This window comes from Spermophilus citellus (genome assembly GCF_964194105.1).
Source record: "Spermophilus citellus genome assembly, chromosome: 4".
NCBI lineage: Eukaryota > Metazoa > Chordata > Mammalia > Rodentia > Sciuridae > Spermophilus > Spermophilus citellus.
In genome coordinates, this window is record NC_138185.1 from 230953231 (window position 1) to 231025319 (window position 72089).

Consider the following 72089-nt stretch of genomic DNA (forward strand, 5'->3'; position numbering starts at 1 on the left):
GCCTAGATTGAACATCAAGGTTGGAGCACCCTGGATTCAATCCCCAATGAGGAAAATAAAAATCTGAAAACTTCACTTTAAAGGCGCAGTTCAGGAAACGTCCCTGAAAAGTAACCTCCGTCTTCAAAATTGCCTGGTCTGTGCTGAGAGAATTCCAGACAAGCAAGACCTAGAGAAGAATCACCTCACAGAGGGTCTGGCAGAGGAGGGACCTCGAGAATCTGCAGGCAAGGTGGAGTCAGGAGGTATTGGCTGGGCAGGGACCTCAGGGCCTGAGCTGAGTTGCTCTCTCCTCCCTCTGTGCCTGCCCCTGGGTGACGCTGAGCACTTGTGTGCTGGGAGCCCCCTGCTGGCCCTGGGCACCCTGCAGGAGGTTTGTGTCTGGGCTCACACTGAGGTCCCCTCACTGTGTCTCTAGCACAGTAATAGGTGGCCGTGTCCTCGGCTCTCAGATTGCTCATTTGTAGGTACAGGGTGTTCTTGGAGTTGTCTCTGGAGATGGTGAAGCGGCCCTTCAGGGCATCTGGGTAGTAGATGCTACCACCACTTGGGTTAATTTGGCCAACCCACTCCAGCCCCTTCCTGGAGCCTGGGGACCCAGTTCATCCAGTTGTCACTGAAGGTGAATCCAGAGGCTGCACAGGAGAGTCGCAGAGAACCCCCAGGCTGCACCAGGCCTCCCCCAGACTCCACCAGCTGCACCTCACACTGGACACCTGCAAACACAGAGGCAGCCTGGTCAGGACACTGTCACTCATCCACTCTCCCTCTCACTCCTGTCCACTCACACACTCAGGATCTCTGGTTCTCTATTCATTACCTTTGAAAACAGCCACCAGGAAAACCCAGCTGAGCACAGTCTCCATGGTGAGCAGCTGTGTTCAGTCCTGATCACTGAGTGGGCTGAGCTGGGAGTCCAGGGCTGGGCTCCTGTGCAGAGCTGCAGGGTTAGGTGGGCTGGTTTTCATGAGCAGAGGGAGGCCCTATCTGCATGTCCTCCTGCTATATAGCAGATCTGGGTGGAGGGCCAGGGAGGGCAGGTCTAAGAGCAGATGGGTTTGTCACGGGCAGTGTGGTACAGAGGAGCATTTAGGAAGGTACTATTTCTTCAATTTGTTCTTGTTTTTCATTATCTTAATTTATTTACTAAATACAAAAAAAAATCATATAATGGAAGTTTCACTGTTAATTCAATGGTATGAATGTAAAATTACACACAGAAGAAGGTGTGTTTGTTCAATGTGTCCAGCAGATCATATCTGGCAAGAGCAAGTTGAATATTTGGGCTTTGCTCTCACCATGAACATGACTGCCCCATGGTGGATAAACGTAGTGAGGTCCTCTGATTTCCATTTCATGGATGATTCCAAACATGGTGGGAGCTGGGCTCACTCAGGGTGGAACAGATTGTGGGCTGGATAATGTCAAGGGAACAGGTGAGGCCTGGTGTGTGACCCCCTGACTGATGTCAGGCCATGTGCAGGACAGGGAGGGGCAGAGAGGGTCAGTGCAGGCAGAGCTGGGGCTTTGCAATTGGCCAGGAGAGCAGCACACTTGTGGTGCTGCCCAGGAGCTGTGGCCAGGAGGGGGAGGCCAGCAGCTCCACTGGGAGCCGCCCAGGGCTTGGCACCCAGAGGATGGAGGGTGGTTTCAGGAACCCAGGGATCAACAAGGCCCAGCTTCCCCAGCTCAGAGGCAGAGATGAAGATCTGAAAGACCCTCCAGGGCAGGTCCTGTGGGTGAGAGCTCTGGGCTCCTGACCCAGTACTGCCCAGGGCATGGTTTCTCCTGGTCAGCCAGCAAGGGGCTCAGAGGTTCCCAGCCCTGGTTCAAGGGAGGCCAGGACCTGCTCCCTGCTGAGGGTGACCTTGTCCTCAGCCACACCATGCTGGCTTTGCAAGTGGCAGACTGTGAGAGCTACAGGAGCTGCTGTGTCCTCTCGGGCACTGTCCCCCAGCATGTGCAGGAGTGAACCTCTTCTGCTGCTCAGTGGTGAGGCCCTACCCCTGCCCTGCACGGGGGCTGTTGGTGTGTGATGCAGATGTTTCCAGAGTCTGACTTCTTCACAGCCACGTGGGGTGAGGTGGTTTTCAACTTGGTGGACCACAGGGATCCTCTCTCCTCCTGACCAGAAGGTTCCTTAGGATGACCTCTGGCTCCTGGTAATAATTTCCTGGTGCTGCAATCCACATATACTCCTTGATTTACCTGGTCCCTCTTCATGCTGACCTGGTCACTCTCTGAATCCAGCCCACTGTGGAATGACAGAAAGGTTCTCCTAAAGTGGTGGGCAATTGTGTTTTCATGTTTAAATTTCAACCTAGAGATTCTCATAAATGTGTTTCCTTATTCCTGCTTCATTAATTTTTAATGTAAATATAATTTTTTAGTTGTAGTTGGACACAACATCTTTATTTTATTCATTTATTTTCATAGGGTGCTGAATGATCAATGGGTTACAGAAGACATAATGGAGGAGAGACAAATGACAATACAGACACAACATACTGGAATCTATGGGACACAATGAAAGCAGTTTTAAGAGGGAAACTCATTTCTTGGAGTTCTTTCCTCAAAAAAAGAAAAAACAAATAAATGAACTCACAATACACCTCAAAAACCTAGAAAAGGAAGAGCGAAACAAGAGCAAATGTAGTAGAAGACAAGAAATAATTAAAATTAGAGCAGAAATCAACGAAACTGAAACAAAAAAAATTGAAAAAATTGAAAAAACTAAAAGTTGGTTCTTTGTAAAAATGAATAAGATCGACAGGCCCTTAGCCATGCTAACGAAGAGAAGAGAGAGAACTCAAATTACTAACATACGGGATGAAAAAGGCAATATCAAAACAGACATTACAGAAATACAGAAGATAATTAGAAAGTATTTTGAAACCCTATATTCCAATAAAATAGAAGATAGTGAAGATATCGATAAATTTCTTAAGTCATACGATCTGCCCAGATTGAGTCAGGAAGACCCACACAATTTAAACAGACCAATAACAAAGGAAGAAATTGAAGAAGCCATCAAAAGACTAGCAACCACAAAAGCCCTGGACCGGATGGGTTTACAGCAGAGTTTTACAAAACCTTCAAAGAAGAATTAATACCAATACTTTTCAAGCTATTTCAAGAAATAGAAAAAGAAGGAGCTCTTCCAAATTCATTCTATGAGGCCAACATCACCCTGATCCTGAAACCAGACAAAGACACTTCAAAGAAAGAAAACTACAGACCAATATCTCTAATGAACTTGGATGGAAAAATTCTCAATAAAATCCTGGTGAATCAAATACAAAAGCATATCAAAAAAATTGTGCACCGTGATCAAGTAGGATTTATCCCTGGGATGCAAGGCTGGTTCAATATACGGAAATCAATAAATACTATTCACCACATAAATAGACTTAAAGACAAGAAACATATGATCATCTCGATAGATGCAGAAAAAGCATTTCACAAAGTACAGCATCCCTTTATGTTCAAAACACTAGAAAAACTAGGGATAACAGGAATTTACCTCAACATTGTAAAAGCTGTATATGCTAAACCTCAGGCTAGCATCATCCTAAATGGAGAAAAACTGAAGGCATTCCCTCTAAAATCTGGAACAAGACAGGGATGCCCTCTATCACCACTTCTATTCAATTTAGTTCTTGAAATACTAGCCAGAGCAATTAGACTTACAAAATAAATTAAAGGCATAAAAATAGGAAAAGAAGGGCAATAGCTGGGTCAAATCCCTGAAGACTTTAAAAGAGCGCAATACAGGGATACTGCCACATCGATGCAGCACAATTCACAATAGCTAGACTGTGGAACCAACCCAGATGCCCTTCAATAGATGAATGGATAAAAAAATGTGGCATTTATACACCATGGAGTATTATGCAGCACTAAAAAATGATAAAATCATGGAATTTGCAGGGAAATGGATGGCACTAGAGCAGATTATGCTAAGTGAAGCTAGCCAATCCCTAAAAAACAAATGCCAAATGTCTTCTTTGATATAATGAGAGCAACTAAGAATAGAGAAGGGAGGAAGAGCAGGAGAAAAAGATTAACATTAAACAGAGACATGAGGTGGGAGGGAAAGGGAGACAAAGGGGAAATTGCATGGAAATGGAGGGAGACCCTCATTGTTATACAAAATTACATATAAGAGGTTGTGAGGGGAATGGGAAAATAAACAAGGAGAGAAATGAATTACAGTAGATGGGGTAGAGAGAGAAGATGGGAGGGGAGGGGAGGGGGGATAATAGAGGATAGGAAAGGTAGCAGAATACAACAGTTACTAATATGGCAGTATGTAAAAATGTGGATGTGTAACTGATGTGATTCTGCAATCTGTATTTGGGGTAAAAATGGGAGTTCATAACCCACTTGAATCTAATGTATGAAATATGATATGTCAAGAGCTTTGTAATGTTTTGAACAAACAATAAAAAAATAGGAAAAGAAGAACTTAAATTATTGATATTTGTGGATGACATGATAATATATTTAACATACCCAAAAGGGTCTACAAAGAAACTGCTAGAGTTAATAAATTAATTCAGCAAAGTGGCAGGATATAAAATCAACACGCGTAAATCAAAGGCATTCCTGTATATCACCAACAAAACTTCTGAAATGGAAATGAGGAAAACCACTCCATTCACAATATCCTCAAAGAAAATAAAATACTTGGGGATCAACCTAACAAAAGAGGTGAAAGATTTATACAATGAAAACTACAGAACCCTAAAGAGAGAGATAGAAGAAGATCTTAGAAGATGGAAAAATGTACCCTGTTCATGGATAGGCAGAACTAACATCATCAAAATGGCGATATTACGCAAAGTTCTCTACAGGTATAATGCGATGCCAATTAAAATCCCAACGGCATTTCTTGTAGAAATAGAGAAAGCAATCATGAAATTCATATGGAAAAATAAAATAGCCAGAATAGCAAAAGCAATTCTAAGCAGGAAGTGTGAATCAGGCGGTATAGCGATACCAGGTTTCAAACTGTATTACAGAGCAATAGTAACAAAACCAGCATGGTACTGGTACCAAAACAGGCGGGTGGACCAATGGTACAGAATAGAGGACACAGAGACTAATCCACAAAGTTACAACTATCTTATATTTGATAAAGGGGCTAAAAGCATGCAATGGAGGAAGGATAGCATCTTCAACAAATGGTGCTGGGAAAACTGGAAATCCATATGCAACAAAATGAAACTGAATCCCTTTCTCTCGCCATGCACAAAAGTTAACTCAAAATGGATCAAGGATCTAGATATCAAATCAGAGACACTGCGTCTGATAGAAGAAAATGTTGGCTACGATCTACATACTGTGGGGTCGAGCTCCAAATTCCTTAATAGGACACCCATAGCCCAAGAGTTAATAACAAGAATAATTAAATGAGAATTACTTAAACTAAAAAGTTTTTTCTCAGCAAGAGAAACAATAAGAGAGGTAAATAGAGAGCCTACATCCTGGGAACAAATTTTTACCCCTCACACTTCAGATTGAGCCGTAATATCCAGAATATACAAAGAACTCAAAAAATTAGACAATAAGATAACAAATAACCCAATCAACAAATGGGCCAAGGACCTGAACAGACACTTCTCAGAGGAGGATATACAATCAATCAACAAGTACATGAAAAAATGCTCAACATCGCAAGCAGTCAGAGAAATGCAAATCAAAACCACCCTAAGATACCATCTCACTCCAGTAAGATTGGCAGCCATTATGAAGTCCAACAACAACAAGTGCTGGAGAGGATGTGGGGAAAAGGGTACACTTGTTCATTGTTGGTGGGACTGCAAATTGGTGCAGCCAATTTGGAAAGCAGTATGGAGATACCTGGGAAAGCAGGGAATGGATCCACCATTTTACCCAGGTATCGCCCTCCTCAGACTATTCCCTGAGGATCTTAAAAGAGCATACTATGGGGATACTGCCACATCAATGATCATAGCAGCACAATTCACAATAGCTAGACTGTGGAACCAACCTAGATACCCTTCAATAGATGAATGGATAAAAAAAAATGTGGCATCTATACACAATGGAGTACTACGCAGCAATAAAAAATGACAAAATCATAGAATTTGAAGGGAAATGGATGGCATTAGAGCAGATTATGCTAAGTGAAGCTAGTCAATCCTTAAAAAACAAATGCCAAATGTCTTCTTTGATATAAAGAGAGCAACTAAGAACTGAACAGGGAGGAAGAGCATGAGGAGAAGATTAACATTAAACAAAGACGAGTGGGGGGAGAGAAAGGGAGAGAGAAGGGAAAGCATATGGAAATGGTAGGAGACCCTCAATGTTACACAAAATTACATAGAAGTGAATGTGAGGGGAACGGGGGGAGGGGAAATAAGGGAGAGAATTGAACAACAGCAGATGAGGTAGAGCGGGATGATGGAAGGGGAGGGGAGGGGGGATAGTAGGGATAGGAAAGGTAGCAGAATACAACAGTCACTAATATGCCATTATGTAAAAATGTGAGTGTGTAACCGATGTGATTCTGCAATTTGTATTTGGGGTAAAACAGGGAGTTCATTACCCAATTGAGTCAAATGTATGAAAGATGATATATCATGAGCTTTGTAATGCTTTGAACAACCAAGAAAAAATTAAAAAAAAAAAGATTTTTGGGGTGTAGCTATCAACGTGGAACAGCAACTGTACTGGCAACTTGTTTCCATCTCAGAGGCTAAGAGTAAGGAGGCTCCAGGTGGAAGCTCAAGTCCTCTCACACTGGCTACCTCCACTACCCTGAGCACAGAGACTCAAGCCAGGAATAGACAGCGCCACCTACTGCAAGAAAAGAAAACAGAGTTCAGATTTTTTTTTTTTTTTGCTTTGTTTTCTTCTCTCTCTCTTCTTATCCATTCTCCTCTATCTTTCCCCCGCTGGTCCTCACAACCTCAACATATGTGAAACCAAGAACTTTGCATGAAATAGGACTTTAACAACTGAATGATCAGAATAGTATGATATACAGGAATTGCAAATGCCCCACCTCCCCTCCTTTTTTTCTTCATATTTTTTATACATCTCTCTTTTTTTCTTTCTTTACTTGTTTTTTCCCTCTTTTCCTTCTTTCTTTTTTCTATCCCATTTTCAACCCCCTAACTTTATTATTTATACATAGGGTAATTTTCTAAATACAGATAGGAGTTTGAATTTTTACATTCTTCCATAAATTACTCCTGACTGTTCGTTAGAGTTCTCCTCCAAAGTTTCTAGGTTAGATTAACCCCATACCATCACTTCTTTCCCCCTTTAACATAATGTCCTATGCCTGACCTTCAGTTCTATGTATGCCACCAGAAATGGTATGCCTTTTATGAAACTAATGACTATAATTTAAATAATAATTGAAGCCAACCTCTGTAGACAAATTGTCTAACTATAAATTTATTAATAATAAAAACTTGCTCATAGATGATTTATTATTGATATTGAGAACTGTTAACATTGTCTTTCTCCACAAAAGAGAGATTTTGGTACTATACACGAGCAATATAAATATATAGGGGAAAAGCATTAACACAACAGTTACACATAGCTAAAAAGAAACGTGATCAGTATCAAAAGACAAGGAAAGGAAGGACCACAAACAATGCAGGTCAGTTCAACATTAGAAGAGGTAACATCTGCAGCAGATGGAATGTCAGATAAAGATTTCAGGATATACATGCTTCAGATGATCTGGAGTCTCAAGGCAGATATTAGACAGCAAATTCAGACAATAAAAGGTCACTTCGACAATGAATTACATAAACAAATCCAAGATGCAAAAATCAACTCTACGAGGATATAGACATTATAAAAAATAAAACAGAAAACCTAAAAATGAATGAAATAATTGACCAAATTAAAAACTCAAATGAGAGTATTACCAGCAGAGTAGAACACTTAGAATATAGAACATTAGACAATGAAGATAAAGTATATCATATCAAAAAGAACGTAGACCGCTCAGCAAAACTGATAAGAACCCATGAGCAGAACATCCTAGAAATATTGGATAGCATAAAGAGACCAAATTTAAGAGTTACTGGGATATAGAGATCAAAACCAAAGGAATGAGCAATCTGTTCAATAAAATAATATTAGAAAACTCCCCAGACTTAAAGAATGAAACAGAAATCCAAATCCTAGAAGCCTACAGGATGTTGAATGTGCAAAATCACAAGAGATGTACACCGAGACATATTATAATGAAGATGTCTAACATAAAGAACAAGGAGAGAATTTGAAAAGCCACAAGAGAAAGGAAGTAAATTACATTTAGGGTTAAACCAATCAGGTTAATGGCTGATTTTTCAACACAGACTCTGAAAGCTAGAAGGTCCTGGAACAACGTATTTCAAATGCTGAAAAGTAATGGGTTCAAACCAAGAATCTTGTATCCAGCAAAATTAAGCCTTAGGATTGAAGATGAAATTAAAACCTTCCACAATAAAGAAAAGTTAATAGAACTAGAAGCTAGAAAAAAAGCGCTTCAAAACATCCTTGGCAAAACATTACATGAAGAGGAAATGAAAAATAACAATGAAAACCAACAGTGGGAGGTAGTACGGTAAAGGAAAACTAATCAAAGAGGGAAAATAAATTATGTTAAATAACAAAAATAAATAAATATGCTGGAAGTACAAACCATATCTCAATAGTAACCTTAAATGTTAATGGCTTAAACTTACCAATCAAAAGGCATAGGCTAGTGGACTGGATTTAAAAAAAAGATCCAACAATATGCTGCCTACAGGAGACTCATCTGATAGAAAAAAGACACACACAGACTGAAGGTGAAAGGTTGGGAAAAAATCATACCACTCACATGGACCTCGGAAGCATGTGCGGGTGTGCTTGAAGTAGACTTCAAGCCAAAGTTAATCAAAAGGGATAAAGAAGGACACTACATACTGCTCAAGGGAACCATACACCAACAAGATATAACAATCATTAATATATATGCCCCAAACAATGGTGCAGCTATGTTCATCAAATAAACTCTTCTCAAGTTCAAGAGTCAAATAGACCACTACACAATAAACCATGGGTGATTTTAACACACCTCTCTCACCACTGGACAGATCTTCCAAACAAAAGTTGAAAAAAGAAACTATAGAACTCAATAACACAATTAATAACTTAGACTTAATTGACATATATAGAATGTACCAACCAACATCAATCGGATACACTTTTTTTCTCAGAAGCACATGGATTCTTCTCAAAAATAGACCATAGATTATGTCACAGGGCAACTCTTAGCAAATACAAAGGAGTAGAGATAGTACCATGAATTTTTTTTTAAATAGAGAGAGACAAAGTGAGAGAGAGAGAGAGAGAGAGAGAGAGAGAGAGAGAGAGAGAGAGAATTTTTAAATATTTATTATTTTTTTAAGTTATTGGCGGACACAACATCTTTGTTTGTATGTGGTGCTGAGGATCGAACCCGGGCCACATGCATGCCAGGCGAGCACACTAATGCTTGAGCCACATCCGCAGCCCAGGAGTAGAGATACTACCATGTATTTTATCTGATCATAATGGAGTGAAATTGGTAATCAATGATAAAATAAGAAATTAAAAATCCTACATCACATGGAGAATGAACAATATGCTACTGAATGAACAATGACCAGAAGACATCCAAGAGGAAATTAAGAAATTCTTAGAGGTAAATGAAAACTCAGACATAACATATCGAAATCTCTGGAACACTCTGAAAGCAGTACTAAGAGGAAAATTCATTTCATGGAGTTCATTCCTTAAAAGAAGCAAAGGCCAACAAATTAGTCATCTCACACTACATCTCAAAGCCCTAGAAAAAGAAGGACAAATCAGCAGCAAAAGCAGTAGAAGTCAAGAAATAATTAAAATCAGAGTTGAAATAAAAGAAATCAAAACAAAAGAAATACTTGAAAAAAAATGACAAAACTAAAAGTTGCTTTCTTGAAAAAATACATAAGATTGACAGATTCTTAGCCAGGCTAATGAATAGAAGGAGAGAGAGAACCCAAATTAATAGCATATGAGATGAAAAAGGCAACTTCACAACAGACACTACAGAAATACAGAAGATAATTAGAAATTATTTTGAAACCTTATATTCTAATATAATAGAAGATAGTGAAGGCATCAATAAATTCCTTAAGTCATATGATCTTCCCAGGTTGAGTCAGGAGGATATACACAAGTTAAACAGACCAATATCAAGTGAGGAAATGGAAGAAGCCATCAAGAGTCTACCAACCAAAAAAAGCCCAGGACTAGACACATATACAGCAGAGTTTCACAATACCTTTAAAGAAGAAATACTACCAATACTCTTCAATCTATTTCAGGAAATAAAAAGAGAGGGAGTACTTCCAAATTCATTCTATGAGGCCAACATCACCCTGATTCCAAAACCAGACAAAGACACTTCAAAGAAAGAAAACTTCAGACCAATCTCCCTAATGAATATAGATGCAAAAATCCTCAATAAAATTCTGGCAAATCAGATACAAAAACATATCAAGAAGTTCTTGCACCATGATCAAGTGGGATTCATCCCTGGGATGCAAGGCTGGATCAATATACGGAAATCAATAAATGTTATTCACCACATCAATAGACTTAAAGATAAGAACCATATGATCATCTCAATAGATGCTGAAAAAGCATTCGAAAAACTACATCATCCCTTTATGTTCAAAACACTAGAAAAACTTGGGATAACAGGAACTTACCTCAACATTGTAAAAGCTATCTATGCTAAGCCTCAGGCCAGCATCATTCTAAATGGAGAAAAATCAAAGGAATTTCCTCTAAAATATGGATCAAGACAGCGATGCCCTCTCTCACCACTTCTATTCTACATTGTTCTGGAAGCACTAGACAGGGCAATTAGACAGATGAAAGAAATTTAAGGTATAAATATAGGAAAAGAAGAACTTAAACTAGCACTATTTGCTGATGATATGATCCTATACCTAGCAGACCCAAAAGATTCGACCAAGAAACTTCTAGAACTAGGAAATGAATTCAGCAAAGTGGCAGAATATAAAATTAACACCCATAAATCAAAGGCATTCCTGTATATCAGCAACAAATCCTCTGAAATGGAAATGAGGAAAACTACCCCATTCACAATATTCTCAAAAAAAAAATACTTGGGAATCAACTTAACAAAAGAGGTGAAAGATCTATACAATTAAAACCACAGAACCCTAAAGAGAGATGTAGAAGAAGACCTTAGAAAATGGAAAGATACACCTTGCTCATGGATTGGCAGAATTAATATTATTAAAATGGCCATTTTACTAAAAGCACTTTACAGATTCAATGGATTTCAATCAAAATCCCAGTGGAATTCCTTGGAAAAATAGAAAGAGCAACTATGAAATTTATCTGGAAAAATAAGAGACCCGGAACAGCTAAACCAATTCTAAGCAGGAAGAGTGAAACAGGTGATATAGGGATACCAGGTCTTAAACTATACTACAGAGCAATAGTAACAAAAACAGCATGGTACTGGCACCAAAACATAGTGGTAGACCAATGGTATAGAATAGAGGACACAGAGACCAATCCACAAAATTACAACTACCGTATATTAGACAAAGGTGCTAAAAGCATGCAATGGAGGAAGGATAGCATCTTCAACAAATGGTGCTGGGAGAACTGGAAATCCATATGCAACAAAATGAAATTGAATCCCTTTCTCTCACCATGCACAAAAGTCAACTCCAAATGGATCAAGGATCTAGGAATCAAACCAGAGACTCTGCATCTAATAGAAGTAAAGTTTGCCCTAATCTCCATCACGTGGGGTCAGGCCCCAAATTCCTTAATAAGGCACCTATAGCACAAGAGTTAAAACCAAGAATCAACAAATGGAACAAATTCAAACTAAAAAGTTTTTTTCTCAGCAAGTGAAATAACATATGAGGTGAATAGGGAGCCGGCATTCTGGGAAAAAAATTTTACCCCTCCCACTTCAGATAGAGCCCTAATCTCTAGGGTATACAAAGAACTCAAAAAGTTAAACAACAACAAAAATAAATAAACAACCCAATTATCAAATGGGCCAAGGACCTGAACAGACACTTCTCAGAAGAGGATATACAATTAATCAGCAAATACACGAAAAGATGCTCACCATCTCTAGCAGTCAGAGAAAATGCAAATTAAAGCTACTCTAAGATATCATCTCATTCCAGAAAGAATCTCAGCCATTATGAAGTCAAACAACACAAGTGCTGGTGAGGATGCGGGAAAAAAGATACAGACATACATTGCTGGTGGGAGTGCAAATTGGTGCAGCCAATTTGGAAAGCAGTATGGAGATTCCTTGGAAAGCTGGGAATACAACCACCATTTGACCCAGTTATTTCTCTTCTTGGACTATACCCAAAGACCTAAAAACAGCATACTACAGGGACACAGTCACATCAATGTTTATAGCAGCACAATTCACAATAGCTAAACTGTGGAGCCAACCTACATGCCCTTCAATGGATGAATGGATTAAAAAATGTGGCATGTATACATGATGGAATATTACTCAGCACTAAAAAATAAAAAGATCCTGGCATTTCAGGGAAATGGATGGCATTAGAGCAGATTATGCTAAGTGAAGTTAGCCAATCCCTAAAAAACAAATGCCAAAGGTCTTCTCTAATATAAGAGGGGTGACTCAAAAATGGGGTAGGGAGGAAGAGCATGAGAAGAAGATTATCACTAAATAGGGAAGAGAGCTGGGACTGAAAAGGAGGGAGAAGGGGAATTGCATGGAAGATGGAAGGAGACCCTCATTGTTATACAGAATACATGTATAATGATGTGAGGAGAAAAAAAAGAATTGCGGCACCTTAGATTAGGTAGACAGAAGTGATGGGGAGGAACAGGAGAGAAAGGAAGGACAACGGAATGAAATAGACATTATTACTGCTGTGTGTATACGTGACTGCATGACCAAGGTGATTCTGCAACCTGTAAACTGAGAAAAATGAGAAATTATACCTCATCTGATTCAAATGTATGATATGTCAAGATCATTGTACTGTCATGTGTTACTAATTAAAACAAATTTCAATAAAAGAAAATATCTGAGCTGAAATGATTTGACAGAGGTGCAGTAACAAAACCAGCAGGCACTGACCCCAAAGCAGACGTGAAGACCAACGGAATAGAAGGTACAGAGACAAGCCAACATAAATGCAATTATTTGGCACTTGACAGAGTTTCCAAAATCCTGTTGGAGACATGACAGTGTTTTCAACCAACAGAGCTGAGAAAATTGAATAACCCAATATGAAAAAAGATTCAATAGATCACTATCTTTCACCCTACAAAAGTCAACTCAAAGTTGATCAGAAATTGAAGAATTAGAGTAGACACTCTGCAAGGGCTAGAATCAAATATTGCACCAACCCTCCTCTGTACTGACACAGACACTGACTTCCTCAACCAGGTCACCAAAGTGCAAGGGTCAATATCAGGAATCAGTAAGTGGGACAGTATCAAATTAAAACCTTCAGCACAGCAATGGGATCAAGCAAGAGTGTGGGAGAGAGGCTTGGGACATGATTGTCACCTGCCCCCCAGATAGGGCACTAATACCCAGAATATATAGAGAACCCCAAACACTTAATGACCAGACCAAACTACCCAATAAATACATGGGAAAGAGCTAAAGGGACATTCATCAAGAGCGGAAATCTAAGTGGCCAACAAATATAGGAAAACATCCTCAATAGTCCTAGAAATCAGGAAATGCAAATTGAAACTGCATTGAGAATTCATCTCAGTCCAATCAGAAGGCGACCATCAAGAACACAAATAATAAAAATTGTCAGCAAAAATGTGGGAAAGAGATGTACGGATGTGTTATTGCTGAGACTGAAAATTAGTGCTGCCATTCTAGAAAGCAGAATGGACATTTCATGAAGACCAGGAATGGAGCCACCATGTGACCCAGCTACCACTCCTCGGTATTTATCCAAAAGACCCCAAATCAGCACAGCACAGCTATCCAGCCACATCAGTGTTTACACCAGTGGGCCTGAAAACAGCCATATTACATAACTTTCCCAGGTGTCCATCAACAGATGAGTGGATAAAGGGAAGGTGGTGTATACACAGGACAGTGTTTCACTCAGCCACAGGGAAGAGGGAAAATATGGCATTTCCTGGTCAATGGATGGAACTGGAGAATATCAAGTTTATTCAGCCAGAATCAGAGGGAGAAATGTCAAGTGTTTAATCTCAAATGCGAATTTCAGATCACAAAAGGGGAAAAGTCCTGGGAGGAGTGCCCTGGAAACAGAAGAGGGAGCAGGAGGAGAGGAAGGGGATCAAGGGCGAGGTAGGGGACAGAAATGGGACAAGCAGTGGAATGACACTGACGAAGCATTCCTGTGTCCTGTGTGAGGATGGCACAGTGGATGTCCCCTTTATGTGCTCTAAGAGGCACTAATGAAACCAAATTATAGAAAAGACCTGTCGAGAAAAGAAAGGGAAAAGGATCAGGAGGAGGGGTAGAGAGGAGGGAGGGCAAGCGAGATGGCAGGGGACAGAAGTGAAGAAATTATATCCCATGATTGTGTAGCTGTGTCCAATTGAAATGCAGTATTATTTATAAATATGGTGCAACAATGAAAAAAGAAAGTGTAAATTAAAAACCCAAATTGTTCTTTTCAGAGATATAAGAGATTAGTAGGAAAAATATGTCCAGAGAGTTCTCCTAGAAAGCAGGTACATACAGAGGAGAGGCCCCCAGATGGAGGAAGTCAGCCCCACCCCTCTGCACCTGCTCCTGGCTGACCCTGAGCTCCCTGTGTGCTGAGCGCCCCCTGCTGGACCTGGGCACCCTGCAGGAGGTTTGTGTCTAGGCTCACACTGAGGTCCCCTCACTGTGTCTCTGGTACAGTAATAGGTGCGTGTGTCCTCGGTTCTCAGACTGCTCATTTGCAGGTACAGGGTGTTCTTGGCATCCTCTCTGGAGATGGTGAAACGGTCTTTTACAGATGCAGTGTATGCTGTGCTGTAACTATTAGCTTTGTTTCTTATATGACCAACCCACTCCAGGCCCTTCCCTGGAGCCTGGCGGACCCAGTCCATGTAGTAATCACTGAAGGTGAATCCAGAGGCTGCACAGGAGAGTCGCAGGGAACCCCCAGGCTGCACCAGGCCTCCCCCAGACTCCACCAGCTGCACCTCACACTGGACACCTGCAAACACAGAGGAAGCCTGGTCAGGACACTGGCACTCATCCACTCTTCCTCTCACTCCTGTCCACTCACACACTCAGGATCTCTGGTTCTCCATTCATTACCTTTGAAAACAGCCACCAGGAAAACCCAGCTGAGCACACTCTCCATGGTGAGCAGCTGTGTCCAGTCCTGATCACTGAGTGGGCTGAGCTGGGAGTCCAGGGCTGGGCTCCTGTGCAGAGCTGCAGGGTCAGGTGGGCTGGTTTTCATGAGCAGAGGGAGGCCCTATTTGCATGTCCTCCTGCTATATAGCAGCTCTGAGTGGAGGCCCAGGTAGAGCAGCTCTGAGGGCAGACGGGAGTGTCATGGGCACCATGGTGGACAGAGGAGCATTCAGGAGGGGAGAATTTCTTTTATTTTGATTTTATTGTCTGTTATTTTAATTTGTTTAATAATAATAAATAGATCACATGGTGGAGGTGTCTGTGCTAACTCCCTGCTGTAGACATAAAATCACACAGAAGCATGAGCGCTGGTTCACTGTGTCCAACTGCTCATGTGTAGCAAGAGTGACTGGTTACCTGGTCTTTTGCTCTCACCCTGGACATGACTGCTGCCCTGACCCTCCTCCAGCTCCCAGGTGCACACACTGGTGAGGTCCTCAGAACCATCCTGCATTGGAAATGTGCTGTGTGTCTTCTCCCCTCTGCTGCCACCTGGTCTCCAGGGAGGCATCCAGCTGAGGGCCTCAGAGGCTCCCTGCAGGGGGAAGGCTGTGCCTCCCTGTGAGGGCCTCCTTCAGCTCAGGAGCATCCAGTTGGCACAGAGCCCTCAGGTGCACATGCTGCTGCCATCTGTGGTGGGCACAGGGTACAAGTGGGGGCAGGGAGATACCCAGGCTCTGTCCTCACTTTCAGTTGTCATGGGCTGAGCCCACAGGGCCAGGTGTAGCCCCAACTTGTGAGGCGCCTGGGAGAAGGAGCAGCCAATGTCTCCATGGATTTGTTGTGTTCAAGGTCAGGATTAGTTTATTCTATTTCAGAGTTTATGAGTGTTTCTATCTATCTATCTATCTATCTATCTATCTATCTATCTATCTATCTATCTATCTATCTATCATCTATCTATCTATCTATCATCTATCTATCTATTATCTATCTATTATATATCTATTTATCTATCTACTATCTATCTATCTATCATCTATCTACCTATCTCTCTATTATCTATCTATCTATCTATCTATCTATCTATCTCTATCTATTATCTATCTATCTATTATCTATCTATCTATCTATTATCTCTCTATTATCTATCTATTATCTATCTATCTACTATCTATCTATTATCTATCTACCTATCTCTATCTATCTATTATCTATCTATCTATCTATCTATCTCTATCTATTATCTATCTATTATCTATCTATCTATCTATTATCTATCTATTTATCTATCTATCTATCTACTATCTATCTATCTATTATCTATCTATCTATCTATCTATCTATCTATCTATCTATCTATCTAATCTCTCGTCTGTGATGTAGGCCTCCTGTCCTCCTTGTGTGCAGTCTGACCTGGGGGCAGAAGGGCCACTGTCTGGAACTGTGTCTGGGGTCCTCCTTACACACAGCCATATGCCCTGAATGCTGCTGTCCTGTCGCTCTTTCCATGCCCACATGACCCCAGAAATGACAGAAAAACTGACACTCTGGGCCTGTCCACCTGGATTCTCCAAGGGCTGGTAGAGGCCATTCATGGAAGGCTGAGCCCTCAGGATGACCCAGCACCACTCAGGGGTCAAGCCCTGTCTGCCGCTCTTGGCCTCCTGCCTCCTGCCATGTGGTGCTGCAGCCTCAGGGCCCTGGTCAGGAGCAGCACCTGGGTGTTTGCACCCTGGTCTCCAGAACCTGCTGCAGCACAGCTCTCTCCTTGTGCACCCTCAGCCTCAGGAGCTGCTCAGAGCAGCACAGACTGGACTCAGCCACACTGGTGCTGGGGCCTGAGGTGGTCATAGTGAGCATCTAAAGAGGTGGACACAGCCCTGGGACTGGGTAAAGGGTGTTTCTGTGCCAGCTCTGATTCAGGAGCTGGAAGAGTCACCCAAGAGCTGAACTGGCAGCACCCATGGTGTTGACTCTGCAGGCACACAGGGTGCCAGAGTGTGGGGGTGGCTCTTCCTCTAGAGGATGCATTACAGAGGATTCTCTGGGTAGGCCTCAACTCAGGCAGCACATGGTCAGAATGTGGCCCCTACAGAGTGTCCTTATGCCATGGGTAGTGGACTCTGGGAGCATGACCACGAAGGCCTCAGCACCTGACAGGAGACCCCACCTAAGGTCAGCAGAGACATTGGGTGGGACAGTCTATGGCTTAAGGAGAGGACCTCTGTCCAGTGTGCACATCAGGTGGGACATGTGTCCAAGAGGCCTGTCCATAACTCCAGTCCCATGAGTGTTGAAGCACTTTTCATGATCACCGTGTGTCCCCTAATGGAGATGTAGATAATATGCTGTCCACAGAGGAAGAATGTGATTTGCCAACAAGAATGGCATCCTGCCCTGCTGGCCCTGGGCATGGACTTAGGTGAAATGGGTCAGGCAGAGGGAGACCATCACCACACCATCACTCAGGTGGGGAGGCTACTGCATCAGGTCCTGGAAAGAGAGAGGACAGTGGCCCTGGAGATGGGAAGGTGCAGGGAGGGTGAGGGTGAGGGTGGGTGGTGAGGGCCACGTGCGCAGAGGGCCTTGTCCTGGGGCTCTGCAGCTCACAGGACACCTGTGGCCCACAGCCAGGCTGTGCTTCACAGTGACTGGGGCAGAGCAGCTGGTGGGCTCCCCACACCCAGGAGGGACAGGTGATGGACAGCTGGGTGTGCACAGCCTGGGACCCATCATGGAGCCTGGCACCCCTGTGTCAGGGTGCTGTCCTCTGCCTCACTAGGGCTAGGTTTCAGTGTAAGTGTGAAAATACAGCTGGAATGGCCAGGTGTGTGTCTGATGGAGAGAGATGCTGATGCTCTTAGTTGATCATCAAACACCATCAGGTGTGAAAGACAAGAACACAGAACACATCACTGCATATTCATGTCCTTCAAAACATATTCATACGTGGATACCCCAAATCTAACTCACATAACTAAGTGTAAATTTAATAACCACAAAGCATGCTTAAGCAGTAAAATACAGAGTCTGTGCAAATGGCAGGTGTCCTGATTATGCAAAGTGATGCCAGCATCCAGTAAGGCAGAGGCAGGAGCTGAGCAAGGCCCTCAGAGCAAGTACCAAGATGTCAATGAGGCAAAGGAGACAAAACTTAAAGCATTGGGTGAAAGCCTCAGTTTTCAGGTGGGATATCATTGTGTTGATTATAGGTTAAAAACCTTGTAGTTCTTAATAATGTAATTGTTTTCCAGGCATGATCAGGCACCCCTCTGTCACAGCTCCTCAGGATTTGACATAGGAGGATTGCAGGTGTGAGGCCAGCTGGGCTTCTTAGCAAGACCATGTTTCAAAAGCAAAGTTCCTTGTGAGGGACCTCGGGATGCAGCTCATTGTAAAGTGCTCCAGGATTCAATTCCAAGTAGCAGAAATAATCAGGGAATTAACAGATGATAATTGTGGGAGTGATGGAGAGCTGAGACAATGGAGAGGATCATATTTATGTCACAGGAAGGAAAATGGGTAGTAGATTGAACACCAAGATATCACCACCCAGTGAGGTCCCAAATGTACCTCTGTAGGAAGCACTTGCTCTACTCTGAGAATCGAGTTTACTGACGTAAAACCAAAGTGTGTGAGTCCTGCTCTTGTTTGACTTTTTACTGGGGACTAATCCAGAGACCAGAACCACGTCCCCAGCACTTATGATTTTGTATATTCGGTATCCTGTAGGCTTCTAGTATTTGGATTTCTTTTTCATTCTTTAAGTCTGGGAAGTTTTCTAGTATTATTTCATTGAATAGATTGCTCATTCCCTTGGTTTGGACCTCTGTACCCTCTTGTATCCCAATAACTCTTAGGTTTGGTTTCTTGATGTTATCCCATAATTCTTGGATGTTCTGCTCATGATTTCTTAACATTCTCGCTGAGCTGTCTATGTTCTTTTCAAGTTGAAAAACTTTGTCTTCATTGTCTGAATTTCTATCTTCTAAGTGTTCTATTCTGCTGGTAATACTCTTATTTGAGTTTTTAATTTGGTTTATTGTTTCCTGCATTTCCAGTCTTGACCCCTGGTCTCATGTTCAGTTCACACCTTTCTTTCTATGTGAAAAACTGTCCCAGTCAGACACAGGATGCTTTTATAATCAAAATGTCACTATCACGACTTAAAGTGCTGGCTAAGCCCTCTACTAGGGCAGCGTGCTGAGGCTGGGTGGGAGGTGGAGGGCTATGGGCTCAGCTTCATCTCTGGTACTGTGCATCTCAGTGAGTCCAGGAGAAAACCAGAAGCCAGGTGGACAGCACTGAAGGCCACTTGTGAGGCAGAGGGCCACACCCATTGCTTCCACGTAGAATCCCATCAAGCTTGAATAGAAGGGTGCCATGTAAACGTGAAGGCTGACTTAAGAACAACCTATATCAAGGACACTATCAGAGAGAGGGAGAGGGAGGAGCAGCAGCCACAGCAGGAAGACTTGAGTCTCCCACCTCCACAGGCACTTCACAGAGTGTCTGGTCCCAAGAGAGGCCACTATCATCTACAGACTCCAGGTGCTTTCCACAGAGTCCCCATAAAACTGAGGCCAGCTCCCAATGGCCCCTAAGTCCCCAGACTGCAGAGGCCACCTTTTCTTTTAATGTTTAAGACAAGCTGCCTTGGAAGTTTGCCTTAGGTCAGGAAACTCCAAGGCTTTCTCAGGTCTCCAAGGACTCTTAGTATGCTCAGAATTCTTCTAATCACTCTTGGCTCTGAGTTTCTTCTTCTGACAAATTTACTTGATATGATCTTGAATTTCACAATGAAAATTGGCAATCAGATAAAAATGAATAGAGACAATCAATCTCATATCAGCTTCAACAACTACCGATTCACAGTGTAATATTTCAATAAATATCTCCACTTTTTACCAAAACTGGGTGGTTTCAAAAAGACCCAGACAAGCCCTATGCACGGGTGCACACCTGTAAAGACAGCTGTTCAGGAGGCTGAGGCAGAGGACAGCAATTTCCTGGCCAGCCTCAGCAACATAGTGAGGTCTTATCTCAGAATAAAATATTAAAAAGGTCTGGGAGTGTAGCTCTGTGAGAGAGGATCTTTGGATTCAATACAAAGTCATATGCACACATTTTCACATATTCTCACACACACACTAATACACATCTCACAATCACACAACCCTGACACTCGTGCAAAACCACAAACACACTAACACATACTGGCACACTTGTGCATACTCTCACAAACACACATACTCACACTCTCACACTCTTGTACACAAACATTCACATACACACATTAACACACCCTGACACTTTTACACTCTCACACACTCACAAGCACACACTCACATGGACATGCACAAATATACACTCACAAACATTAACACACACAAATGCACAAACTCATTCACTCACACAACCCACTAGTGAACTCACATATAGACACACACACACACACCTTATGCACTCAAATGCACACACCCACTCACAATGCACTAACACACTCACACATGCTCACACTCTCATGCACAATCACATATACACACCATACACTAATAAATACATACACACTCAGACATGTACACTCACACTAACACACACTTGGCATACACACACATTCATGTACATTCACTCACATGTACTCATATACATACACATGCACTCACACACTCATATACTCACATACACACAAGCACACTCACACTCACTTGCACACACATTCACTAACACACATTTTCACACACCATCCTACAAGGTGCCCCATGGTCCCCATTTCCTGGTGCACATATCCTGGTGTAGTAGGGGCAGGGTGTGTGACTTACTTGTGGGCAAGGTATGTGACTTACTTGTAACTGACACAACACAGCAAACATGACAGAATGTATCTGTTAAATAATGTGAGACTGTCATAGCCATCTTTGTGGTAGACTAAAGCCCTAGGCTATGAAAAACAGGCTATCATGATGTAGGTAACCCAACATGGCATGGAATCCTGAGCTTGCAGCCTCCAGCTGGCTACCAGCAAACAAAGCACAGTGCAGGAGCTGGCCAAGAACTAAATTCTCACTCCACAGCATAAAAATGGAAGTGCACACTTCTTCAGGTAGCCTGGGATGAGCCCCAGCCCTGGGGACACCCTTGTCACAGCCTCAGACAGACCCAGCTGAAACATGTACAGACAGTAGTAGATGGTGCAGTTCTCGGCCTCCAGGTTGGCTGTGTGTTACTAATGAAGACCATAGATGGGTGCTGTCCTCAGCCTCCAGGTTGGCTGTGTGTTACCTAATACAGACCATAGATGGGTGCTGTTTTCAGCCTCCAGGTTGGCTGTGTGTTACCTAATACAGACCATAGATGGGTGCTGTTCTCCGCCTCCAGGTTGGCTGTGTGTTACTAATGCAGACCATAGATGGGTGCTGTCCTCAGCCTCCAGGTTGGCTGTGTGTTACCTAATACAGACCATAGATGGGTGCTGTTTTCAGCCTCCAGCTTGGCTGTGTGTTACCTAATGCAGACCATAGATGGGTGCTGTCCTCAGCCTCCAGGTTGGCCGTGTGTTACCTAATGCAGACCATAGATGGGTGCTGTTTTCAGCCTCCAGTTTGGCTGTGTGTTACCTAATGCAGACCATAGATGGGTGCTGTCCTCAGCCTCCAGCTTGGCTGTGTGTTACCTAATGCAGACCATAGATGGGTGCTGTCCTCAGCCTCCAGTTTGGCTGTGTGTTACCTAATGCAGACCATAGATGGGTGCTGTTCTCAGCCTCCGGGTTGGCTGTGTGTTACCTAATGCAGACCATAGATGGGTGCTGTCCTCAGCCTCCAGGTTGGCTGTGTGTTATGTAATACAGACCATAGATGGGTGCTGTCCTCAGCCTCCAGGTTGGCTGTGTGTTACCTAATACAGATCAAAGATGGGTGCTGTCCTCAGCCTCCAGGTTGGCTGTGTGTTACATAATACAGACCATAGATGGGTGCTGTCCTCAGCCTCCAGGTTGGCTGTGTGTTACTAATGCAGACCATAGGTGGGTGCTGTTCTTAGTCTCCAAGTTGACTGTATATTACATAATACAAACCATAGATGGGCGTTCTTCTCAGCCTCCAAGTTGGATGTTTGTTACACAGCACTGGTTGACTAATATAGTACAAGTTATTGTTTATTTTAGGTGTCAACTTTATCAGATAAAGGAAACTAGATAGTTACCAAACCTTTGTTTTGGGGTATGTCTATGATGCTGCTTGTAGAGGATATTGGTGCGTTCATTATTCATCAGTCTGGGTAAGGATATCTTCCCTTAATGTGGGGGAGCACCTTCAATTAGCTGGTAGATAGAAAGATAGACCGATAGGATAGAAAGGTAGTGGGACAATGAATCACCCTCTTTCCTGGAACTGGGCCCCTCTTCTCCATTCCTGGACATCAGCTCTTCAGCTCTTGCACCAACCCCACCCCAGGGTTCCTGGGCCTCCAGAGTTGGATTAAGTGCTTCCCCAGTGGCTTTCCTGGTTCTCAGCCTGTGGTAGTGAAGTGAGATTTGCCCTGCTTCTCTGAGAATCCACCTGGCAGATGGCCCATTGTGGGACTTTTCAGCCCCATCATCACACAAGCCAATTCTCTTAATAAATCCCTTTCATCTCTCTACCCATTCTTTTCATTGGGATACTCACACCACAGTGGCCTTCTTCTCTAATGTCAGCAAGAGTATCCTAGTAAGATGGCTAGATAGTCTTCTATTATTTAATATATAGTATTGGTTCTGTCCTGAATCCTGACTGATAAATATAATATGTGTCAATAAAGATTTAAAAAACATTACCATTATCACCTGTGGAGAGTGGTGACAGTGAATGGTAGAGCAGTGCCAGAGACTGGGGTCCCTTATGACTTCATGGCTGTGGCATACTTGGTGCCTAGGAAAGTTTCTGTGCAAAGGTGCAGGATGCTGGTTGCTATGGTAATTCCCTCCATGAGGAGGCTCTGTGCTAGAGTCTTATCAGCCTCAACCTTGATCTCAGGCACACAGATCCTGAGAATAAAGAAACCCTTTTGCTAGACAACCACAATGTATCACTGGCTCTGCTGCTCCTGAACCTTCTCCCCTAACAGTAACTTTATTTTATTTATTTATTTATTTATTTATTTATTTATTTATTTATTTATTTATTTATTCATTTATTTATTTATTTATTTATTCTTTTTTTTATTGTTGGTCATTCAAAACATTACATAGTTCTTAATATATCATATTTCACAGTTTGATTCAAGTGGGTTATGAACTCCCATTTTTACCCCGTATACAGATTGCTGTATCACATCAGTTACACTTCCATTGATTTACATATTGCCATTCTAGTGTCTGATGTATTCTGCTGTCTATCCTATTCTCTATTATCCCCCCTCCCCTCCCCTCCCCATTTCTCTCTGTACCCCCTCTACTGTTAATCATTTCTTCCACTTGTATTATTCTTCTCTTACCCCTCATTTCCTCTTATATGTAATTTTGTAAAACCCTGAGGATCACCTTCCATTTCCATGAGATTTCCCTTCTCACTCCCTTTCCCTCCCACCTCTCATCCCTGTTTAATATTAATCTTCTTCTCAAGCTCTTCGTCCCTACCCTGTCCTTGGTTACTCCCCTTATATCAAAGCAGTCATTTGGCATTTATTTTTTAAGTATTAGCTAGCTTCACTTAGCATAATTTGCTCTAATGCCATCCATTTCCCTCCAAATTCTATGATTTTGTCATTTTTTAATGCAGAGTAATACTCCATTGTGTATAAATGCCACATTTTTTTATCCATTCATCTATTGAAGGGCATCTAGGTTGGTTCCACAATCTTGCTATCGTGAATTGTGCTGCTATAAACATCGATGTAGCAGTGTCCCTATAGCATGCTCTTATTAGGTCTTTAGGGAATAGACCGAGAAGGGGAATAGCTGGGTCAAATGGTGGTTCCATTCCCAGCTTTCCAAGAAATCTCCATACTGCTTTCCAAATTGGCTGCACCAATTTGCAGTCCCACAAACAATGAACAAGCGTACCCTTTTCCCCGCATCCTCTCCAGCACTTGTTGTTGTTGGACTTCATAATGGCTGCCAATCTTACTGGAGTGAGATGGTATCTTAGGGTGGTTTTGATTTGCATTTCTCTGACTGCTAGCGATGGTGAGCATTTTTTCATGTACTTATTAATTGATTGTATGTCCTGCTCTGAGAAGTGTCTGTTCAGGTCCTTGGCCCATTTGTTGATTGGGTTATTTGTTATCTTATTGTCTAATTTTTTGAGTTCTTTGTATACTCTGGATATTAGGGCTCTATCTGAAGGGTGTGGAGTAAAGATTTGTTCCCAGGATGTAGGCTCCCTGTTTACCTCTCTTATTGTTTCTTTTGCTGAGAAAAAACTTTTTAGTTTGAGTAAGTCCCATTTGTTGATTCTATTTGTTAACTCTTGCACTATGGGTGTCCTATTGAGAAATTTGGAGCCCGACCCCACAGTATGTAGATCATAGCCAACTTTTTCTTCTATCAGATGCCGTGTCTCTGATTTAATATCAAGATCCTTGATCCATTTTGAGTTAACTTTTGTGCATGGCGAGAGAAAGGGATTCAGTTTCATTTTGATGCAAATGGATTTCCAGTTTTCCCAGCACCATTTGTTGAAGATGCTATCCTTCCTCCATTGCATGCTTTTAGCCCCTTTATCAAATATAAGATAGTTGTAGTTTGGTGGATTGGTTACTGTGTCCTCTATTCTGTACCATTGGTCCACCCGCCTGTTTTGGTACCAGTACCATGCTGTTTTTGTTACTATTGCTCTGTAGTATAGTTTGAAGTCTGGTATCACTATACCGCCTGATTCACACTTCCTGCTTAGCATTGTTTTTACTATTCTGGGTCTTTTATTATTCCATATGAATTTCATGATTGTTTTATCTATTTCTACAAGAAATGCTGTTGGGATTTTGATTGGCATTGCATTGAACTTATAGAGAACTTTTGATAATATCGCCATTTTGATGATGTTAGTTCTGCCTATCCATGAACAGGGTATATTTTTCCATCTTCTAAGGTCTTCTTCTATGTCTCTTTTTAGGGTTCTGTAGTTTTCATTGTATAAGTCTTTCACCTCTTTTGTTAGGTTGATTCCCAAGTATTTTATTTTTTGGGGGGATATTGTGAATGGAGTAGTTGTCCTCATTTCCGTTTCAGAGGATTTGTTGCTGATATACAGGAATGCATTTGATTTATGCGTGTTGATTTTATATCCTGCCACTTTGCTGAATTCATTTATTAGCTCTAATAGTTTCTTTGTAGACCCTTTTGGGTCTGCTAGGTATAGAATCATGTCATCCGCAAATAGTGATAATTTAAGTTCTTCTTTTCCTATTTTTATGCCTTTAATTTCTTTCGTCTGTCTAATTGCTCTGGCCAGTGTTTCGAGAAATATATTAAACAGAAGTGGTGAGAGAGGGCATCCCTGTCTTGTACCAGATCTTAGAGGGAATGCCTTCAATTTTTCTCCATTCAGAATGATGCTGGACTGTGGCTTATCATAGATTGCTTTTACAATGTCGAGGTATGATCCTGTTATCCCTAATTTTTCTAGAGTTTTGAACATAAAGGGATGCTGTACTTTGTCGAATGCTTTTTCTGCATCTATCGAGATGATCATATGGTTCTTATTTTTAAGTCTATTGATGTGGTGAATAACATTTATTGATTTCTGTATATTGAACCAGCCTTGCATCCCAGGGATGAATCCTACTTGATCATGGTGTATAATTTTTTTGATATGTTTTTGAATCCGATTCGCCAGAATTTTATTGAGGATTTTTGCATCTAGGTTCATTAGAGATATTGGTCTGTAGTTTTCTTTCTTTGAGGTGTCTTTGTCTGGTTTCGGAATCAGGGTGATGTTGGCCTCATAGAATGAATTTGGAAGAGCTCCCTCTTTTTCTATTTCCTGAAATAACTTGAAAAGTATTGGTATTAATTCTTCTTTAAAGGTTTTGTAGAACTCCGCTGTATACCCATCCGGTCCTGGGCTTTTCTTAGTTGGTAGTCTTTTGATGGTTTCTTCTATTTCCTCTATTGTTATTGGTCTGTTTAGGTTGTCTATATCCTCCTGACTCAATCTGGGCAGATTATATGACTTAAGAAATTTATCTATGGCTTCACTATCTTCTATTTTATTGGAATATAAGGCTTCAAAATAATTTCTGATTATCTTCTGTATTTCTGAAGTGTCTGTTGTGATAATGCCTTTTTCATCCCGTATGCTAGTAATTTGAGTTCTCTCTCTTCTTTTCTTCATTAGCATGGCTAAGGGTCTGTCGATTTTATTTATTTTTTCAAAGAACCAACTTTTAGTTTTGTCAATTTTTTCAATTGTTTCTTTTGTTTCAATTTCATTAATTTCAGCTCTGATTTTAATTATTTCTTGCCTTCTACTTCTTTTGCTGTTGTTTTGCTCTTCTTTTTCTAGGATTTTGAGATGAAGTATGAGATCATTTATTTGTTGGTTTTTTTCTTTTTTTAAGGAATGAACTCCAAGCAATGAATTTTCCTCTTAGAACTGCTTTCAATGTGTCCCATAGATTCCAATATGTTGTGTCTGTGTTTTCATTTAACTCTAAGAAGTTTTTAATTTCCTCCTTGATGTCTTCTAAAACCCATTGATCATTCAGTAACCTATTGTTCATTCTCCAAGTCATGCATGATTTTTCCTTCCTTCTTTTATCATTGATTTTCAGTTTCATTCCATTATGATCAGATAGGATGCATGGTATTATCTCTACTCCTTTATATTGTCTAAGAGTTGCCCTGTGACATAATATATGATCTATTTTTGAGAAGGATCCATGTGCTGCTGAGAAAAAAGTGTAACTGATTGATGTTGGGTGGTATATTCTATATATGTCAATTTAGTCTAGGTTGTTAATTGTGTTATTGAGTTCTATAGTTTCCTTATTTAACTTTTGTTTGGAAGATCTGTCCAGTGGTGAGAGAGGTGTGTTGAAGTCTCCCATGATTATTGTATGGTGGTCAATTAGACCTTTGAACTTGAGAAGAGTTTGCTTGACGAACATAGCTGCACCATTGTTTGGGGCATATATATTTATGATTGTTATGTCTTGTTGGTGTATGGTTCCCTTGAGCAGTATGTAGTGTCCCTCTTTATCCCTTTTGATTAACTTTGGCTTGAAATCTATTTTATTAGATATGAGTATGGACACTCCTGCTTGTTTCCGCAGTCCATATGAGTGGTATGATTTTTCCCAACCTTTCACCTTCAGTCTATGTATATCTTTTCTTATCAAATGTGTCTCCTGTAGGCAGCATAATGTTGGGTCTTGTTTTGTGATCCATTCAACTAGCCTGTTTCTCTTAATTGGTGTGTTTAAGCCATTAACATTTAGGGTTATTATTGAGATATGGTTTGTTCTTCCAGTCATATTTGTTTATTAATGTTACTAAACCTGATTTGTTTTTCTCTTTGATTACTTTCCCCCCTTTACTGTCCTACCTCCCACTGTTGGTTTTCATTGTTATTTTCCATTTCTTCTTCCTGTAATATTTTGCCAAGGATTTTTTGAAGAGATGGTTTTCTAGCTGCAAATTCTTTTAACTTTTGTTTATCGTGGAAGGATTTAATTTCATCTTCCATCCTGAAGCTTAATTTCGCCGGATACACGATTCTTGGTTGGAACCCATTTTCTTTCAGTGTTTGAAATATGTTATTCCAGGATCTTCTAGCTTTCAGAGTCTGTGTTGAGAGATCAGCTGTTATCCTGATTGGTTTACCCCTAAATGTAATCTGCTTCCTTTCTCTTGTAGCTTTTAAAATTCTCTCCTTATTCTGTATGTTGGACATCTTCATTATAATGTGTCTAGGTGTGGATCTCTTATGATTTTGCACATTCGGCATCCTATAGGCTTCTAGGATTTGGGATTCTGTCTCATTCTTCAAGTCTGGGAAGTTTTCTCGTATTATTTCATTGAATAGAGTGTTTATCCCTTTGGTTTGGAGCTCTGTGCCTTCCTGTATCCCAATGACTCTTAAGTTTGGTCTTTTAATGTTGTCCCATATTTCTTGGATGTTATGCTCATTGTTTCTTAGCAGTCTTGCTGAGCTGTCTATGTTCTTTTCAAGTTGAAATACTTTGTCTTCATTGTCTGATGTTCTATCTTCTAAGTGATCTACTCTGCTGGTAGTATTCTCAATTGAGTTTTTAAGTTGGTTTATTGCTTCCTGCATTTCTAGGATTTCTATTTGTTTGTTTTTTATTACATCTATCTCCCTGTGTAATTGATCTTTTACTTCCTGGATTTGTTTATGTAGTTCCTTGTCAAAGTGATCTTTCATTGTCTGATTTTGCTGTCTCATGTCTTCCTTGAGACTCCAGATCATCTGAAGCATGTATATCCTGAACTCTTTTTCTGACATTCCATCTGTTGCAGCTATTACCTCTTCTAAAGTTGAGTTGACCTGCATTGCTTGTGGTCCTTTCTTTCCTTGTCTTTTCATACTGCTCGCATTTCTTTCTTCTTGGTGAAACTGTTGTGTTTTTGAAATTTTCCCCCTATTTATTTATATTGCTCTTGTATAGTTGGAAAATCTCCCTTGCAGGGCGGGTAGTGGCTGTGCTCCTCCTCTAATTAGGGTGATCTGTCTACCACTCTGGTCAGTCGCAGGTCTGCCCACCCTGCGGGCGCGGGTGGCGGCTCTGCTCTGCCCTCACTCCAATTGTGGTGACGTAACTACCATGCCCTTGGGTCGTTGGTCCTGATCCGGATGTGGGCGGCGGCTCTGCTCGGCCCCTACTCCAATTGGTGTGACGTGTCTACCATGCTGGCAGGCCTCTAGGCCTGTTCTGCCGGTGGGTCACAGGTCTACCTACCTTGCGGGCTCGGGCGGCAGTTCTTCTCAGCCCCCACTCCCAATGGGGGTACCTGACTGCCTCTCCAACGGGTCGCTGGGCCTTTTCCGGACACGGGTGGTGGCTCTGCTCCACCCCCACTCCAACCAGTGTGATGTGACTGCCTTGGTGCTACGTGTCCACCACGCTGGCAGGCTACCGGGCCTGTCCTGCCAGTGGATCGCAGGTCTGCCTACCTTGCAGGCTCAGACGGCAGCTCTGTACAGCCCCTACTCCAAATGGGGTGACTTGGCTACCACGCCATCGGGTCGCTGGTCCTGTTCTAGGCGTGGGCGGCTACTCTCTTCAGCCCCAGCTGCAGTTGGGGTGTCATGATACCATGCCGGCGGGTCACTTGGCCTGCTCTGGGTGCAGGCGGCAGCTCCACTCTGCCCCCCTGGCCCCCACAGCACCCAGCAGGACCCGGAACGAGAAGCAGTCACCACAGGTTCCCCAACCCTGGGCCAAAGCAGCTTCAGGAGCCAGAACCCGGCCTCTCCAATCCCGGCTCATGCTCCGCTAGGAGCAGGCTCCAAGGAGCGACCCCCGCAGGTTCCCCTGCCCCAGGCCAAAGCAACTCCGGGAGCCAGAGCCCGGCTGCTCCAAGCTCTCCGAGCTTGGTGCACGCTCCGCTGGGAGCAGGCTCAAAGACGCAGTCCCTGCGGGCTCCCCAGCCCCGGGCCAAAACTGTTCCGGGAGTCAGAACACAGCCGCCCCGAGCTCAGCACACACTCCACTTGGAGCTGGCCTCAACACGCATTCTCCGCAGGTTCCCCAGTCCTGGGCCAAAGCAGCCCCTGGAACCAGAATGTGGCCACTCAGAGCCTGGCGCACACCTTGCCAGGAGCGAGCCGAACCTCTCGTGATGGAAATCCATCCACTAGATTCTGGAGCACCTCAATTTCACTGGAAATTCCCAACAAGATAGCCTTCAGCTGTTTCACCTTGTCTTTCTCCCGCACAGTGACGCGGCGCACTGGGGTGATGCACTCCCTTCGCTGCCATCTTCCTCCTCCCCTAACAGTAATTTTAAACAATAGACTTTCTTGAGAGCTACACAAGCCTCCCAACATTGCACATTGCAATTGTTGTATGTAACTGAGGAATAAGCTGCAAACTCTGTAAATTTGATGAATAGTGATTACATAGACTTTAATCTGATTAATGAGACAGATATAATAAAGATTGCTGGTATCATTCTTTAGACCTGCTTCTACATCAGAGAGCTGCTGTTATCTTTAAAATCTCTATATGTGAGTCTTTATTCTTCTAATCTCCCATTGTCCTGCACAGGAACCTGCTAGTTTGGCCACATCAGTCTTGGCAGTAGCCTGGCATGGTGGATTATAGGCACATACCTATAATCCCAGCAGCTCGTGAGGCTGAGGCAGGAGGATTACAAGTACAAAACCAGCCTGAGCAAAAGCAAAATCAAGGTTCTAAGCAACTCAGTGAAACCCTGTCTCTAAATAAAATACAAAATAGGGCTAGGGATATGGCTCAGTGATCCAGTGTCCCCAAGTTCAATCCCCAGTTAAAAACAAAAAACAAAAAACAAAAAAAAAACATTACCATGATACCATTACCACATCTAAAAATAATATAATTCTTTCAAGTCATCAAATACCAAATAATTCTCCAAATTTCCATGCTTATAATTTTCTTTTACAGTTGATTAGTGCCAGTTAAGAATGTAAGTCCACACACAGCCTTCACTTTTAATGTCTCCATGTCTGTCTCAATTTTGTGATAACCTCTTCCTCCTTTCTTTAACATTTGTTTACTGGATAATTGGGTCATGTATTTTATATGTGAGTTGGAAGGCTCTCTACCTTCCAATTCTATAATCCCACTGCTTCTCAGTGGGATTGTCTGACTTGGCCTGCAAGCCCCTGTGTGTCTGTTAACTTGCTAGATCATGAGGACTGATCAGATCTTTTGTGTGTCTGTTAACTTGCTAGATCATGAGGACTGATCAGATGCTGATCTTTTGGAAAGGTGGGGATTACTTCTAGATGTCTGTGTAGCACTGACAGCACCACATGGGGAGACTCCTGATATCTGGATGCCCGTTTTCTGATGCTAACATGAATCTCTGGGTTTGGGTGTTGTCAGCATCACTGACTAGAATGAAGTTTCCTGTTGAGCTTTCACTCACGGAGCAACATTGATGATAACCTAGTTCCATTATTTTATCACAGTTGCACAATGGTGAGCAACGTCATTGCCTATGACCCTGTCCATCTCCTCTTCCAGGGTCTGCTCTGTGGACACCATCCCTGAGCCTTCGCATCCCACACCACTGTCTCAGGGATGTGCATGTGTCAGGCTTCTGTGGTGGTTCAGGCATGGGGGGGGGGTTCTGATGCTGCAGAGTAGTAAAGCCCACAGTGCCAGCTTCAAGCTGGGTGTCTCCTCCCTTCCTGCTGTGGTGCTGGGGTCACTAGCCTGTTGCAGCCTGCCTGAGGTTTGCCTGAAAACCCTTGCTCCTTAGTGGATCTTTCTTCATGTTGATGACTTTCTCTCCTGTGACTGATTTTCCTGCCTGCACTATTTATACTCAACTCCTCAAATCTTCATAGGGCAATTTGTCCTCTCCACACTCCTACCCATTAGAGTTGTGTCCAGAGGCCTCATCTTCCAATGAGCCACCTCCATAATGCTCTGCTCAAATATCCAGGCTCAGCTCAAAAAAATAATAGTCTATCATATTCCCTCTAATTTCAAGGTCACTGTGAAAGAGAGCTTTTGTATTCTCTTGTTACAGATGAGAAAACTAATGCAGGAAACATGGGGAGAAGTGAGAACAACTGAGGTTTCCAAGAGAGGTAGACAACTAGGTGTAAAAGAGGGAGGCCAGGGTATGACCAAATGGGAAGGGAGGCTGGGCCTGTTCTGCCCTACAAGGCCGAGTCCACCCACAGACAACCAAACCTCCACTGAGACTTTTAATTCTGAAAAGGACACAATTGATTTGTGTTTTGGGTTGGAGAAAAACTGGAGGTAGAACACTCTGAGGAGACTTGGTGGTAAGAAGCCAGGCAAATGGTCTTCTAGGATTTTCTCCTTTGCATTTGGCTGGTGCTACACATCCAGCTGTGGGAAAGTCAGTCAGCATCAGAACATCCTCTTCACCCTCCTGGGGAGGCTGCAAAGATGGGTCTTTCACACCTCCATGAGTTCTTAGATGGGCCAGCACCAGGCTGCCTTTCAGGGAATGCTCTTGGCTTGTGTCATGTCCTTGCGGTACAGCCAGGAGAAGGCAGCCTGGTTGAGAAAGGAGCAAGCTGGAGTCACAAAATGGAGGCCCAGGCCCACTCCCAAGTCATCTTCTCTGGCCTCTGCCTGGCAGGGTATTTGGAAGCAGACTCACACGCTATCCATAGGCAGTGTGCCCGCCAGGCAAGGGATCCTGAGGATAGAACAAAGCTGGCAAGGAGGCCTGGGCTCACCTCCTGCATCTAGAGTGCTGCACAGTCACCACACAATCTTCATGGTGAGGAGAGGAAGTGATACCAGGGACTTAGACACCTTCAACATCATCGCCATTTTGTTGAGGTGCAAAGCAAAGGTGTATAATGACTCATCATTAGCTGTGGACATGAGGGTGGCAAAGCTGGGAAGCTGGCTCAGCCCTCCTGAGACCCGACATTTGTTCTGCAAGAATGCAGTGCAGTGTGCTCCTCTCTTCCTCATCGGATGTGAGAAGAATCAGACCAGGGTTCCCAGCACAGCTGGCATTCATGCCCCCAAGAGGCTTTGCTCCCTGTTTGTGGCCCAGCTCCTCAAGCCACTAGCCAGTTGGTCACTTTGCTGCAGGAACTCTTGGTAGAGAGATCCTTACTTCACACACAACACACACATTACTGGGCTGTCTTCTTCAGAAAATGTCTTCATCCATTAAACAAAATTCTGTTGCCATGGTCACACTGTAATACCTGGCGGAAGATGCCAGAGTTATGAGTGAATCTCAGGTGAGTCACAGACATGTGCAAACAGGAGCCTGCACTTTCCACAGCAGAGGCAGCCTGGTGGGTGGTCAGGAACCTGGGCACTGTCAGTTAACCAGGCACCTGCTTCAAATCCCACCACAGTTGTAGCTGTGACCTTTGAAGTGTTACTGAAGCTCTCTGCCCTTCAGTTTCTGTATCTTATTCAACAGAATGGTTTTCTTAATTGCCCATTTTAAGTAAGATCATCCATGCAAGACCTAGTGAGCAGAGTCTGACATACACTGAGCACTCAAACCAAGAGAGTTCTTTTTGAAATTAAAAAACAAAACAAAACAAAACAAAAAAGCACAAGTACAGCCTCTCTCTAATAAGGGTGAGAATAAGACCAAGCTTCCATAAAACACTTTGGAGGAGGAGAAACGATGTCATGATATTATGGTGTAGATGTGTGGTGTCTCCAAAGCTCATGTGTGGGACAATGCATGAAAGTTTGGAGGTGAAATTCTTGGGTTATAGGTGCCTAACCTGCTTTAGTCCACTGGATTACTGGGTGGTGACTATAGCTGGTAAGATGTGACTGAAGGAGGGGGTCCCTGGGGCATGACTTGGGGTGTATATTTCGTCCTTGCTGAACTAAGCAGTCTCTCTCTGCTTCCTTGTGCCATGTTCTGAGCTGCTCTCCTTCACTGTGCTCTTCTGCCATGATGTTCTGCCTCACCTCAGCCCCAGGGCAGTACCATTGGCTGCCTATGGACTGAGACCTCTGAATCTATGAGCCCCAAGTAAACTTTTCCTCCTCTAAAATTGTTCTTGTCAAGTCTTTTAGGTACAGTGTCAAAAAAGCTAACTCAAACATATGGCAAGAGTTAATATGTTTTAATTTAAAGTAGAAAATTGTGCAGGGAGAACAGACTTATCTTCCAGAGGTTAGTCCCAAAGCTCACATTTTTCAAGTACTTTATCTCCAAAGCTTACCTAGAATGTGAAGGATATCTGCATCTGGATTCAGCAGCTTACCCATCATTACCATGGTGACATTCTGGATTCAGCAGCCTCATCCATGTTTACCATGGTGACATTCTGGATTCAGTAGTTAACCTGTTGTTACTATGATGACATTCTGGATTAAGTAGTGTCACCCATTGTTACCATGGTGACATTATGGATTCAGCAGCTCATTCTTCACCATCATAGTGACATTCTGGATTCAGCAACCTGCCCATTGTTACCATGGTGACAATATGGGCAATTACTTGAACTTGAGTCATGACAGCTAAGAGAAAGGGGAATGAATTTGAAAATCATTAAAATCCATGGAGTTTAATGCTGAAATTTATAGCTACTTAAAATTCAAACACAAGTTCTGGTATATTTAGGAATCAGCTTAAATCAGGATATATCTTCCAAAATAATATTTCAAAAATTTTTTAAAAAATTAAATTAAAATCTACCCATTTTATCTTTCTTGGACAAATACTCTTCTGGTGACTCTGAAAAACAATACACCAGAGACTGTAAAAATAAATACAGGCTGAATCAACCAATTGCTACCTGCTTTGCTTCTGCCATTGCTGCTGCCTCTGATTCCACTGCTGCCAACCTGAGATCTCCTGGAGGTCTTTCTGGGTGCTGCTGCCACAGAAGACACTACTGCCCCAGATTCAACTGAAGCTGATGCTGCTGCTGACCCCTGGAGATTGTCTGGTGACACTGTCCCCACAGCTGCAATTGCAGCTGCTGCTGCAGCTGTCACTGGGGCTGACCCCCTACCTGCCGCCAACAACCACCACCACTCCCACTGCTGCCACCACCTAGAGGACTGCTTCAGGGGAGACTCTAGGTTTGGTTGCACATGGCTACACCCATTTTGGAACACCAGCCTGGCCTGGAGCCTGGATGCCAGCAAGTTTACCACCACAAGAGCCTCTGTCTGGGGACCCCAGCTGGGACTGCCAGGTCCCATGTGGGGGTGCCTGCAGGTTTGAAGGAGCCTGGGGCCTTCCTGCTGAGAGTGCTGGTGGCCTTTGTCTTGCTGCTGCATCTCGGGGTTGCCACTTTGCATGAGTGTATCCCTGGTGGTCTCTCTGCAAATCGGAACAGCATTGAGATCTTGAGACTGCAGCATGACAGAGCCTGAGGTATGTGAAGCCTAGATCAGTGGGACAGAAACTGGGTTTGTGAGGCTGATCTGGGTTTGGTGATCTCATGGAACGTCAGAGACAGAACTGAGAAACTGTTGAACACTGAGGGAGACAGTTTGACCTTCTAGCAAGATATATTTTATTTTTTAATTTGCTAATCTCACTACCATATTTGGAACAGGATGTTTTTATGCATTAGTGTGTGGAGGACAATGATATATAAGTGGTGTTTTGCATTTTTGTTGTATTCTTGTCTTTATTTATTTTTTGTTTGTTTGTTCATATTCTTCCTCTCTCATCTATTTTCTTGGATTTTCTTTCCAATTTTTCTCCAATCAACAGCCAATCTCTCTCTGTTGGCTCCTCTTCCACTCTTTTTGTGAATTTTTACTTCTAACTCCTCTCTTCTTCTCTCACAAATATCACATACTACACTACCTCTGTTCTCACATCCACCATTTTAAATTGTAAACCATTTTAACAAATTTTCTGTTGGTACTATAGATAGTTATTGAACGAATCATTTTGGTTTAATATGAGAAAGCAGTAGACACCTTAGTAGATGCCTAATAAGGTTTAAGTCTATATATTGTAATGTGCTGGGTGCTGTTGATATTGGTCTCACCATGAAAGGTGAAGCACTGGAAACCTTCAGGGACACTATAGGTCTACACAGTAGAATTTATCCTGCCTTAGATGCTTACTTCTAGATGGGAAAATACACTAACAACATGGAAAAAACAAGGGAATAAAGCATCCCAAACAAACCAAGATGCTTCAACAACAGAAGCCACTGATAACAGAGTAGAAGAAATGTCCAAAAAGGCATTAAGATTTTATATAGTTAAATTGATTTGTGAAGTAAAGGTTAGTAGAAGGAGTGAAATCAAAGAAAAAATACATGAAATGAAAGACCACTTCAATAAAGAGTTAGAGATCATGAAAAAAAAGCAGAAAACCTTAAAATGAAGGAAACAGTAAACCAAATTATAAATTCAATATAAAACATCACCAACAGACTAGATCACTTGGAAGATAGAACCTCAGACAATGAAGACAAAATATATAATCTTGAAAGTAGAGTTGACTATGCAGAGAAGGTGGTCAAAAACCATGAACAGAACATCCAAAAATTATGGAATGACATGAAAAAATGAATTTAAGAGTTATCAAAATAGTTGAAAGTCAGAGATACAAACAAAAGGAATTCATAATCTGTTCAATAATATAATAGCATAAAATTTCCCAAACCTAAATAATGGAATGGGGGCTGGGGTTGTGGCTCAGCAGTAGAGCACTTGCCTAGCACATGTGAGGCACTGGTTTCGATCCTCAGCACCACATAAAAATAAATAAATCAAATAAAGATATTGTGTTTATCTACAACTATTTTTTTAAAAAAAGCATGGAATGGAAGATCAAATACAAGACGCTTATAGGACCCCAAATGTGTGATATTATAGCAGACCTACATTATAATGAGAATGACTAACACAGAAAATGAAGATAAAATTTTAAAGGCTGTGAGAGAGAAAAAAATCAAATTACTTATAGGGAAAACCAATTTGGATCTCAACTGATTTCTCAACCCAGATGCTTGAAGTTATAATGTTCTGAAATAATATATTTCAAGTTTTGAAAGAAAATGGCTGACAACCAAGATTTTATATCCAGCAAAATAAAAATTAAGTTTCAGATTTTCCATGATAAACAAAAATTAAAAGAATTCACAACTAGAAAGCCTAAACAACAGAGCACTCTTAACAAAATATTCCATGAGATAAAGTGAAAACCAGAAAAGGGAGGATCTACACTAAATGGACACTCAACCAAATGAGAAACTAAGACAAATCAAAAACTACAAATAAATCCAAATAACAGGAAATACAAATCATATCTCAATGATAAACTTAAATTTTAATGGCCCAACTCATCAATCAAAAGACGTAGACTGGCAGGTTGGATTAAAAAGCAAGACCCAACAATATGCTGTCTTCAAGAGACACACCTCATGGGCAAAGACATCCACAGGCCAAAGGTGAAAGGATGGGAAATGACTTATCACTCATATGGATTGAGTAACAGCATGGGTTTCCATTCTCAGATTAAGTAGACTTCAAACCAATGTTGATCAGAAGAAACAAATAACTTTTCATACTACTCAAGGGAAGCATATAAGGAGGACCTAACAATTATAAATACTTATGCCCCAAACAATAGAGCATCTATGTACATCAAACAAACCCTTCTAAATTTCAAGAGTCACATAGACCACAATACAATAATACTGGGTGACTTTAACACACCTCTCTCACTACTGGACAGATCTTCCAAACAAAAACTAAATAAGGAAACTATAGAACTAAATAATGCAATCAATAATTTAGACTTAACAGACATATAGAATATTTAATCTATCAATGAGCAAATATACTTTCTTCTGAGCAGCACATGGTCCCTTCTCTAAAATAGACCATACCTTATGCCACAAAGCAACTCTTCATAAGTATAAAAAAACAGAGATAATACCCACACAGTCTATCAGACCACAATGGAATGAAATTAAAAATCAACAATAAAATAAAAAAATACAAGCTACTATAACAAATGGAGATTAAATAACACACTATTGAATGCTGAATGGATAGTAGAAGAAATCAGGGATGAAATTAAAAAATTCTTAGAGATAAATGAGAATACTGATACAACATATCAAAATCTCTGGGACACTATAAAGGCAGCACTAAGAGAAAAATTTGTTGCAGTGAGTGCCTTCATTGAAAGAATAAAAAGTAAATAAACAAATGACCTAACACTACATCTCAAAGCCCTAGGAAAATAAGAACAAAGCAACAGCAAAAGCAGTAGAAGACAGGAAATGATTAAAATCAGCTGAAGTCAATGAAATCAAAACAAAAGAAACAATTGAAAAAGTTGACAAAACAAAAGTTGGTTCTTTGAAAAAAAAAATAAAATAGATAAACCCCTGAACATGCTAATGAAGAGAAAAAGTTACTAAAAAAACTAAAATACAAGATGAAGAAGGAAAAATCACAACAGACATGTCTGAAATGCCAAAGATAATTAGAAACTATTTTCAAAATTTATACTCCAATAAAATAAAAAATATTGAAGACATCAACAAATTTCTAGAGACATATGACCTACCTAACCTGAGTGAGGTCATACATAATTTAAACAGACCAATTTCAAGTAATGAAACAGAAAACACCATCAAAAATCTAAAAACAAAGAAAAGCCCAGGACCAGATGGATTCTCAGCCAAGTTCTACAAGATTTTCAAAGAAGAATCGACATCAATACTCCTCAAAGTATTCCATGAAATATAAAAGGAAGAAACCCTTCCAAACTCATTCTGTGAGGCTAATATCAACCTGATACCAAACCCAGACAATGACACATCAAGGAAAGAAAACTTCACACCAATATCCCTGATGAACATAGATGCAAAAATTCTCAATAAAATTCTGGCCAATTGCATACAAAAATATATTTCAAAAATAATGCACCACAATCAAGTGGGGCTCATCCCAGAGATGCAGGGTTGGTTCAACATATGGAAATCAATAAATATAATTCATCATATTAATAGATTTAAAAACAAGAGTCATCTGATCATCTCAATTATTGCAGAAAAAGCATTTGACAACATACAGCACACCTTCATGTTCAAAACACTAGAAAAAATAGGGATAGTAGGAACATACCTCAACATTGTAATAGCTATATATGCTAAACTTAAGGCCAGCATCATTCTAAATGGAGAAAACTGGAAAGCATTTCTGATAAAAACTGGAACAAGACAAGGATGTCCTCTTTCACCACTTCTATTCAACATCATCCTTGAAACTCTAGCCAGAGCAATTAGACAAAAGAAATAAATTAAAAGATACACATAGGTAATGAAGAACTCAAACTATCATTATTTGCTGATGACATGATTCTATATGAAGATGATCTAAAAAAATTCCAATTCTAGAACTAATAAACGAATTCAGCAAAGTAGCAGGATATAAAATCAATACCCATAAATCAAACGCACTCCTATACATCAGTGATCCACTGAAAAAGAAATTAGGAAAACTATCCCATTCACAATAGCCTCAAAAAAAAACCTCCTGGGAATATTTCTAACAAAAGAAGTGAAAGACCTCTACAATGAAAACTACAGAATACTAAAGAAACGAGTTGAAGGAAACCTCAGAAGATGGAAAGATCTCCCATGCTCTTGGATAGGCAGAATTAACATTGTCAAAATGGCCATACTACCAAAAGCATTATACAGATTTAATGCAATTCCTATTAAAATCCCAATGAAATTCTTCATAGAAATAGAAAAAGTAATCATTAAATTTATTTGGAAGAATAAGAGACCCAGAATAGCTAAAGCAATCCTTAGCAAGAAAAGTGAAGCAGGAGGCAACACAATACCAGGCCTTAAACTATAATAGAGAGCTATAGTAACAAAAATGTCATGGTACTGGCACCAAAATAGACTTGTAGACCAATGATATAGAGTAGAGGACACAGAGACAAACCCACATAAATATGGTTATGTCATACTAAACAACAGTGCCAAAAACATACATGGAAGAAAAGATAGCCTATTCAATAAATGGTCCTGGGAAAACTGGAAATCCATATGTATCAAAATGAAATTAACCCTCTATCTTTCACCCTGCAAGAAAATCAACTCAAAGTGGATCAAAGACTTAGGCACTAGAACAGAGACCCTCTACCTAACAGAAAAAAAAATAGGCCCAAATCTTCACCATGTCACCGTAGGATCTGACTTCCTTAACAAGATTCCTAAAGCATAAGCAGTAAAATCAAGAGTCAATAAATGGGATGGATTCAAACTAAAAAGCTTCTTATCAGCAAAGGAAACAATCAATAATATGAGGAGAGAGCCTACAGATTAGATGAGAGAAAATCTTTAATACATCCACCTCCAATAAAGCATTAATAAAGCATATAAAGAACTCAAAAAACTTAACAACAAAAAACCAAATAACCCAATCAATAAATGGACTAAGGAACTGAACAGACACTTCACAGAAGAAGAAATACAATCCATCAACACATATATGAAAAAGTGTTCAACATCTCTAGCAATTAGAAAAATGCCAATCAAAACTACTATAAGATTTCAACTCACTCCTGTCAGAATGGCAATGATCAAGAACACAGGCAACAATAAATGTTGGTGAGGATGTGGAGAAAAAAGGTTCACTCTTACATTGCTAGTGGGACTGCAAATTGGTGCAATGACTATGTAAAGCAGTATGAAGATTCCTCAGAAAACTCAGAATAAAATCACCATTTGACCCAGCTTTTCCACTCTTCGGTTTATACCCAAAGGACTTAAAATCAGCATACTACCATAATGCAACCACGTCAATGTTTATACCAGCTCAATTCACAATAGCTAAACTATGAAATCAACCTAAGTGTCTCTCAATAGATTAATAGATAAAGAAAATGAGGTATTTATACTCAATGAATATTACTCAGCTTTAAAGAAGAGTGAAGTTATGGTATTCACCAGTAAGTGGATGTAGTTGGACAATATCAAGCTAAGCAAAAAAAAGCCAATCTCACAAAACCAAAGGCCAAATATTTTCTCTAATGTGTGGATGCTAACTCACAATAAGGTGGAGGGCATTCGAGAAGAATAACATTACCTGAGATTAGGTAGAAAGAACTAATGGGAGGGGAGGGGAGGGAATGTGGGGATAGGAAATGCAAATCAAAACAGAAAAATGAGAAATTATATCCCGTCTATGTATGATATATCAAAGTGCATAAATGCATTCTACTGTCATGTATAATTGATTAAAACAAATAAAAAATTAATAAAAGGCTGAATTTCATGTAGTCAGTGGGTAAAACTGACTTGTAATGAGCCTCAAACATATTTTTCATTAAAACAAGGCCAATGTACCCATTTTAAAGTTGAAAATATTGATCCAGTATATTTCTATTTCTGCAATATTACAGATTTCATAATTGTTGAATGTTAAAGTTGGAAGAAATTCTCCAATGTGACTTTGAGACTTAACAAAGGACCTGGGGCTGGGGATGTGGCTCAAGCGGTAGCACGCTTGCCTGGCATGCGTGCGGCCCGGGTTCGATCCTCAGCACCACATACCAACAAAGATGTTGTGTCCGCCGAGAACTAAAAAATAAATATTAAAAAATTCTCTCTCGGGGCTGGGGATGTGGCTCAAGTGGTAGCGCGCTCGCCTGGCATGCGTGCGGCCCTGGTTCGATCCTCAGCACCACATACCAACAAAGATGTTGTGTCCGCCGAGAACTAAAAAATAAATATTAAAAAATTCTCTCTCTCTCTCTCTCTCTCCTCTCTCACTCTCTCTTAAAAAAAAAAAAAAAATTCTCTCTCTCTCTCTCTCTCTCTCTCTCTCTCTCTCTTCCCCCTCTCTCACTCTCTCTTTAAAAAAAAAAAAAACAAAGGACCTGAAGGACAATCTGGTGTGACTGTGGTTGCAGCGCCCATGAGGACCCAGGTGAGGCTGGTCCTGTGCATGCCGCCACCCTTCCCTGGCTCTCCACTCACTGGACTGCCCTTGTTAGGAATCTGGTGATTCATCATGTTAAACTTCAACAAAACTTTCCTATCTGGTGAGGAGGTGGAAGAGATTACTGAATCGTTTTCTAGCTGTCCTACTACCCAGGAGGAACAGGAAGTGATTCCTGGGAGTTGACAGCCTCTGGAAGTTTCCCAAGATGCTCATGATCCGAGGAGACCACAGTCCTTGTCATCTCCCACTCCATGGTCTATTTACATTCTGCAGTTATTTTTATCCATCTTGTAACTTCCACTGGAAGGGCCATCCATTTTCCCTCACTAAAGTCTCTCCAAACTTTTCAAACATCTTGTCAGGGATGCTGGCCAAGACATCCTCCTATTCAAAAGAGGTTGCTGGGCCGACCCAATTCCAGGCTTCTCTGAGGCTAAATCCCAGTAAGGGGCCCTCAGGGAGGAGCAGCCAAGAGGAGCAGAGACCCTCAGGACCCCATCCTTGAGGCTTCTTACTTAGTTCTGCAAACCTTCCTCTCTGGAGGCCACTGTTCTTTTGAGATTCTGTGTGGGTGGCAAGCAAGTAGAAAAGTGCCTGGCTCCGCTCCCCCCTCTCTCCATGGCTGCCTGTCCTGTGGCTTTACTTCTCACACCTGCACCTAGAAGGGTTCCACCATCCTTGCTGTCCCCCCGCCTGTCCTGTACTCCCTGTGCCTCTGCTTCTGATCCGCCATCTCACTGCACAGAGTGCGTCCTTATCCTACCTGGGTCTCAGTCTTCTTTCCCCCCCATCCCTACAATGTCCCTCTATGACCTGGATGAAACCCAAACTACATTACTTTGGGACGTGCCCTCCTCTCAACCTGCCCTTCTCACCTGCTTTTCCTTCTGCTTGGTTCACTACATGCCCTTGTGCCTCTCCTTCCTCCAGCAACATGCTTCCTTCCTCCATTGCCTGCTGAGCGCTCCTATCCCCATACCAGGAAGGAGCCTCAGCTGCCCTGGTCCTGCCAGCCCAGTGTGAGATGTACAGTGCATCCACAGCCTGCCCTGCACTCCACCCCACTGGGTTCCAGCAGCTGAGTGCAGCTGCGGGGAGCCACCTAGTCCTTGTGTCTTGGCACCTGGGACTCAGCCCTGTCCCTGTCCCTGATCTGCTGCCCTGCTTCTTGCTCCTGGAGGAAGATGCTGGGGTGACAAGCTCAAGTGCCCCACTCCTGCCTGTCCCTGGACTTCAGCGATCCCTGGGCTCTGCTGCTGTGGACTACTGTCCACCCACGGCACTGCATACAGAGTCCCACCGGCCTCAGGGTCTTAGCTGAAGCTATTTGATGTTAATAAATGGCTTCTATCCATTATACCAATTCAATTAACTTTTATTTGTCATGTTCTAAAATTCTGACTTTTCATTTTATCCTACAGTTTCATGTTTTTACTTATTCATTTTATGTTTTATATGTTTTTATTATATCATCCTTGCTGAGTATTTTATTAAACATCTTACTTAAATCCAATATAACCCTAATCAGAATATTAATCTTTGAGTTTTTCATAAGAGGAAATTGATGCTCAGAGAGGTACAGGACTTGCTCAAGGCCACAGGAGGTCCTGTGAGTCACAATGGTCTCATGAGACTGCCCTGAGAGACACTAAGCTCAACTCTGCTTGGTGCTGTAGCTCATAGAACTACTAGGATGTGCCTCAGCCCTTGAAGAACCTCAAGGACAAGCATCTTTTCAAAACAAAATAATGTTAATTTCTCAAAAGGAGAGAAGAGGTTCTGTAGAAAACAGCATGACTGACTCATCTACCTCCATGCACACACCTGGCATGTGCAAGCAGGGACCAGCCAGGTGTCCCGGATCTGATTCATTCTCATTCTCACGGCCCAGCAATGCCAGGTCCTCGCTGCCTGGGGGACGGGGCCACCCTTCCAGAATAGTCCTGCATCCCATCCAGCTGCCGGCTAAGTGAGAGCAGCATTCTGGGCTCACAGGCAGGCACTCGGGGTTCCCAACAAGCCTCTGCCATGGGCAGGCATCCCCATCACCAGCAAAGGGAGGAGAGGAGCTGCTGTCAATGAATGATTTATTCAGAGCATTCAGTGAGAAAGGGGCAGAGTCCCGACTCAGAGCCAAACACACTGCCTCACCCAGGGCTCACCCTGTCAGTTTTCTGGCACCAAGAGCTCAACAATGCAGCTCCAGATAGAGGAGGGAAACCAGAAGTTTCTGCTTCTAGAGATAAACTGGTGCCAACTTTGTAGAAAGTGCGACTGAGCCTGGCCTTCCTTGACCTCGACGGAAAGGTCTCATTACTCAGCAGCTTCCTGAGGCTTTTGTCCTGTGGCATGTTCCCCTGCCTCTCATTGTCCCCTGGGTCTCAGGACCACAGCAAGCCCGTGGGTGACTGAGGCACAGGGCAGCAGTGTTGATTCAAATGTTCACAGACATGGTCTAATTTTAGACACTCTGGGGTCTAACATGCTTCGGGTTTGGTTGCCCGGCCTGTGGTTCTTGTTAATGAGCAGGTTGGCTTAAAGGTCATGAGGGCTGTCAGCTTCATCCACTGGGTGCAGGAAGGGCTGGGGCACTGAGAGTGACCTGAGCTCTGGCTCGTAACTAGAAACTGCACCTCCACAATGGACAGAAGCTGCATATGTCTTGATGGCAGCACCTCCTTTCTGGGCACCATCAGAAACAGAGGAAACTGTTTTGTCACTTGCAGAAGGAGTGAGTGTGTCTCCTCTCACACCACAAATACCCCTTCCCTTCACATTAGTCACTTCTTGTCTGCCTCTGATCCTCATGATATTTGGAAAGTGACCTTCTTCTACAACCAGAGACCAGAATGGTACTGCTGGAGTCATCTCTACCACTGGGGAGGGCTCCTCCATAAACTCACCCTTGCCCCTAGAGAAGACTCCCCAGGAGCGAGCATACAGTGAGGAGGAGAAAAGCGTCCCCAGGACAACACCCCACCAGCAGACGTGAGACAGACGTGCGGGAAGCACCAAGCCAGCCTAGGAGCAAGGGCCTGTTGACATATAGGGTTAATTCTGGGTGTGTGCTAGGAACTGTTCGGCCAGCAAGATAGCACAAAGGAATCAGCCATGGTCTCTAACTCTGCAGACGACATGGCAATGGAAATGCAGACCCACACCTAAAGATGGTCATAGCTTGAGAGCAGAGAAGCAAGAATGATCAACTCCATGCAGGAGTTGGAAGTTTCGGTGGATAGCAGGTCACCCAATGGCTAACAAAACTGATCCAGCACAGAATAGCTCAGGGAGAGGACAGCCCAAGAGAGGAAAGCATGAGAAAGACAAAGGTCACAGCAGTGTCTGGCTGGGGACAAGAGCTACTGCAGAAGTGCTTCGGCCAGCAGTGCTTCAAGCAGTAGCACAGTCAGACTTGTGTTGAGAACGGGGATTCTGACAGTGTGGGGGCAGGAGGCTCTACCACGCGACCTGCGCAGTGGTTTCATTAATGAGGTTCTGGCATTAAGTTAGTTAGAAGAGATCAAAATAAAACACACAGACAGTACCTTATTTTATATTGCTAGGTCCGAGATGGCTCGCCTCCCTGTTTCCCGCCTCAAGCCGCCCAGCAGGGCAGCGAGGATTACTCTGGGCTAGCAGGAGAGAGAGAGAGCGAACACGCCTGGGAGCAGCCTTTTATTTGGGGGAACAAGAGATTCAGGGGAGAATTCCATCCAATGAAGGTTGAGGGGGGGCTGTACTCCAAGGTCAGGGTCAGTGATTGGGTCTCCAGGGTCAGTGGTCACACACACCCCCACACGGATGGGCTCTCTCATCAGGAAAGGGTCAGGATAACTCCGACACAGCCAGAGTGCCTCAGGCCCTTAACGGGAGTCACCCAATCACGTGTCAGAATGGCTCCCCACATATTCCCCCTTTCTATTCTTAACAATGAGGCAGCGGTTCACTCTCTGGAGTCCCTGGACTCTTGATTGGAAGACTCGCCATCCTATAGTTACAATACAGAAGAGAATTAACAGCAAGGAGAATAATCCAATAATGTACCAAGCGGAGTGCTTAAGAATATTTCCAGGGTTGAATCCATTTAACTCCTTCAATATTTGGTTAGCCAAAGAAGAAGGATCTGAAAAATCAGCTCTATTATTTTGAATGTCTTGGATATGGTGATGAAGTTCCAGAATATCCAAGCTATTATTACTATTTTGCCAAATACCTAATAAATGGTTTTTAACCTTCTCCCAATCCCAGAGAGAAGCATTGTACTTGGCAGCTGTAACACATACATACTTATAATTAGCATGGTATTTAAGCCTTTCCTTAAATTTTAAGGCTGAAAGTTCATTACCAATGTTTATAACAGTTGCCTCTAAGGCTTTTAATTTGGTCTCAATCCTTTCATCAATATTTACTTGATTACGCAGAGCCTTGGAAGTATTTTGAGCTAAATTATTAAGAAATTTTGCATACTGAATATTCTGAGACAATGTCAGAGATGCAGAGACAGTTGAGGCAATAAATGAGACCAGTGCTAAGACACCAACAATTATGACTCCAATAGCACGTTTAGGTCTTGTTAGCTGGGCATGAATTTGCTGCAAAACTTGTAAACCAGCATCAGCATACCATGGCTCTGAAATATTAGCAGGTAATAAGACAAAAGAGGGCTGATGAAGTATCAGCACTCCTTTTCCTCCATTATACCTAGAAATACAATTGGTTAGGTTGCACTTATTACAAGTAACAAAATATCTATCATCTATCCATTTAACTTTTACATTTCCAATAATTAAAACATAAGGAGATTACACACAGGCTCTTAAGCCATAGCAAGATCCCTCTTTACAGTTCTTGCCGACAAATTTTGGTAAAGGTTTATCTGAAAAATGTAAATACTCTGAGGCAGCAATTAAACGCCAAATATCTTTTTGAATACCTCCTTCACTATAAGTCAAAATATTACTAACAAATCCTGCAGGTGTCATAGCAGAATTTCTTCGTAATTGTCTCTTATCAATTTTTGGAGACCAGTCTAAAATATACCCACTAGCTTTAGACACCTTATGTTGTACAGGAAAGGCATTTACACAATCCATCCATTTAGGAAAGGTGCCAATTTCAATTGCAGAACTATTTGGACAGTGGGGTACCGGTGGAGGTTTTGCAGAAATGACTGGCTTGTTATGGGAAAGTCCCATCTTAATTACTGATCTAGTATTAGGTTTTAAGTCCCCATAAATAGAATTATTTGTCAGTCTAGGTTTACCAATCGCTGTCTTTTCTTCAAATGATACTTTCAGACAGCCAGCATGTTTATCATGTGACCAACATAAAGGCAATTGGGCACTGTAGCCAGAATAATTAAATCTAGTCACATGACTGGGAGTAATATGAGTATCTGTAAATCCTCCCATCATGAATGAGTCATTAGTAAATACTGGAATAGATTCTCCAGTCCACACAGCTGGGTGTACCAGGGGTGGATCTGGGAAATATGTCCAATAAGTGTCTACTTGATTCCCTTTTACCTGACAGCCCAGTAGGGCAATTACTGTCGCTACCATCAAGACTGGGGTCCTGTTCTTTCCTAGGCGTCAAAGTATTTGGGAAGCCTGGGTTGTCAATTTCTTCACATCTTTCCACGAAATCAGCTTCTCGGTTGGTTCAATCTGGTTTTTCTTCATCCTTTTCCGATATCTCCTCCTTCTGGGTTGTGGCTCCTCCGGGTTGATCCTCAGTCACTTGAGTCTGGGTTCTATCTCCTCCATGTCTGATAGCACGTTCAGGCACCCAAATAGGACAGAAAGCACCTTCTGGAAAAATGCAAGCATGCCCCTTTCCCCACACTATTACCGGGTCTGGACCCTTCCATTGACCAGTCTGTAAATCTTTCCACAGAACTCTGCCTAATGGGCCTGTTACTGAGGGAGACATTTGTCTCTCAGCAGCTGTGTGACCTTCTGTGTCACAGTTTAAAAAATTTAAAACAAATAAGGCATGATTAAGGCTATTTTGGGGAGTCACAATCTTATCCCCCCTTTTTAATTTTTGTAATTGAAGCTTAATAGATAAGTGAGCTCGTTCTACAATGGCTTGACCTTGGGGGTTATAAGGAATTCCTGTTTTATGATTAATTTTAAACTCTTGGCAAAATTGTTGAAAAGCAGAGCTTACATAAGCTGGAGCATTATCTGTTTTAATCTGCATAGGACACCCTAAAACGGAAAAGGCTGCTAAACAATGAGAAATTACATGTTGAGTATTTTCCTTAGTACGTGCTGTTGCAAAAATAAATCTAGAATAAGTGTCCACTATGACATGCACATAACATTGTTTACCAAATTGAGGAATATGAGTTACATCCATTTGCCATATCTGATTTGGTTTTAATCCACAGGGATTTACCCCTGATGGCAGAGATGGAGTGTGAATAACACACTTAGGACATTGGCTTACAATCTGACGAGCCTGTTCTCTGGTAATATTAAATTTTTTATGTAAGCTAGAAGCATTTTGATGATGCAAGGAATGGGAAGCTAGTGCACAGTCATATGAAGACATCTGTTGACAAAAGGCTACTAATTTATCAATTTTATCATTACCTGTAACTAGAGGTCCAGGAAGGTCAGTATGCGCACGGATGTGTCCAATGAAACATGGGTACTTTCGCATTAGCACTGTCTTTTGTAAATTATGAAATAATTCAAATAACTCCTGTGATGAAGTAAACCCAATAACTGAGGTTTCAATATTTTTGGTAACTCCAACTGCATATAAGCTGTCAGAATAGATATTAATAGGCTCATTTGAAAAATAATCTAAGGCACAAATCAGAGCTTGAAGCTCTGCCCTTTGAGCAGAAGTATAAGAAGTTTGTATTACCTCTGTGTGAACACGGCTGAAGAAACCTGCCTTACCAGAGTTGGAACCATCCGTGAACACTGATAAAGCTTCCTCAATTGGATGAGAACGTACAATCTTTGGAAAAATAAGTGATGTTAATGATGCAAATTGTACAATCTTATCACGAGGATAATGGCTATCTATCTGGCCAGGGAAATCTGCAAAAGCTATCTGCCATGAACTAGAAGTTTGAAAAAGCCAATTAGTCTGTTGAACAGAAAATGGAATAATTATGATATCAGGCTCAGATCCAATTAATTGTAAAATCCTAGTTCTACCCTTAATTACTAATTGAGCTATAGAATCATGAAAAGGAATTAATGTTTTTTGAGGAGAATGGGATAAATAAATCCATTCTATAACTCCTAATCTTTGCCATATGGCTCCTGTTGGGGTATGCTCAGTTGGAAATATTAATAAATACATTATTTCTTTAGGATCTATTCTAGTAAGCTGTGCATTTTTAATTGCAATTTCCACTTTCCTTAAGGCTGCCTTGGCCTCCAAAGTTAGTTGTCGTGGAGTGGTTGGAGAAGGATTTCCTTGTAATATCTGAAATAAAGGACTTAACTCAGAAGTAGTTAGCTTTAAGGATGGTCTTATCCAGTTAATATCTCCTAATAGTTTTTGAAAATCATTAAGGGTACATAACTCCTTAATTCTTATCTGAAGATTTTGAGGACGGATTGTACTCCCTTGAATTATCTGACCTAGATATTGAAAAGGAGATACCTTTTGAATTTTTTGAGGAGCTATACATAAACCCATTGTTGTAAGTGAAGTCTCTAACTGAGTAAAAATTTCTGAAAGTACTTCTGGATTAGCATGAGACAATAATATATCATCCATAAAATGAATAATGTATGCATCAGGGAAGCTATTTCTAATGGGATCTATTGCCTGATCAACATATTTTTGACACAGTGTAGGACTATTACGCATTCCCTGAGGAAGAACCTTCCAACAATATCTTTTAACAGGTTCTTTAAAATTAATTGTGGGGACAGTGAAAGCAAATTTTTCACAATCTTCAGGATGTAACCTTATAGAGAAAAAACAGTCTTTTAAATCTATTACCATCAAGCTATAATCTAAAGGAATGGCTGTGGGGGAGGGAAGTCCTGGCTGTAATGATCCCATAGGCTGAATTGCCTGGTTTATTGCCCTTAAATCCTGTAGCAATCTCCAATTTCCTGACTTTTTCTTAATAACAAAAATAGGTGTATTCCAAGGGCTAAGTGTTGGTTCAATATGACCAGCCTGAAGTTGTTCCTCAACTAATCTATGAATTATTTTAAGCTTTTCCCCTGAGATGGGCCACTGAGAAATCCATATAGGCTCTTCTGTGAGCCACGTGATTTTTTCAGCTGTCTTAGGGATCGGGGAAGTACTCAGGGCCCCTAATAAAAATTTTGGTCTGGAGTATTTACTAATCCTTGTCGTGGAGACTGGCTTGTAAACATATATTCTTCCTGAAGGGTGTCCCTATCATCTCCAGGAAAATACCTCTGATTAATTTTTTCAACTGACCTTATAGAATTTGAAGTAACTAATAACAGTCCCATTTTGGCTAAAATATCTCTCTTAAAAGCCTTGAAAATCATTAGGGGTTTGTACGGAAACTGTGGTTCCGCTCCGGTAAATCTAAAGATGGCGGCCCCCATGGCCGGCGCGATGACGTCACACTGTGCGACCGTTCCTGGAATTCCCTGGCTCCCACTAGGAGGGAATGCCGGCAGCGGCGGAGAAGGCTGATCCGTGCCATTTGAATCTTCTGCATGGGGCTGCGAGTTTAAGTTCACATTTCTAACCTTGGTCCCTAGTGCTTTTGTTCTCAAGGGAAAGGTAATTAACTTAGCCTCAGGCTGATTTTCCATTTGAATAGACTTAACAGCTCCTTGAATGTCTTTTAAAATGTCTTCAGGCGGCTGTGAACTCTGGCCCCTATTTTTAAAAAGACAAACTTTTTTCCTTCTTAATTTCTCCCAAGTAAGTAAATTTGGAGACTCTTGGTCACAAAACCAAGGACAATATTCACCTACAATCTTTAAAAATTGCAATAACTGAGTTTTCTTTATCTGTTTTCCTTTCTGATTAATTATACTGTCTAAAATAGTCAGATACATTTCCTTATCTGAAGAAGTAGAATTTCCCATTTTAAGTAATTTAACGTCTCTTTCCTACAATATCTCCAGGTACTTTTGTGACCCAAATGTCACCTCTTCCTTATTTTTCTCTTTATTCCTTATCTTCCTTTCTCTTTATTTCTTTTTCCTTATCTTCCTTTATCTTTATTACTTTCCCTTATCTTTTTAGCGTGCGCTCCCACTCAATCTAACTAATTCAGAATGCCCCCCTCGTGGGCGCCAATTCTACCACGCGACCTGCGCAGTGGTTTCATTAATGAGGTTCTGGCATTAAGTTAGTTAGAAGAGATCAAAATAAAACACACAGACAGTACCTTATTTTATATTGCTAGGTCCGAGACAGCTCGCCTCCCTGTTTCCCACCTCAAGCCGCCCAGCAGGGCAGCGAGGATTACTCTGGGCTAGCAGGAGAGAGAGAGAGCGAACACGCCTGGGAGCAGCCTTTTATTTGGGGGAACAAGAGATTCAGGGGAGAATTCCATCCAATGAAGGTTGAGGGGGGGCTGTACTCCAAGGTCAGGGTCAGTGATTGGGTCTCCAGGGTCAGTGGTCACGCACACCCTTACACGGATGGGCTCTCACATCAGGAAAGGGTCGGGATAACTCCGACACAGCCAGAGTGCCTCAGGCCCTTAACGGGAGTCACCCAATCACGTGTCAGAATGGCTCCCCACAGGAGGCCATGTCTGAGCCAGAAGCCCATGTAGAAGATGCATAAGAGGACAAAGACCTTGAGGATGAGAGCAGGGGTTCCTGCCTCATGCAGACATGGCACACCAAGGGAGAGAGATCAAATCCTATCCTCAAAACAAACCCAGTGCATGTGCTTGGAGACAACAAAGCACATTCCCTCTGACTCTGATATCAGCCATGTCCAAATCCTAGAGAGGTTGGCAGTGCATCCACAGCCTGCCCTGCACTCCTGTCTAAGGATGCCATTTTGTGAAAACTGCTCAGAAGAAATGGAAATAAAAACAAAGAATGGAGCAGTCACCCAGAGCACAGGAGGTTCCCCAAGGACCAACCATCCTGCAGGGCACAGGCAGGGTGCCTGGTGCAGAAGATGTGGGCTTCAGGAGAGAATAGGAGGTCCCCCTAAGACCAGCCAGCCTTCGGGCTACAGGCTGGAGGAGGCACCTTGGGGAGAAGATGTGGGCTTAATAATATATAATGTTGTCAAAATGATCCCCAATATTTTATATATATATATATATATATATATATATATATATATATATATATATATATATATATAATGAACTAATAAAAATGAAATAAAATTGATATCAAGTCATGTCACACTATCAGGAATGGGAGCAGAAATGGCATTCTCAACACTACCTATGGAGCAGGCTCACTGCTGGGTATGTCCTAGAGCGTGTTCACCCTTAGACATGCAGGGTAAGCGCTGGCTGTACAGGAAGGTGGTAAGCAGCACAAATTCCACAGAACCATGGACTCCAGCCTGTGGACACTGCCAGAAGATGCTGGGCAGACATCATGGAGCCACATGGAGAGCCCATCAAAATGTTTCCCGTAAGACAAAAACCAAACAGCTCAGAAACTGATAGGCATACACAGTTATGGTGCAGTTATATTTTACAAATGTGTGTGCAGATGTATACTTTTAAATATTAACACAGGCACAGTCTGGACATCCAGCAGGATGTTCCTACTGAGGAGCAGAGGGGAATGAGGTGAGTTCTTAACCTTTTTCCACCTGTTGACTAGTAAACCTCTCTTGAGCTTTGGATGATTGTGCACTCAGGAAACAATGGGAAAGAGCAAAGGTGACTGGCTAGCAGACTCCAAGGTGTAGGGTGACTGGCTAGCAGACTCCAAGGTGTAGGGTGACTGGCTAGCAGACTCCAAGGTGTAGGGTGACTGGCTAGCAGAATCCAAGCTGCTGACTGGCTAGCAGACTCCAAGGTGTAGGGTGACTGCTAGCAGAATCCAAGTTGCTGACTGGCTAGCAGACTCCTAGGTGACGGGCTAGCAGAATCCAAAGTGCTGTCTGGCTAGCAGAATGCAAGCTGCCATCTGCCTCTGAACCTGAAGCTGCACACTGCAGCTCTAAATGATGGTGTTGGTTCAACTAAAGCCCAGGGCCCAGGAAGGAGTTGTAAGTCCTCTTCCATTTTTGAAGCCCAGACTCCAGAATTCCAGTCTCTCACAGAGGTTGAGGCCAAGCAGACAAGGGTGCATCAGAACATACACAGAATTGGAGGGAGCTCTAAGGCCAGGCCCTCCACCCTGTCCTAGCCTGGCTCCAGCCTTCCTGAGGGCTAGTTGATGGAGAGGAAAGAGCACTGACCCTAGGCTAAGAACAGCTGGAGGACGCAGAAGAGAGCACTGAGGCTAGCCTGTTGTGTCTTCAGCCAGGATGCAGATGTCCCAACACAGTAAGATCCGTGGGGAGTAGAAGTAACACCAAGAGTTCCCTTAGGAGCAGATTCACCAGTGTACTGCCCTCAAGTCCATGTCCTCACAGGACTGGTCACCAGAGCTTCTTGCTAAACAATTACTAAGAATTTCCAGATGGCACAGCAGAGCATTAACTGTGGGGAGCTCCCACATTGGAGCTGAGCACCCCCTAGCTTTGAGCAATAGAAATGTGTAGACTGGCTTCCTTTCCTCATGGAGGTAGGTGGATGCCCATCTCCACATGGCAGGGGAGTTATAGTTCTGAAAGTGGGCATCACCCAATGAGACTGGGCTATACCCCCTGAAACCCAATCCCTTTCCTCATCTGGATAAAACTTTCTCGAGTGCCTTCTCCACAATAAATAGGGCTTCAAGTGCTCTCTCTCTCTCTTTTGTCTAACTCTCTTGCTTCCGTTGTGGGAGCTGGGGATGAGGAGTCATCACTGAACTCCAAGAAAAAGGTATTTTCTCTGTTTCTGTGTGATTATTTCCTACCAACCAATTCATCTGAAGTGACCCTGACTGATTTAGTCACATCATGAAAATTAACCCTTGCTTGGGTACTCTGAGACTACAGTCCCACCAAGGGGTCCTGTTTCCCCATGAGACATTGGCTTTGTAGGCAGGACTTTGGTGGGCAGGTTGTGGCTGGAGGAAAGATTATCCACCACGTTTCTGGCCCACCACCCTGGCCCAACACTGGACTCTGCTTCTAGGTATCTGTGCCACTCGGGACCTCAGCAGGATAAGGCAGCATCCTCAGTGGGTGGCTGAAGAAATTGTGAGAAGGCCAGGAGTAATGGCACATACCTGTAATCCTAGAAACAGGGGAGGTTGAGGCAGGAGGACCACAAGTTCCAGGACAGCCTGAGCAACTTAAGGAGGCCCTAAGCTTAGCAAGACCCTATCTCAAAACAAAAAATAACTTCAAAAAGGGCTGAGGATGTAGCTCAGTGGTTAAGTGCCCCTGGGTTCAATCTCTGGTACGCATCCAACAAAAAAGAAATTGTAATAAGAGAGGTTTATACAAGGATGCAGCAGAAGTAAGAAAGAGGGAAAGTCCCTGCTCTCCTGGGATGGAGGGGGGAGTAAAGCAGTGAGGACTCAGGGCTGACCAAGGGCCAAGCCCTGCCTCAGAAGCACAAGCCTCTGCCATCCAGAGGCCTGCAGACAGAGTCTGGCCAGGAACCTTCCATCTCCCCCCAGCACTCGCCATAGGTGGAATCAGGACTAGAGGGAAAGGGGGCTCTAGGGATGTGACCCTGAAGTTAGGGAGCAACACAGGGTGGAAAAGGGATCTGGAAGGACAGACAGGAGCCCAGCATGGTGTCCCCTGGACAAGTGAGTCTCCTGGAGAACTGGAGAAGAGCTCCAAGTGTGGAGACCATGCGGTCACAGAGATGCAGGGTCCCCTGCCCTACCTCCAGGTAACCCAAGGCTGATTGCACACCTGGTCTCACCTCCAAGACCTCAGAGGGCAACATGGCCCCAGAGACCAGTTACTCTATGCCACTAATGTAAAATCACCCCAGGGGCTGGGGTTGTGGCTCAGTGGTAGAGCACTTGCCTGGCATATGTGAGGCCCTGGGTTTGATCCTCAACACCACATAAAAATAAATTAGTAAAGTGAAGATATTAAAAACTTTAGGGCTGGGGATTTGGCTCAAGCAGTATTGCGCTGCCCTGGCATGCGTGCAGCCCAGGTTTCTATCCTCAGCACCACATACAAAACAAAAGATGTTGTTGTGTCCGCCGAAAAATAAATATTAAAAAATTCTCTCTCTTCTCTCTCTCTCTCTCTCTCTCTCTCTCTCTCTCTCTCTCTCTCTCTCTTCTTTCTCTTTAAAAAAAGATATTATTTCATGTACTATTTTTTTTTCAATCAATCAACAAGTACATGAAAAAATGCTCACCATCTCTAGCAATCAGAGAAATGCAAATCAAAACCACCCTAAGATACCATCTCACTCCAGTAAGATTGGCAGCCACTATGAAGTCAAACAATAATAAGTGTTGGCGGGGATGTGGGGAAAAGGGTACACTTGTACACTGCTGGTGGGACTGCAAAATGGTGAGGCCAATTTGGAAACCAGTATGGAGATTCCTGGGAAAGCTGGGAATGGATCCACCATTTGACCCAGCTATCGCCTTTCTCGGGCTATTCCCTGAGGACCTTAAAAGAGTGCACTATAGGGATACGACCACATCAATGATTATAGCGGCACAATTCACAATAGCTAGACTGTGGAATCAACCTAGATGCCCTTCAATAGATGAATGGATAAAAAAAAATGTGGCATCTATACACAATGGAGTATTATGCAGCACTAAGAAATGACAAAATCATAGAATTTGCAGGGAAATGAATGGCATTAGAGCAGATTATGCTAAGTGAAGCTAGCCAAGCCCTAAAAAACACATGCCAAATGTCTTCTTCAATATAAAGAGAGCAACTAAGAACAGAACAGGAAGGAAGAGCATCAGGAAAAGACTAATAGTAAACAAAGACGAATGGGGGGAGAGAAAGGGAGAGAGAAGGGAAAGCATATGGAAATGGTAGGAGACCTTCAATGATACACAAAATTATAAGAGGTTATGAGGGGCAAGGGGGAGGGAAGAAAAAAAGAGGAGAGAATTGAACAACAGCAGAGGAGGTAGAGAGGGAAGATGGGAGGGGAGGGGAGGGGAGGGGGGATAGTAGGGGATAGGAAAGGTAGCAGAATACAACAGTCACTAATATGCCACTATGTAAAAATGTGAGTATGTAACAGATGTGATTCTGCAATCTGTATTTGGGGTAAAAATGGATGTTCAAAACCCAATTGAGTCAAATGTATGAAAGATGATATACCATGAGCTCTGTAATGTTTTGAACGATCAATAAAAAAAAGATATTAAAAAATTTTGAAAAATGCAATGCCCCAGAAGTAGACACCAAGAAGCCTTCCCAGAAAAGCTAATAGGTCCTATGACAGCAGTGTGCCCAAGCAGGGTTACCCCCTGGGAAGACGAGAATGAGAATGAGGAGCCTCTCAGGGCAAATGAGATGCACAGCAGCAGAGATTCCTGAAACCAGGTGATTTCAGAGGAGAACAATTAGGCAGTTCCAGGGCTGAGATCACTCTGCACCCCATAAACACTGTCATCTCCACTATGTTGGTGACAGGCTGTGCCGAAAAGCCAAGGTGATAACTTCTGTGCTCCCAGGCTTTTGAGCACCCACTTAAATCCACTGAAAAGGTTGAAACAAGAGCTAAATAGGCCCTTTCCACCACGAGGATGCCTGGGGTTGCTGGATACACATGCGAGGCCCTCCATCCCAGCCCCAGGCCAGGTAACCAGAGTGGCCAATGGGACACTCAAAAGCAGCAACTGCCCAGGAAGTGTAGACAAAGATGTTTGAAATCGACATCCCTTGAAAACGAGGCTCATCTCATTGCATTCTGGTTATGATTCACCTTGGCTTCTACTCAGCTAGGAAACAATAATGACAGTCCAACTTCACTGAACACTGTAGCAGTTGTTAACGTCTACAATCTGCAGGTTTAGGAGATGAACCTTGATAATCTGTGTGGATCTCATCTAATCAGCTGAAAAGACTAAGAAAAAATAAGCTACCTGAAAATAGAAAAAAAAAAATCTGCCTGCGGACTGTAGTGTGAGCTCCTACCTAAGAGCACTCACCAGTGAGGCTGCCCTGCAGATCCAAGGTCTGGAGTCTCACAGTCTGCAAGGCAATTCTTTAAAATAAGTCTGTTCAGATAGAGATGATTTGTAGATTTAGATAACATACATACAATAAAGATACAGACTTAGATATAGATAGAAATACACATTTAGATGTTGTATAGAGATGTAGGTAAAGATATATATATATATATATATATATATATATATATATATATATATAATACAGATTAAGAAATATATGGAAATAGAGGTACAGATAGAGACATAGATACACATACAGATATAGAGATGATATGAAGATAAAGATATAGACGTAGATATTGACACAGATATAGATATAGACAAAGATACATAAACAGATATAGAGATGGATAGGAATATAGACAAAGATACATATGGAGGCACAGATACAGATAGATATAGAGAGAAATCCTACTGGTCCTATTTCCTGGTTAGAATTCCAGAGATACCAATTTTCTCTAACAAGTATCACAGAATATTTGTTGCTATCTCTTTCCTCAGCCTACTCAGGTTGCTATAAGAAGTATACTAGATGAGGAAGCTGTTAATAGCAGAAATGTGAGCCCCAAGTGCTGAGGCTGGAGGTCGGGATGGGCCCCAGCACGATTGCTTCCCTGGCTGCTTGCTCACAGTGGTGGAGAGGCCAGGCCTCCATGACCCCCTTTGCAAGGGCTCTAACTTCATGGTGAGGGCCACCTCAAGACCTGACAGCCTTTGAAGGCTTCACACAGACACCACCACCTTGAGGGGCAGGATTTCAGCTCAGGAACTGGGTGAACACACACATTCAGATGCCAGCAGTGACCACCTGCTGACCTCCACACCCTGACCTGAGTGTGGCCTTCTGCTTCTCAGTATTGCTCATCAATCTTCATAAGGTGTTCATGGCACCTTTGACTTTCAATTCTATCATAAATGCTTGTACAACATTTGGAGTATTATTCAGACTTTCCAGGAATTGGTGTGTTTATACATCATGTGGAATTCACTTTAAATAACTTAGAGAAGCCTCTGCACAGAGTCTGAGTGAGGATTAAGTGCATGCTAGTGTACATCACCATCACTAGATGAGCAGTGTGAGTGCATGGTGTGGCCTTAGTGACTCACATCTCAGGCTGCAAATCTCATCCAGAAAAAGTCTAGGAAAGGAGATTCAGGAAGTATGACACCATCCCACAGCCATGAATGTGAACTATGATTGGTGCTTAATGTCCTCTAGCCCACATCCTCCTTGAGACAATTGCTAACTCAAGCTTTTGACTATTGTGAGGCTCAAATGAATCCGCATGAAAGCATAAGACAAATGTACATGCCTGCAGAAGCAGCTTGAATGGACGAATGGCTGAGTGCTGATGTACAAAGTGGAGATATTGTGGCAACTCAGAGGAAGCCAGGGGAGCTGCGCTCTAGTGCAAACCATGAGACTGAAGTGAAGTTTGGGGGGAGATGCACAAATACTTCAGAAACACCACAAGGACACAACAGCACAGTTAGTGACATTACTGATGCTGCTGGAAAACACCCAAGGAGACCAGAGAGAGCATGGGGAATAATAAGAGTTGAAAGAAAATGAAGCCTCTCACCATGGGAAGGAAGAGCCACCTGGTTCAATCTGTGGTAAGTCTTCATAGCAAAGTTCTGCTCTGGAGGGGAAAATGGCCAGGGAATGCAATCTCCTAGTGGGGGAAAGGGAAATGATAACATTTTTAAAAAGGTGTAGCAACTTTCAGTCTCTTCTCTGCTTTTTAAAACAAAATGTGCATGTGCACACACACATATACACTGTGCAGCTCAAATCAAGAAAAGACCCATGGATCTCTAAATTAGGTAGTGTCAAATTCTCCAGTGTCACAGGCCAGATGTGAGGAACAGGAATAGACACAAGATCATCCCAGAGAGTGAAGCAGGAAGACAGAGTCCTCCATGTAACCAGTCGTTCAGCCAAGTGAGTGTCCAGAGGACACAGAGCAGGAGAACTGAGTCCACCATGTGGTCAGCCATCCATCCAGGTGTTTCCAGTGTGCACAGAGAAGGAAAACAGAGTCTTCTATATGGCCATCCATCCATCCAGGTATGTGTCCAGTGTTCAGAGAGCAGGAAGACAGAGTCCTCCATGTAGCAGCTGTCCATCCAGGTGTGGTCCAGTGTGCAAACAGCAGGAAGACAGAGTCCTCTATGTGACCAGCCATCCGGTCAGGTGCCCATAGTGCACAGAGCAGGAGGACAGAGTCTACCATACTCAAGGAGGATGTGGGCTAGAGGACCAGCCAGCCAGGTCTGTGTCCAGTGTGCACAGAGCAGGGGGACAGAGTCCTCCATGTGGCCAGCCAGCCAGCTCAGAGGGCACAGGGCAAGAGACAGAATCCTCCATGTGTCCAGCCATCTAGCCAGATGTGTGTCCATAGTGCACAGAGCAGGAAGACAGAGTCCTCCATGTGGCCAGCTGTCAAGCCACGTGTGTTCAATGTGCACAGGGAAGGAGTATGTGGACCCAGGCTAACTGCCTCCAGAAAGGACTGCACGACACACTGGGACTTGAGGTGGAGGGGTGGAGATGGAGGTGGGGGTCTGGAAGCAGGGTTCCCTGAGAGCTGGAGGCTGGAGTGGTTAGTGTAAGCAGGTGTGCATCTCTAGGAGCCCTGGAGAAGGATTCCAGCCTGACCTGAATTGGGAGGTAGGGCTCCACTTTCCTGAAGCTCCTGTTCTTGTCTCTCTGGGGCACTGATCCTTGGCTACTAGCTGTTCCCTGAATATACCCATTGTTCTTACTTGTTTCTATTGTAACACTTAATATATTGACCTGCTATTACTCATTTGTGTGTGTTTCTTCCTTACTAGTCTCTGAGCTTTTCAAAAACAATGGCTTAAGCATATAACAAGCACTGAGTGGGTAAATGCTAGATACATCCCTCCTAGTTTATCTGGGGTGCTTAAATGGCTGAGATGGATTGAGACTGAGCTGACCTAGAGAAGCCCTGCTTGAACAGTGAGGATGGAGCCCTGGTTGAAAGGTGAGGGTGGCAGCAGACCTCCTTTGCTGGCATTCCTCTGGTCTGTGTGACCTCAGGTAGCACTGCTGGAAACCTGCCTCTCTGTAAGTCATCTACCCAATACAGGATACACAGCCCATTAGACCAGCAATGGCCTGTCAGGTGCACATAGCCCCAGAGGTGGGCCCATTCAAAGCCCAGAGGACACAGAACTCCCAGGAGAAACAAGGTCTGGTGAGAAGCTAGAGTTGGAAAGGCACAGCTACATTTCTGTTAGTGAAATGGCATTTCCCTTTAAAATGCAGTGAGCTAAGTGATACATAGAGGGGCCAGGATGCAAGCCTGTTGTTTGTTCCAAGATATCTAACCCCACTTCCTTCTGCTTCCATTTCCATGCCCATGAGGTCTGGGATGGGGCCTCTACTTGTGGTATCATGTCACCACCCAAAGACTTCCAAATTCTGGAGCATTCCAGATTTGTGATTTTTCAGATTTGGAATGCTATAGCAATCACCCATTAAGTTTCTACTAACTCCCAAAGAATTTAATTTTTTAAATTGAGGCTGCATTACCTTGGCCTTTCACAGTTTTTCTTCTTTAACTCTTTTCTAGTTCTATTATTTTATGCATCATGTATTAGAATTATTCTCAGCGCAATTGAAGGACACTGAGTTTGAAATCATTTACTTATTCATTCATCCATTCAACAAAAAATATCAGAATGCAGACACTGTATTAGGTATAGACAGACAATAGATATTATCTGGTAGATGGATATAAATGATAGGCTGATAGGTCGGTGATTGTATACATGTAGATAGATGTAGACAATAGATTGGTAGGTAAGTAGGTATATATATATATGTGTGTGTGTGTGTGTGTGTGTGTGTGTGTGTGTGTGTGTGTATATATATATATATATATATATATATCACACACACAGAAAGAAATGATAGACAGTTGAAAGATATAGATGCCAGCCTGGAGCCAGAATGCTCTGGGGACTCACTATGTTCATGCAACTCCCCTGCAGCAACTGGGGCTCTCCCTGGTGTTCTTTGTCCAGTGCTCAGATTTCACTGCCCTTTTCTGTTCCTACTAAGTGCTTAGGTTTCAAGCTTTCCTTGAATTGTATGCTATTCTTCCATCATTGGATACCTAGACAAGTATATAGGAGTAATTTCACACTTTTCTAGAGGCAAAAGAAGGTGCTTTGATTTTCCCACCACCTCTGCATGACTCTGTATGCATTTGCAATGACTTTCCCACCTGCAACCCTTCTTTAATCCTGCAGAGGGAAGGACTATTAGTAGTGCTTCTCTGAAAATGTTAATTAGAATTTTGTTTCACGTTTTTAGACCTAGTAGGTAATATTCAAATACTTTCAGATCTTAAAAATTATTTTTATTTTAAAAGGCAATAAACATTTGCAATGATCTTTATGTATTTTTAAATTTTACATGAAAATAAATCTTGTGGTCTGAAAACAATTGACTATAGTTAAAGCTGCTGTCTGTTGATCATTTTCAACATGCTAGGCATTGTTTTGAATATGATGACACATTGTTACCTATTTAACCTGTGTCTGAGATTTAGAGTGCTAATGACCCAGTCCGGATGCTGCAGTGGTGGGATCTGAACCTGGTTCTTCAGGTGCACTGCCTGCCCTTTGGCACACATGGTAATCCTCAGTGTGGGCTGCTTTGTGGATAAACCCACCTTGCATTGTGCAGCTGGCCCTGTCCTGACACCAGGTCGTGACCCTAGGGCTGTATGCAGAGCAAAGCACGGGATCAGGGGTCTACTCCCAAGGCCCACAGAGATCTAGCTGGGGATTGTCTCACATTGGATTTTCTGACTTTGGGGTAAGCGTTGGTAATTGGGGAGTACAGGAACCTCCTGGATTAATAGGGTGTCACTCTTTCAAGTTTTAAAACACTTTAATTTTAATCACAGATGTCTGTTGTGGGAATGGAAATTTTTTCAGAAAACTCTAAAATGCAACATGAAAGTTCAAAGAAACGTGTTGGCCCTACTCAGTTCCTGACTAACCCACTGTCCGCACTTGTGCCCTGCAGCTGGGAGTGGGAAAGACCACAGGTTTGATGCATTTTAAAATCTGCTATTGCACAGTGACTTTGCCTGTCAGAAACTAGTCCATTTCTTTTAGAGAAAGCAGAATATTATGAAAGGGGATGCTCTGCAGGGTAACTGTACACAGCACTTTTTCTAGAGCTTTTCTAGATACCAAGATACATTATCAAAAAAACTATCCCTCCAAGGACCGTAGCTGTTTAAATCTCCAGCGTTGTGTGACACTGGTCCTGCAAGGACTGGTCCAGGCCGAGTCAAGTTGGATCCAGCACTCACAAGTGCAGCACAGTCAACACCCGGGAGAACAGGCCTTTGGCAGCCAGCTGGCTCCCCTCCCTTGTTCTGGGATGGTACTGAGGAGAACTCTGGAGGCCTGGGACTCCCTACCCAGGGTCTCCAGGGAGAGAGGCAGGGGGCAGGGTGGTCAGGAGGAGAGGCCTGGGCCTTTCCATGGTCCCCAGAGAGAGAGGCAAGGGCAGGGTGATTATGGGTGTGCCCGGAACTTGCCTCTGATCAGCTCTGAAATATCTGGGACTGAGAAAATCATTTTTCCTCTTTGATGTCCCCTCCCTGAGAGAGAAAACTGAGGATTACCAGGAGGCTGCACAAGGATTACCATGGTCGGGAGCTCCACAGACCTTTGCAGAGGGTGCATGCCTCTGAATGCTCTGGCAGAACAAGTGGAGCACCACAAGGCTGATGACTGGATAGAGGACACATGGGTAGGGAAGAAGAGGCAGAGGAAGGGTGTGGGAAGAGCTGGGCAGTGGGAGAAAATAGAACCTGCAGAAGACTGTGTGTGGTTCTGCTGCCTCACAGTGGAGAGTCGAGCTCAGCCCTTCACAGCCCAATGGGCCTTTATGCTGTGAGTCTTACTAGCCATGTGACAGCAGTCTGCATGACACCTGGAGAAGCCTGCTTATGGATGGGTTTCTAAATGGACTGCCTGAGGCCACAAGTTAGACCCAAATATTTGACCTCAAATGTTTAGGCATAAAGTTTTTAAAATGCAAAACTTAACCTCATATTTTTTTTAAAGAGAGAGTGAGAGAGGAGAGAGAGAGAGAGAGAGAGAGAGAGAGAGAGAGAGAGAGAGAGAGAGAATTTTTTTAATATTTATTTTTTAGTTCTGGGCGGACACAACATCTTTGTTGGTATGTGGTGCTGAGGATCGAACCTGGGCCGCACGCATGCCAGGGGAGCGCGCTAACGCTTGAGCCACATCCCCAGCCCAACCTCATATTTTATAAGATCATCTTGATAGCAAATGCATCTGAAGCTCTCACCATCAGTGTTATGGCAAGGAACATTCAATTGTGCATGAGGGTTCGCTTCCATTCTTCAGCCACACCGATTTTCCAGGCCTCTGCACAATAAAGGTTCCTTATGGGTGGGAATTCCTCAGCAGTCAGTAGCTTCCAATGTGGCCACAGTAGCTTCCAATGGTCTCCAACACTGCAGAAGATGAAAAGTGCCCTAGGCAGGAGCAGAACTGAAGACCAGAAGGGGAGGAAGGATCAGGACAAGGAGAAGGAGCCAAGGCCTCTGGGTCCCTTGGTGTTACCCGGGTACAGCCTTGCTATGCCATGGAGGTTAGACTAAAATATGAGGCAGGACCACTCAGAGGACCCTCACAGGGCTCACCCAGAGGCTGAAGCATTGATGGGGAGAGAGGAACCTTGTGAGGTTGGGCAGGAAGACCACTGACAGGCTTGTATTTCAGGTTGATGGTTTGGGCTGCAGCATAGAGAACCTCTACTTTCCACCCAAGAGCCAGACATCTAGAACATAAGAATCATTAGTCTTTCCACTCTTTAACAAGCTGTGAATTTGAGTGCACATGTACAGATGTATGTAAAATCTGTTCAGTCATACAGCACATGTTAACAGCAAACCACAGGAGGAGCCTCTGAAGGAGGCAGGCACATCACCTCATTTAGCAGATAAGAAAACAAAACTTGAAGGAATCAATGACCTGCCCACTGTCACCCATGAGGATTGAGGCTGGTAAGTTCATACATGGGAGGCTGGCCCCAGGTAGGTCACTCTTACAAGGCTGGCCCTGGGTAGGTTACTCCTATGAGGCTGGCTCTGGGTCGGTTACTCCTATGAGGCTGGTCCTGGGTATGTAGCAGCCTGCCCCTTCCTCAATCTTCACATCTGCTCTCCTCTGAGGACAACCAGTGCTCTGTCTTGTTCGCAATTTCACCACTTTAACCACTGTTTCCTGATTTGAAGTTAAAGAGGGTGTTTGGGCTTCAGTCAACAGGCCTCAGCCCTGGCACTTGGAGTCTGACATCAAACCAGCATGATTCTGTATCCTGTTCTCATTGCTTCTTTGTTGCTCTAATGCCAAATTCTGATTTTAAGAATTTGTACTACAGAAGCAGCTTTGTAATATGCCCTCTTCAATTAAAGCAAAATGCTTTCACCAAGAATTTTCAGTTTTTGAAAATTTCAATGGTGGTGAATAATTTAGTCCATTTTTTTGGTAACCACTAAGTTCCAGGAACTTTCACATGTATTTTATTATGACAACCTCCAATCCACCTGTGACTTAGATGTCATTGTTATTATCATTTCCCATTTATAAGTTCACAAACTTTACTGCACCTGAGTCCAAGGTCAGGCTGCTAACCAAGTTAACACAGCTATAGCTCGTACCACAGAGTCACGCGTGGCTAGCAAGGGTCAGCTGAACACGGCAGCGGCACCCATAGCTCCTTCTGCCAGGTCCAGTGTGGCATCGAATGCTTGCCCTGCAGCCTTGTCATGGGCATTAGGCCTTTCCACCCTCCCTCTGGGATTGTCCCGTCAGATTTCAAAGGCTCTGCCATCCATCTGCCACTGTATAGAGCTGGTCTATTTTGTTTCCTCTTTGGTGACAGGAGGAAGACGACACTGAGGATTTATTTAAGTCAGAGTGAGTTCTCCTGTCTTCAGAGGCTTTCCCTCGACACACGCTCACACTCACTTCTGGAGGAGGACCTCTGTCCACAGAGGCCACTACCGCACACACATGGGTCAGCAGAGGCAATACACCTCTGCTTTTCCCCCTCACCTGGAATATGTGACATCCAACACCTAGGATGCTGGAACCTGAAGCTAACAGGAAGCCTGTCTCTGTCATGTCAGAGAAACTCCTGCAGACGGCAGCCCAGGGGAAGCAGCAGGAAGTGAAGTCTGGGTTTGGCAACTGCAGAATGAGATGCCATGTAAGAAGGTATGTGTCAGCCAGGGAGGCACCATGGTTTCTGACCCTTGATGCTGAGAAGTGCCTGGAGTCAGCTGGTTTGACTCTCTTGCTTTGAGAAACTGAGGCCCCAAGAAGTAGCTGCCACAGGTTCACAGGGGCCCACGCCAGAGCTGTAGCTCACCCTTTCAGGTGAAAGCGTGAGACCAGGCAGAGATGCATGGCCTCCAGGGATTGCTCGGGGTCACTCATATTTTCCAGGCCATATCTTTCTCTATTAAGCTAGGACTCCTGTTAAAATCAAAACCACACTGGATTCAGCCCCTATAGAGATATCTGTGGCTTTAATTCTAAGATAACCTGATGTTAGCAGAGCCAGTACGAGCTCTCCAAGAGTGTCCTGTCAACATACTCTGCATATTGAGATTTATGAGCGTCTGTGTCTTCTCCAGAAATTGTCTAGTTCTGATGGAGCTTCGAGGTCTTCCCTGCCAGCTCTACTGATGACAAAACTCTTATCTCTTCCCAGCCATCCTGCCCTGCCTCAACAGAGAGTAACTATACAGATCAAGGGTTACTTTCAGTTAGAATCTACAGCAAGTTCACATCAGCCTCTTTTGTCCACAGCTGTGGGCTACTCCACAGACCACCTTAGCTGAGTCCATAGGATTACAAGGACAAACCTGCCCTGGACCCTGGCTGGTGTCATGGATATGTAGCCTGGTCCACTCAGATGGGCCGTGAGCTTGGTTTAATGGTCTGCTGGTGCTGTTTTAAGCTTTCTGGAGTTTTTAAACAAGAGATCCTGCAGGTTCATTTTGCACAGGGCTACAAAAATTGCACAGGTAGTCCTGCATGAAGATGACGCCAAAGTATATTCTAAAAGTGCCACACATGGCCTTTCCCCTTCCTTTGTCCTCTCAGGCCCTCACCTCATGGAAACGACTGGATGTGCTAACACGACTCACAGAACTCAAGAAGGTGAAAGCTTTTACCTGCCTGCTTATTATGAAAGATGCAACTCAAGAACAGCTGAATAAAAGAAATGCCTGGGGCAAAGTAGAAGAGGGAGGCTCACAGCCTATAAGCCCCATACAGGTGATATCTGCCTGCCTGCTAGCCTGGAGGCTCTTGAACCCCATCATTTAGGTTTTGGTCTTTAATTTTTTTCTATTTGTTCTTATTAGTTGTCCATGACAGTAGAATGTGTTTTGACATATTATACACATAAGGAGTCTAACTTCCCATTCTTGTGGTTGTACATGATTTGGAGTTACACAGGTAGTATATTCACATGTGCACAGAGGGAAGTGATGTTGGACTCATTCCACTGACTTTCCTAATTCTTCACCCACCCTGCTTCCCTTCATTCTGCTTTGTCAAATCCAGGGAACTTCTTTCATTCTTCCCTAGCCCCTGCTTATTGTGGCTTCATTCCATAGGCAAGATTGGTCACATCATTGGTTGCCGGGGTCTAGCACCAGCAATGGATCCAGGAGTACTGAAGGAGGAGTGCGTCTGCGAAAGAAGAAGAGTCGGGCCCACAGGTTGCAAGTTACCAGCAGCCTCCAGAAAAAATCTGCTGCCCCTAGAGGAACCTTTATTTTTATAACTTTTTTACAAGTGTGTGTGTGTTTTTTTTCAAGTAGTTAATGGATATCTTCAAAGCCTGAAACTTCTTTGGTTTACATGATTTTCAAGAGTTATAATCTTTTTTGACATATGCTGATTACCTAAGATATTGAGTACATTGTGAAAATATATATTTCTATAACTTTAGGCAATCATGATTAAGCTTTTACATTTTTCACCTCAATAAGTAGGTGCTAGGATACACAGCTAGACTACATAACTCTTGACCTATTATTAACTTCTAACTTCTAAGCATACATACCTATAATTATTTCATCAACCTTTAACTTTAAAGCATATCTATGATTATTGGTAAGCTTTCTTACTTCTAAACTAAAATCCCTGTAAAACACACTTAAAATAGTGAAAGTCTATTACTTAAAAAGCCTACTACTCTGAAGTGCCTCTAAAATATAACTATATTAATTTTACATTATTTTATTTTTAATTTCCAAGGTAATTTTCTTTTTTTCATATGATCTATTTAACTGCTTTTTAAAAGAGTTTCCTTGATCCTTAGTCAAAGCACACCAATTCTTATGTCTTTGTAATCTTTAACTAAAGGGCAGGCTTTGCACCTAAAACCATTTATCATTTATATAAACTATGTGTTTTCCATTCTCATCATGAATTCCTGTGTAAGGCAAAGGAGGGTCTGTTGGTGGGGGGAACATATGTTGCACAGGTTTTTGACTTTAGAATGGGAGTTTGACATAAATTGTTAAGCTTTTCTCAGGAACCTCGATTTGCAATCTTTTTCCTGTGAATTTCTTGAGGAATAACACTATTGTTTGTATCCTGAGAGATATTGAAACATACCTTGGGGCATGTCTTAATTGTATCCTTAGTCTCATTCTGGGAATTTTCCTGCATTCTCAGGCAATACATACTTTTATTATTGATTACCGTATGCCCTTTTTTCCATATCATGAGTATCATAAACAAGTGGCCAGGTGTCTTGGTTCGAACCAACATGGTGTGTGTGAAAATGATGTAATTTTGAAATGTCCTGGTAATTTCTTATTTGGCCCATTGGTGAACAACTTAGGGGCATGTTTGACTTTCCAAATTTTCTTTCTGTGAGTGATATATTTCATTCTATTATAGTCAGAGAATATGCTTAGTTTGATTTCAATCCATTTAGACTTAGGATTAGTTCCAGCTTCCAGATGGTGTGGTCCTGCCACAGCATCCCCCACACTGTGATCTTCTCAGACAGCAAGCAGGTGCAGGAACGCCTTCACCAATTGGTCATGATCTATTAATGCTATCTCTAGCCTGGCAAGAGCTCCCTGGAGGGATATGGAGCTAAAGGTCCCAACCTTCCAATCAAGGGTTAGTCTTTTTGGTGACCAGTCTGTATCCAGAAGCTAGCTAATAGTTTGCTGAGAAAGATCACTTCATCAGAACCAGTGGCCACCCAACCCCCTCCTCACTCAGGAAAGTCCCAGGGTCTTAGAATCTCTGTGCCAGGAAGTAAAGACAAAGATCATGTACCATTTTACTGGTGTCCCCAGCCTTGTACCAGTGGGATATAACAGTACATGCAGTGACAACCGAACTCCAAACACACAAAGCAAAACCCAGATCTCAAGGGAAAAGCAAGTGGCTTAACACAGCAGTGAACTGAATACTCCACCGTGGATAATTCATAGAACAATGAGACAGAAGACCACTAGGAAACAGCACCCCATTGAGGATAACACAGAACAAGGAGACAGAAGACCAACAGGAAACAGAAAAGACTGAAAAACCATATAACCAGCAAGACCCAACAGACATTTACAGAATGCTTCTCCAATAACAGCAGAGTCTGCTTCCCTCCACGGCAAGAGAACATCATAAGTTAGGCCATGAAACTAATCTTAAGTCTAAATGAATTGAAATCAAACTAAGCATATTCTCTGACTACAATAGAATAAATATATCACTCACAGAAAGAAAATTTGGAAAGTCACACTGCACAAAAATTAAAGAACATGCCCCTAAGTAGTTCACCAATGGGCCAAATAAGAAATTACCAAGATATTTCAAAATTACAATATTTTCACACACACTATGTTGGTTTGAATCAAGACACCTGGCCACAGCTGAGGCTCCAACTGTCATTCTGAAGGACATCTGAAAATGATAGTTTTTCTTGCAATGGGGCCAGAAGTTGGGCAACAGCTTATTGTGCAGACGTGAGCAAGTGCTTTGCTACTCTGTGGCCATCTGCAAATGCGTCACAAGTGCACAGCTGACCAGGATAGCAGGTCTGCCAGCATCTCAAGGGATGACTCAGCCTCTCATTGAACAAACAATGAAAGATAGTTTGCTGAGCTGAATTCAACATTACTAGCTAATATTTCAAATTTCATGAGAAGCTGGTTTCCAAAATACGGATATCATGGGACCTTATAGGAGTGCCACAGAGGATGTGGACATCCTGGGAATGCTACAGAGGACACAGATGTCATGGGACCTAATGGGAGGACATGGACGTTCTGGGAGCGCTGCAGAAGACTTGGACGTCGTGGAAGCACCACAGAAAATGGAGACATCATGTGCCATGCTTTAAACAATCTCAAGTTCTTAAACATTTTTCTTAGACATTAAATTTGGGCTCCAATTGATTTTTTGATGCAGGCATCTTATTCCAATCTATGCTTCTTACACAGCTCTGGCCTGTGCATCTTGAAAGCTGCTGTGCTTTTGAGTACAAAGAGCAAAGTAGAATCCACCCCAACTATCCAGCTGGCCCCTGAGTTGAGCAGATATCAGCAGAGGGGTCTGGAGAGAGAGCCCCACCAGCATGGTCAGCTGAGAATTCCAGCATTATGAACATGATTCCCATGTGTGACTAGAACAGGGTTGGCATCAGCAAGCGCAGGAGAAGGAAAAGTAGGCACAAATCTCCATCATGTCGGATTAGGCCCTAACTTCCTTAATAAGACTCCTATAGCATAAGAATTAATATCAAGAATCAATAAATAGGATGGATTCAAGCTAAAAAGCTTTTTCTCAGCAAAAGAAACAATAAGTGAGGTGAATAGAGAGCCTACAGTTTGGGAACAAAGACATTCTTTGTTTTTTTTTTTTTTTGTTTGTTTTGTTTTGTTTTTGGTGGTGGTGCTGAGGATTGAACCCAGGGCCCTGTGCATGTGAGGCAAGAACTCTACCAACTGAGCTATATCCCCAGCCCAGCATTGTTTGAATTGGGAAGTCCAAAGATACAATGTTATTGAGGGCATACAAGGAGTCCTGGTGGAGGGTGACAGAGACACTTGCTCCCAGTCCGGCTCTGCCCTCACGAACACTGAGCAGGTCCTTCTTGTCTCCTCCAAAAACTGAAGTGGAGCCACTAAAATCCAGAATTTCTGAATTGGTAGGGAACTAAAAGCCATCTTAGGCTAATGAGCTAGAGAGTCACTTCTTAAGAGGGTTTTAAAAGGGTATCAAACAAATCTATTCTTAGTAAACTGAATACATATGAGCAGGTAAAAATCCAACAATACAGCAAACACAGCAGAATGGCTGCTTAGGGACAGGCAGACGGACAGGAGAGCTGACCCAAAAGGAAGTTGAGGAAAAGCCACAAGGACCCAGTGAAAGATCCATCTGGATCTCTGACTTCGCATAATGAAATATTATTTAAAGAGTAGACTTAATTTAGGTGACACTGTTGGCCAGAACAAATAGCAATAAAGTAGAAATGATTACAACACGTCAATCACATTTATCCCTTTGAGCACACAATGTGCACGCAGTGTGCTGTACACGTGATTTTATCCAGGTCCCAGATCCTCCAGACTGGCTTTCAGTGGTGATAAGCTGAAAGGCAGGAGTCTAAGGATCCCTTGAATGTCTACAACACAAAGAGGGGCCACCTGCAACCACTGCTCACAAGCAGTGGGAAATTGTGCTGGCACATTTCTGCTCCTGTGCCCCATTCAGGGTGGAATTGTCCCCTCACCCAAACCTGCATGTTTAAGTATTAGCCCCTCTTAGGATGTGGCTTATTGATTCCATCTGGAAATTGGCTCTTGCTGGTGCAATTCATTAAGACAAAGTCAAAGTGCAATAGGGAAGTCCTGATCCAATATGCCAGTATCCTCATTAGAAAAGGGAGTTTGTGCATGCATGGAGAGCACATTGCACTGAGGTCATGCTTGGGTGATACTTCCACTGCCCAGGAGCTCCAAAGATGGCCAGCATACCATTGGAGACAGGAGGGAATTTGTCATGGTCCTCAGAGGAGCAGGTCACATCAACAACCTGATCTCTGAACTCCAAGAACTTGAGACAATGCATTTCTGTTGCTGAAACCATCTGGTTTGTGTAATGTTTTTACAGCATCCCTATGAAATGAATATAAGCCTGCAATTTTCATTAATGAATGAAGAATAACAACTTGCACTGGCAGTAAGCTCATTGATCAGAGAGTTGCCTCTGCTTATGAACCAAGTGTGCACATGGAGGGCTTGGCCTCCTCACCTGAAAGCTACACAGTTACAGGATATTGCTCAGCCTACAGAGTCTGGCACTTGGACATAGCCCTACCAGGGGCATCCAAGATGAGCTCATCTTGAGATCCTTAACTTCATTGTCTCTACAAAGACCCATTTCCAAATTAAGCCACATTCAAATGCTTCTGGTACAACTCTCACACACACACACACACACACACACACACACACACACAAACACACACATGAGGCCATACCCAATCTACTACATTATCCAGTACCCAAGGTCATCTTTCATTCTCTTCTACCAGTGTGAAATAAAAGGTTACTCCTGTTCCCTGAGTGGCCATAGGGGTGACTGGAAGATGAGCTAATGAAGTGGCAGAGGGCACCTTGGCTATCTGTGCCCTCAAGCAGCCTACATGTGTCTTGTTCCATCTTATGCTCAGCTGCCAGTGGACCACTTGCAGCTTACAAGAGATTGCCAGCAGGTTCATCCCTCTTGTGAACAAGAATGTTACAAAGCTGCAGCCCATCATGGACATGGCTACTAGGCTGATGCCTGAAGTCCGGGGTGACCTC